Source organism: Trachemys scripta, chromosome 10 (genome assembly GCF_013100865.1).
Source record: "Trachemys scripta elegans isolate TJP31775 chromosome 10, CAS_Tse_1.0, whole genome shotgun sequence".
NCBI classification, from domain to species: Eukaryota; Metazoa; Chordata; order Testudines; family Emydidae; genus Trachemys; species Trachemys scripta.
In genome coordinates, this window is record NC_048307.1 from 30,724,744 (window position 1) to 30,795,217 (window position 70,474).

Genomic DNA, 70,474 nt, shown 5'->3' on the forward strand with positions numbered 1-70,474 from the left:
TCTAGTCAGCCCCTTGCAGATGGCAGGAGGGGCACTGATTGGCCCACTGGCCCGTTGTGATAAGTAACAAGGCTGTAAGCCCAGTTCTCTCTCCATGGCAACTCCAAGCTAGGTCTGCTCTCCCCCAGGGAATGCCTGGTCTGAGTCCGTTCATGGGAGGTTGCTGACCCTCCAAGTATCTGCTCCTTCAATCAACTGGCTAAGAACTAGGCTAAGAGCAGAGGTAGCAACGGTTCCACCCCAATGCACACTGTGTCTAGGGCATTAGATACTGCCAATGTGCGGGGATGGACTGTGTCCTTATGGGCCTTTTCAATCTTGGTTTCAAACTAAACCAAGCTCCGTGGCTGGGGAGAAGGAGAAAGAATTCAAGAGCCTCACCTAATATATAAGAATATAAGAACGGCCACACTGGGTCAGACCAATGGTCCATCTACCCCAGTATCCTGTCTCTGACACTGGCCAATGGCAGGTGCTTTACAGGGAATGAACACAACAGGTAATCATCAAATGATCCATCCTCTGTTGCCCATTCCCAGCTTCTGGCAAATGGAGGCTAGGGACACCATCCCTGCCCATCCTGGCTTATAGCTATTGATGGACCTATCCTCCATGAACCTATCTAGTTCTTTTGTAAACCCTATTATAGTCTTGGCCTTCACAACATCTTCTGGCAAGGAGTTCCACAGGTTGACTGTGCGTTGGGTGAAGAAATGCCTTGTGTTTGTTTTAAACCTGATGCCTATTAATTTCATTTGGTGACCCCTAGTGCTTGTGTTATGAGAAGGAGTAAATAACACTTATTTACTTTCTCCACAACAGTCATGATTTTATAGACCTCTATCATATCACCCCTTAGTCGTCTCTTTTCCAAGCTGAAAGGTCCCAGTCTTACTAATTTCTCCTCATACGGAAGCTGTTCCATATCTCTAATCATTTTGGTTGCCCTTTTCTGAACCTTTTCCAATTCCAATATATCTTTTTTGAGATGGGGTGACCACATCTGCACACAATATTCAAGATGGATTTATACAGAGATAATATGATATTTTCTGTCTTATTATCTATCCCTTTCCTAATGATTCCCAACACTCTGTTTGCTTGAGTGCCTCTGCACATTGAGTGTGGGGTAGGGGGATGTGGAGAAATCCTTCCCCACATAAGCCATTTCAAAATGCCATCATTCCACGTTTTGTTAAGCCCTGGCCAGATTTCCTCCTTTTATTTCTAAACCTAACCTTCTCTCTGCCTTTGACATCTCCACAAGAGCACTCGGCATTATACGCTCAATAACGCTTTGAGTTTCTCCAGTGCCTTGCTCCCAGCCACTCCACATTCATGAATTGATCCTCATAACCCCCAGGAGGCAGGGAAATCCCATTATCATGATCAACAATTTGAGAAACTGAGGCACGGAATGGATAAGCGACCTGCCTATGGTTATAGTGCGAGTCAGTGGCAGAACCAAGAACATAGCCCAGGTTTCCCGATCCTTAGTACTTCACTCTACTCCCTAGGCAACTCTGCCTCTAGCTGAGCCATCTAGGCAGAGCTAGTTCTCCTGACACAGGCCAAGACCATGCCTGGGGGAAAAGGTGATCAACGGCCTGCTTACAAAACGCTAAGCAGTCAACAACAGACCCTCCTTTCAGGATACAAACCTCCAGGTAATATATAATTCTCCAGCTGTCAGGAAACAAGCAGAATGCAGTGAAGATCAGAGTGGAGAGAGTGGCGAGGTATTGACATTGTGATAAATAGGACCTGGTTCTTTCAGCATTGGAGGTTTCCCTGACCACCTCTCATGAGTCAACATAGCATTCTGCATGGCAGCAAATCCACTGAGGGAACGTGGACCAGACCTGACACTTTAGATCTCAGAAGAGACTGAGAAAATACTTGTGTGCATGGGTTGCCTACTTACCAGCCCCCATTTCCTTCCAGGTAATCTAAGTCTCCAGACAGCGACAATGGGATGTAGAGGAGAAGGAATTGCCACCACGATCCCATCTGCCTCCAGCAGCCCTCCGCCATCTGGGGGTGTCAGATTCTCTCAGAGAAGCAGGCTAGAAAAGCTAGGGAGAGAACAGTGCAGGACAGGATGTTAAAGGCTCTAATATACCCTAATGCCAGCAGGGGAATCAATCCAGCTGTTGGCTCACTTCTGGCTCGTTCCCTTCCACCTCCTCTCTGAATTTAACTCCCCACCCCAGCTCTAGGCTAATACCTGCTGTATCCCTATCTGACCTTTTAACCCTCCTCCCTCGCCCTGCATGTATCGCCTCCCACATCCCAGGGCCCCTCCAGCCCCTACCACCACGCCTCAGCTCTCTCTCTCTCTCTGTGTGTGCGGCTGCAGATGCCGGCAAGTCTCAGCCTAGAGCACCCCCCCACCCCATTGCATTCTGGGAGCTGTATTCCAGGCATGTCACAGCCTCCTCCCCGGGGACTCGCGCGCACTGACGCCTTTCAGCACTACCTGGCAGGGTGGCTGTGAAGGCCACGTGCTGCTGAGTGGGCTGGTGGCCTGCGGACTACATTACCCAGCAGGCATCTGGGAGACACTTCCATTCGTGGTCCCTCAAAGGGGTGAAAGGGGAAGAGAGGCTGATGCCGCGTGCTGCTATTGGACAGGGGACCTGGTGACTACATTACCCAGCAGCCATTGACAAACGTCCCCAGCCGCTAACCCACATCTAGTCTCAGAGCCGGAAATGGGCTGAACCAAGAGCCCATCCTCCCACAGGCCAAATACCCCTGCTCAGCAGGGGGGATTCCATGGTTCAGGCCTAGCTCCACCTGCTTTGCACCCCTCTAGCCTGTGTTCTGCCCCATTGACTCTTCCCCTCCTATGTATGTGCTTGTGCTCCCCCCTTTTCCACCTGGTTTTCTCAGACTGACCCCAGCCTGGATCAGTACAAGCAAAAGCTAGTTGGTTGCTGCTGCTTTTTCCCTCCTATGCTGGGCCAGCATGGCAAGGGGCTAGAGGAAGGATGTCAAGAACTTGTGGCTGTGAAAGTATTTAGGGGGCCCAAGGATGGAGGATTCTGTTCAAGAAGAGCAGGAGCCTAGGATGTGCTCCTGCCAGCATCCACAAAAGAGAGAGGTGGTGTGGTTGTGCAGGAGGCTCATCAAGAAGCACAGATAATTTGAAAGTCAGTACAATGTGGGTCATGCTAATCAGGGTTTCAATGCAGGTGCTCATTGGGCAGGTGGTACAAGTTTATGACCCTGAGGACAGGGTGGTAGCATCTGCTCCAAAGGGGCGTCCTTCCCCCCCCCCCCATTCTAGCCAATTTGGGGGCCTTTATAGCTGTATAGTTGGCATTTTCAAAGCACTGTATAAACATTCATTCTTAACTGGTTCCCTTTGAAAGTAGTTTGATACTTAGGCCCATTTAACAGATTGGGAAAATGGAGGCTTGGGGAAGTTAAGTGACTTGTTTAAGCACATACACCAGGGTGGTGACTCCTGACTCCTAGCTCTGGGACTAAGTAGATTCTGCTCAGCCCAAGGCCTCAGTCTCAGCTCCCCAGATGCCCCAGGAACAAGAGGCTGTTCAGCTGAAATCACAAGTGAATTGGTGAATTAATCAGGACTGTTCCCTAAGTCTCCAGAGGCTGGTGCCTTATTCATTATGAAGCATGCAATCTGTCTGATTTTCCTTTTCCAGAGGAAATTGCAGGTTACCTTATGCTCAGCATTTAGGGGCTGGGCTGGGGAATCGGGTTAAAAACTCCCTTTCCCAAGAATTGTTGCCTATTAGACTGTGGTCAGGACTGATCATTAGATTCCTTTCCACAAGGAGCATCAGCCAAGATGCTATGCACGTGCAGCCAGAGCTGACCAAAGCAGGGTTCTTGGATGTATTCAATGTGGGCAGCTGCATAGAAACAAGTGACTCACTGAAGCTACTTTGTTCTTTTTTTATTCAATATAAAAATCAAGGTGTAGCTAAGAGTCCGGCTCAGACTGTCTTGTTCATTAGATTGGTTTATAAAGAACTATGTTTACACGATATTCTGGTACCTTTAATACAAAATTATTTACACTCCAGTCAAAAATAAATAGAAGACAATGACTAGGAAAAACTGTCCAGGAAGGCTCTTGGATGTTGCAGGCTTTGCTGTATTTCAAGCACTGAGGAGCAACCTTCCCTATGCAAAGTCAGCCTCACTCTCAATCCTGTTCAAGGATAGCATACTGCAAGAGGTGCCTCCTCTCTAAAATCCAAGACAACCTCTCCTCCAAAACCTCCATCCAAGAAGAGGCTCCAACGATCAATCTCCTGTTGGTTCCAAGCAGGTCAGGGACTGAATCCCACCTCTCATCAGCTGAGGGTTGGTTCCTTTCAGTTCAGGTGTATTCGCACAGGTGACCACAGCCCGCTGGACAGTGTGAACTGGTCTCTAGCCATTTCATGATGTGCTGCAGGTGGCCACCATGACTGCAGCCCTGGCACCACACAAACAGGCCCTTCACCACATGGTGGCACACAGCACACATGCTGGCACACTGTCGACACCTGGCCCAGAGAGAGAAGATTACAGGTGAATCAGCTGCAGAGAAAGCACTCTGGGGCAAGTGGCCAGCTCAGGCAGTGAAACCCTGGCATGTACCACTCAGCTCCCAGCTGGATCAAGGAACCCCTCCAATCAATGCAGATTCCTCAGGGTGTGAGGTCAGTCAATCCCTGCCCACACCTCAAAACTAACTCCTTCAGTATCATCATCAGCCCTGGCTGGCACAAGGCTGGGAGTTTATAAACCAGAAACCCAAAAGAGCAGGAAAAACATAATATTTGGGTCCAACACTGGGTGCCTCACAGCAATGAAATCAACTACAAATCAAATAGCTTATAAAGAAGCAACAGAACCATGGGAAGGAAGCTTTAACCCAGGTCAGGCTGGGAACACACGTGGGAGACTGTTTACCATTCAGAATCAGCATAGATCGTTAGTGATCACAAGGGACCCCCAACAGCAGACTGTGTTTCCATTCTGCAGTGTGGTTCAGTGGTTAGGACAGTGCTCTGAGAGCCAGGGGACGTGGGCTCTATATCCAGTGCTGCCACTGGCCAGGTGTGTAACCTTGGGCAAGTCACTTCACCTCTCTCTGCCTCTGTTTTCCCTCTACCTTGTGTTTGGTGTATTTAGAGTAAGCTCTTCAGGGCAGGACCTGTTTGTAGGTGTATGCACAGTGCCTAGCACAATAGGGTGAGCTCCACTGTGGCCTCTAGGTGCTACTGGAATACAAACAAATAATAATAATGGAAACTGAACTGGGCAAGAGATTACATTACTTCAAGATAATGCATTAGCTACCTCCAGACAAACCCTTGCAAAATGAAGGCACCCACCGCACTCCCCCTCCACCCTAAAGCATCTCACCTGTCGCAGATCCAGCCCTTGTTGCTCATCGGCCGCTTGCAATTGCTGCAGTTGATGTGCAGGGTGGTGGAGGCCTGGTTGAGGCAATTGATGGCTCTGCACGTGCTCAGTTTGATCACCTCATTGGAGATATTCCAGAGCTGGAAGCGCTGCAGCAGGTCGATATAGGAGGTGTACCAGTGCTCCTGGGGCAGGGGAGGGGGGGCAAACACCTAAATTAGTCTTGGTTCACATCAGGGTCTGTGGGCAGTTACTGAACCCAAACCTCCTCCCTATGACTCCAGTCTCAGGTTAAATCAGCTTTAGAAGGGGCTATCAAATGTTAGTCCAAACAAGGAGGGGTGCAGAAGGATATACCATCTAGCTACTTCATGCATTGATTATTCTACAGCTAGCTGGGATGGTAACATTCCAAAAGAGATCTGATCTCTGCAGCTTTCTGCCTTTGTATTGTCTCAGAGAGAAACTAAAGCCAAAAGCATGATTCACTTTGCTCCCAAGAAATTCTTAACTCACAGTCCGTAAGACTGATGGCCTAACTGGACTCCTTGCTCAGTGGTACCTTTCCAGCTGGAAACATTATTTCTTATTCATTTACAGTGGCTTGGTCTTATTATATATTCTGTGACAATTCTCCAGCACAGCGCTCTCAAGCTGTGTGGGAACAGGTTACCAGACTAGGCCCTTGACCAACACCCAGGCCAGGCTCTAGGATTTTTGCCATCCCAAGCAAAAACAATTTTGGCCGCCCTCCCCGCCCCCCATTTTTTAATTACTCTCAAGCCTCGGAGGGTGGGGGAGCAGCGGCGCGCAAATCAGTTGTTTCGCGCGCTGCGGCCGCTCGGGATCTCTCCCTCTCTCCCAAGTTTGAGAGCCTGGGAGGGAGGGGGAGATCCCGAGCATCCGCGGCGCGCGAGCGGCAGCAGCAGCAGCGGAGGTGAGCTAGGGCGGCCAGGGCACATTTTTAGGGGTGGCAGGGGCGGTATTCTGGCGCCGGCCAAGCTGCCCCTAAAAATGTGCCGCCCCGAGCACCAGCTTGTTTTGCTGGTGCCTAGAGCCGGCCCTGCCAACACCCACCACCTCCCTTTCAGTTAGTGTATCAGGAATGCCTTCCCCCATCTGTGCTTGGTGCTTCACGCTCGAGAGTTTGCAAAGCACTGTGGGGTCTTCTGGATGAAAGACTCTGTATAAATACAAAGGATTGTTAGGAGAGTCTCCAAACCCTGTTTGCTGGGGGAGGATATGCAGCAGCTTTGCTGAAGAAGCCTCTCTCTGGGAATTGCTCCTCCCTATAGCGCTATACCTGGGTTTGCTCATCGATCTCTTTCTTGATCCGGTCTCCTAGCACGATGAGCACGGACACTGCCATCTGCACATCCCCCTGCTCAGCGTAGAAGAGGAGCATGTCCCGGACGATGGGGCTGAAGAAGTCGGGTGGCAGGCGGTTCTCGTAGAGTGAGTGGGAGATGGAGATGAGGGAGAAGGACTCCACAGGCGTCAGGGACACAGTCTCAGCCTCGTTGCCACTGACATGAGGAGAGTCTGCCTTGTCCTGCAGGTGGTCCAGGGCTGAGGGGTTGTCCACTATTTCATGGCGCAGGGGGAAGGCCTCCTGGGGGAGGATGTATTCCTGCTCTTCGGCTGCAAAGAGACAAGCCCTCTTCAGTGAGCAGGGGTAGTGCCATGGATAAAGGCGACACAAGGTGGTTTTGGTAATATCACCCACCTTGTTCTTTTAATATCCTGGGACAGACACGACTACACCACCACCAGATAAAGGAGTCAAGGAGGGATCTGGCATCCTCTCCAGTGCAGTGAGTACATACAGGCAACTTCTGCTGAGACCCAGCTGCACTGCAGTCATGCGTGTGCACTCACAGAACAACAAACTCACCATGGGGATTCTCATGGTCCATCATGTACAACTCATCCTCATCCCCCTCCACATCCCCCAGGAGATAGTCCGCAGGGACGTCGCTGCCCTCTGTCTCCTCATTCTCTGGATGAACACGGAAAGGGGAGGAGAAGCAGAGAGAGAAGACAAGTCAGGATACCCCTACAGGAGTAGAGTTTGTCGGACTTTCCTGTGCTGCTATGGCAGAAAATGCAGGCTGCTCACAAACCACAGCCCAGCTGCCAACTCACCCTCAGCAAACTGATCTGGGGCTGGAGCGGAGGTGGGACAGACAGGCACAGTGCTCTGCATTGGTAGAGCACCTTCTATCCAATGACCTCAAAGTGCTTCATAGAGGGAGGGCGGCAGCATTGTCCCTTCCACAGATGGGAAAACTGAGGCACACAGGTGTGGGAAGTGATATGTCAAGGGTGTCACAGCATGTCACAATGACAGGGCTGGAGCAAGACCCAGCAGTCCTGACTCCCAGTTCTCTGCTCTAACCACTATCCACTGTCCCATCCCAATCCTCCCACATTCCAGAGTGACAGACTCCAGCCTCAAGAGACTTGGGCCAATGATCTGCAGACAATTTATACGTTCACTGATCAAAATGCCTGAGGTTCTGCAACATGATTTGGCTGGTGTTGCTGGGACAGAGTTCCCCGGGAGGGGGAGCACTAACTGGCACTAGAACTGCATCCCAACAGGATGATGGCATCATGGTGCAATGCAGACCAGTGAGAGGTTGTGTCACCTGCTAACAATAACCAAGACAAAAAGAGTGTCTGTGATAATTGCTGGCTGGTAGTTGGGCTCAAAAGGACCAGAGCAATACCTGACAGCGGAGAAACACTGGCACAGTTAAGGGTAGCTGTGGGCCATCACTCTGCTGGGAGCAGGGAAGATGACTGGGAGGGTGCTGGGGTCATCCTGCGAGTAGTAACCAAGGCAGCTAGAGACCACAGAGCATGATGGCGTGTTGTTGGCAGGCTGACAGGGTCGTGCTTGTTGCTGACTGTGAATGTCCCAAGCAGGGAGTTACAGTAGCAAAGCATTTGAGGCATCCAAGGTTACAGGGCAGGCGGTGACTTAACCCCTCACTGTCTGGATTGCACCCCAAACAGTGGGCATTTTGGACTCCTATTACCAAACTAGCCACTGGCACGCTCCATTGACCCCGCGGTTGAAATGTTACCATCATTGTTGATTAAGGTGGAGGAAGAATCCATGAGGATGTTTTCGGATCGGCTCTCTCCTTTGCTGCGCTCCAATCTGGACTCGTTGCCTATCCCAGATGGTATGTCCTTCAGGTTAAAGCTGGGAAAGAAGCCAAGCCACATTAGCCCGTTTCTTTCTCATGCTGAAAGAAGCCGTAGCAGCTGCCACTCTGTTTTCAACTGATCGGAATGAAGGAGATGGCCCTCTGGGAAGGGTCATCTGACTTAGATCAGTGGGAAGTAACCAGTTCCTCTGCAGTGACTCTAACTTGGTGTAAGAAGCCATCTCCAAAATGGTTCCCCCTTTCCTATCGGCCAGTCAAGTTTCCACATATCCCCTGTATGCCAGTGCAGGCCTCCCCATCCACTTCCTCCCAACAGGGCCATGTCAGGGGATGCCGTGATTAGACTGCTCACCTGTTCATGAGTGGGAGGGAGGTACTGCCTTTCCCCAGGCTGTGGTTCAGGTTAGCAGAGGGCACAGTGCCAGGGCTGGAGTAAATAATTCGGAGCATTGTCCATGTCTGGGCAACCTGCCCCCAGGGGGAGAGAGAGAAGGGAGGAGGGGAAGGGTTAGATGGTTACCACTGTCTGTCAAACAAGGCAACATCATCAGAAAGTTGGTTTCTGGAGCATAGTTCAGAGCCCAAGCTGACAGACTCACCAGTGGTGTCTGTGGGGAGGGGACCTGCTGCAAGGTAGAGTTTCTATCCACCCTGCAATGTTGCCTAGATCTTTCCTGCCCTCTCAGGTAACAGAACTGGCAGCAACCCAAGACAGCACAAGCAGCGCAGGTACATCGGCACAGCTACGCGAGGAGGGACAAGCTCAAGTCTGGCCCTGGATCGAACACCCTCAGAGTGCTGGGATCTGAGCTCTACTTTGGGTTAGTTTCTTGTCACAAACAGTGCTTGGTTGGCTCTACATTATTTTTAACTCTCCTTGCACATGAGTGAATTTGTGCCCAGTCCAGACAATACTACCTCTGCTCCTTATCCATTTTATTCTGCTCCTCCTGTGCAGGAGCAAGGTAAGACCCACTGCACCAAGGGGCACTCTGTAGTAGAGGGGACGGCAGGAGAGAAACATCTAAAGAGGAGTAGATGTGACAGAGACAAAGGGAGAGGAGAAAAGACAGAACAGCTCTGACTACAGGACATAGGTCAGCCCTCAACTAGCAGGGGCTAGGTACATGCTGATGACAGTGCATTTCTGCCCGTGGCCTTAGCAGGGAGTGGAGCACATCTCATCTCACAGCAACAACTCTTGAGGAAAGAAAGGAAAAGAGAAACAACAGAAAGAGCTTAACCCTTGGGCAAGCTACATTTCCAAATCACTTCCCAGCACTAACCCTGCTTCCATACTCAGGGATTTACCCACTACTGAATCTAGAACATTGAATCATAGAAACATAGAGCTCAAGAGGTCATCTAATCCAGCCCCTTGCACTGAGAGACCAGACCAACTAACCCTAGATCATCCCTGACAAGAGTGTCTGTCCAACCTGTTCTTAAAATCCTCCAATGACAGGGATTCCACAAGCTCCCTTGGTAACCTATTCCAGTACTTAGCTATCCTTAGGAAAAACCTTCTAATATCAAACCTAAATCTCCCTTACTGCAGATTAAGCCCATTATTTCTTGTTCTGCCTTCAGTGGACATGGAAAACAATTGTTTACTGGCCTCTTTGTAACAGCCCTTAACATATTTGAAGATTGTTATCAGGTCCCGCCTCAGTCTTGTCTCAAGACTCTAAACACACCCAGCTTTTTAACCTTTCCTCCTGGGTCAAGTTTTCTGAACCTTTCATAATTTTTGTTGTTTTCCTCTAGACTGGACTCTCCTCAATTTGCTCACAACTTTCTCAAAGTGTGGTGCTCAAAACTGGACACACTACTCCAGCTGAGGCCTCATAACTGTGGAACAGAGCACGACAAATACCTCCCACGTATTGCATATGACACTCCTGTTAATACAGCCCATAATAATATTTGCATTTTTTGCAAAATATTGTTGGCTCATATTCAATTTGTGATCCACTGTAACTCCCAGATCTTTTTCTGCATTACTGCTGCCTAGCCAGTTGTTCCCCTTCTGTATTTGTGCATGTGATTTATCTTGCACTTGTTTTTATTGAATTTCATCTTGTTAATTTCAGACCAATTCTCTTATCAAGGTCATTTTGAATTTTAATCCTGTCTTCCAAAGTGCTTGCAACCCCTCCCAGCCTGGTGTCATCTGTAAATTTTGTACGCATGCTCTCCATTCCATCATCCAAGTCATTAATGAAAATACTGAATCGTATTAGACTCAGAACAGATCACTAGGTCTAGCATATCAGTAAGAGACCTTTCCCCCTTCCTCTGGAGCAGGGACCAGTCTTTAGGATCTGGTGGTGTTGTAGCCCATCTAACACCTTTTCTGCATTCTGTTAGGTTCCCCTCCACCCTTCGCCCCCACTGAATCTGTATGGGGAGGATCGTTCTTCACTCTCTGTCCCCACCACCATTTGCCCAAGGGGGATCTCACTGTATTGTTTTCTCCCTATATTTCTGATCTAAATCCAGTTTAGCAGCATTGTTTCCTTGTCCTCACAACTCTTCCCAATTTAGCATCACCTACAAATTTAATGAAAGTGCAGGTTACTCTCTGTTCCAGAGCAAAGATGTTAAATAAGGACAGAGCTGACACGGAGGCCTGCAGTACCTCACCAGTCACCTCTCCTCTCCCCAGCTCAGTGCTCTGCAGTTTGCCATTGCTCCCACCAGGCAGCACGGACAGTCCTTCTGACAGGACTCCCTCCAAACCAATCTGCATTAATCTGGCCAATGAGATTTCACGAGACACCCTGTCAAAACAAACATTAGCAGCCAGAAACAGCTCACGCTGAGTACAGAGATGCAATAAATGTATGTAAATTTACACTATGCATAGCTGTTCCCATTAGAGGGCAGCAGACAACCAGACATTCTCTGCAGCCCGCATGACCTGTCTCCACAGTTTATGTCTATGGTATCTGTCTATACATACAATCAACGCTTCCTATGCCATCCAGTTTGGCTTGAAGGCTTAGCTAATAAAAAGCAGAGCCTGCCTCTCCCTTCCCACAGGCTGTTAGAGGATTGCACGTACCTGGTCACGGTCAAGCTCTTTGGCTACCTTGGCATTGTGGTCACACAGCTCTGCCAGGGGTCTCCCCGCCAGCACATACTGCTTGGCCGTTCTCACAAACCAATCCATGCTGCCGCTCTCCAGGTCTGTCTCAAAGACACTCAGGGCACTGGAAGAAGAGATGTATTCGAACTGCTCCGTGGGGTCCAGCTTACGCTTGAAGAAGATGGGATGCCGCCTGTCCCCGATGTAGGGCTTGCGGTTGGAGTCGGAGGAGATCAGGCTTTCTTTGGCTGCGAAGGCCAGGTCCCCAAAGAGGCTGTAGCACAGGCCCTCAGGGTTGGCCCTGTCAATGGGCTGGCTGGCGTCCTTGAAGATGTGCTGGTAAAGGGTGCTGTCTTTGGAGCCCGAGAGGAGGAAGTAGGGATCGTGCAGGTGGCGCCACACGATACCCGTGGTGACGTCCTTGTGCTCTTCAAACATGGCGGACGGGATAAAGGGGCGCCGCACATCCCACACGTAGATGTTGTGGTCCACCATCATGGAGCAGGTGGCGATGTGGTGCTTGCACTCAGGCCGCCACTTGACCCTCGCCACGGAGGCTATGGTTTGCACGCAGTAGATCTCTTTGGCCCTGTTGGTGTTCATGTCCCAGACCTTCACCATCTTATCTCGGCCTCCTGTCGCCAGCCAGCCCCTGGCAGGAGGGAGAAAGGAACAAGCAGAAACATTTACTGGAGAAATGTTCTGGAAGTTGATCTTGGATTATTGGCTTTTTACGCAAGCCTTTTAGGCTACAGGTGGTCAAAGTGCTGCCTGCCAGCTACATGGCACTAAACAAGCACAGGCTTTGGGCACCCTCTCTTTTAGCATGGAGGCATAGCTCACCAAAGCTACAGGTCCCAGCGTGCAGATTCCAACCATATCAAAAGGGAACTGTGCATGCTGGGACCTGTAGTTCTTACAACTACACCTGCATATTAAACTAAAGGAAGGATGCAATATCTTCCATTTTATTCAGATTAGATGAGGCCCTCCACCCCTGGTTGAGAAAATTTGGTTTCCCTGATTTAAGGCAAACTGCCCTTTGCATTTCAGTCAGTGAAAATGAGAGGGGCTTCCATTCCCCTCTTCCCCCCCACAAATAAAAGCAGAGGACAAAAAGGCTAATTTTAGGTACTTTGTGCTTCTCTCAGCTTGTGAAGATAGCTCCCCAGCAGGAGATGGACAAGGAGTTCCAGGAGGCTGTTCAGGGTCCAGGAGTTGCATGCAACATTTTTTTTAGTATAAATTAATTATTTACTGGGAAATCTGACTTTTCCTCCTGGTGAATCTCAGTTTATACCTAATGGCAGGATGGCAAACGTGCCTAAGACACAAGCAATCTGTGTTTTAAAGCAGCTCTCTCACTCCCTGAGCTGATCAAGTTGGTGAAACACGCTGGACATACCTGATATTGCCCAGTTCCAGCAGCTCACTTCTGGTTTACTAGTTAATGCTGGCTATCCCACAGAACAGCAAGAGTGACTTGTTTTATAAGCCACGCTGCTCCGTCCAATATTCAGGAGAGAGCCATGTGCCCATCAAGTTCTCAGCACCCCACTGGACAGTTTTCACAGAACCACTGTGTGAAGGCACCACCTTCAGGAATTTTTTGACAAGAGAGTGATTGCCATGAGCAGAGCGGGGCTCAACCGGGGTGGTAGGTATAGCACATACCTGTCCTCTAGATGCCAGTCACAGCAGAAAACAGGCCCATTGTGAGCTGTGAACATCCTCTCGTAGCGGTCTGGCCGGCGGATGTCCCACAGCTGCACGTTCCCATTCTCAAAGGTTGCAGCAAAGGTGAAATAATCACGGATGCTAAACTGCACATCGCGCACGCTTTCCGACTGGCCTGAGGGACAATAGGAACGTAGACCAGATCCGACAGGGCCCCAGCAAAGTCATTCCCCCTGGTGGTGCTAACACTCATATTTGCTAGACAGGGTTTACAATAAGCTGCCAATGGCAGGCCAGCTTGATTCTCTCCTGGACTCAGCCCAGTGCACCCTGGGTGTAGGAAAAGCAGAAATCACCTCTACTAATGCTCCAAGGGAAACCAGTGACCACTCTGGTTCAGAACAGTTTCCTTTGCAAAGCTGGCACTGCCTCTGCCCTACGTAGTCCATAAATAGAGAACTTCAGTGCTGTCAATCCAGCACCTGTCCGTCACACTTTTTTTTGTCCTAGTCTACCTCCCTTGACACAGTTATTGACTGGGTATCAAAACCGCTGCTTTCCTAAGCTCCCAGACTTCAAGGCACCAGATATGGGCAACTGAGTTGGGATGTGGGTGGGAAGAGGGTATGATTCAAGGACAATGAGAAGTAGATCCACCCTCCCCCAACAGCTCTAACACCACCCTAACAACTGACACAGATAATGCAGCTCTAGACATCAGCTACACACAATTTTCAAATCAGACCAAAAAGCTGGATGTCGTGAGCCTGAGACCCCAGATGATAATGACATAGGCTTACATCACTGGCTACTACAGACTAGAAGTTCCACCAGCAGGGACTCTGTCCCCCGATCCCTTGCTTGGATCATCATAGCCCCAGAAGGGGTAAATCTTTACCACAATGAAGCACAAAGAGATCAGAGGGACAAAGGCCTGGAACATAGGGGATTGTCTGGTAGTTTCCCCTTATTTAAGGTGATAATTGACAACTCCAGCCTGCAGCATATGCAATAAGCATCCTAATGCACAGAACACTGGCCAAGTGGGCCCAAGATTGGGGCTTGGTCTAAACTTAAAACTTATACTGGCATAGCTATGTTGGTTACGAGTGTGAAAAAAACCACAGCCCTGGTGACATAGCTATGCCGACAGATGCACTCTTCTGTCACATTAACTAACACTGTATGGGAAGATGACGTTACTACACCGGAAGAACTCCTCTCCTGTCGGCTAACACTGTGTCTACACTATGCAGCCTATCCCAGCATAGGCTCTGCATTGTAGACATGGCCAGAGCCCTTACCAGAGAAGGTGCTGACAGAGTCTTTCTTGCGTAGGTCAAAGCATTTCATATAGCCGTCCTGGGAGCCACTGAGGAGCATATACACCTCAGTGGGATGGAAGCACACTTTGTTAACTGTCCGCTTGTGTTCAGTGAACAGCTGGTCCTGTTTGTTACGGGATGGCTTCCCGAGGTTCCAGGTCACCACCACACCATTGGTAGCTGCTGTGGCCAACAGGTTCTCGTCCATCTGATGCCACACCACATCAGCACAGCTGAAGTTCAGGGATGGCTTACGGCCAACACGCAAGTTTAGCTTCTCCACAAACTGATCTTCATCTATTGAATAGATCTTAAAGATGTTGCGGCCAGCTACCACCACCTGAGCAGCATCACGACACACACTGATGGCATTAGCAGGGGCATCCAGGTGACAGAACATGGTACGTCCAGTGATGGTGTTGCCACCAAGGGCTGTGGTAACCCTGGCCATTTTCTCCATGGTTGTCCTCTGTGTGACTTCCTCTCCTTAGACACCACTGGATGCCCTGCCCAAAGAGAAGGCTTTGAGACTTATATCTCCACATGCAGCATTCTCACAGGTGAGTCCATTTCCACCAACTGCTTACAGACCTCATTAAAACCTTCTTGAAAGCAAATGAATTAATTTATGCAGCATCTAGGATTCTCTTTCTACTGTTCCAACTGGACTTGCATATCACTTTCCCTGATCACATTAATCAATCAGTCTTTAACTACAGAAACTACTGCACAGCCACTTACTTAACAGAGTAGCTCAGATTCAGCCCTGGTGTCTCTTTGGTCACTCCCTGCATGTACTTTCCAGTAAGTCCATGTTAACCTTTCAGAGATTTCAGTTTCCTTCTTAATTCAAATATCTGAGAAAATACCCCACTTGCAGGAACAACTCTTGCTGAAGCTGTCAGTAAGGGCCTGTAAAGCAAGAGAAGAATCCCTCAGAAGGCAAAATGCAGGGATAAGGACAGAAGTGAGCCAATGAGCTGTTCAGTAATACAAGACATAACAGGATTAGACTGCAGACTTCTTCATCATAAGGTCAGAATGCCCAAATTGGTGCAAGCACCAGAGAAAGAATTTCATTTTTGTTCTAATACTGAATTTAGTGCTGAAGAGTGACTGCAATAGAGGGAGGCAGTGTTATCCACACAACTACAGCACAGGCAGCAATGGAGCAAGCTCTCCATACTGACAGCGTACCTCAACCATGAAGGGTCCACCTAATGCGGTGAAATTAGAGTTCAAACCCCCATCCTAGGCCTCTCTGCTGAGAAAATGCCAAGCATCCCTCATTTTAGAGCCATGTTTGCCACCCTCCCACACAGTTCTCGTGCTTTCTCACTGGCACCAATACGAAGTCAGGGCAGCAGGATCACCGAGCTGAGGTTTTAGATCAGTGGTTCTCAACCTTTTTGGACTCACGACCCATTTATAAATGTATATGGCCTGTCGGGACCCCGTAAATAGTCTGGGGGTGGAGGCCATAGGGTGGGGTTTCAGTCAGGTCCTGCCCAGCACTCACCCCATAGTGGCAGCTCTTGTGCTGTGGAGCTGTTGGGCTTGGCTCTCCGCTCCAGGCATTGCAAACTCTGGGGTTGCAGCACTGGGACCAAATTGTAGAAGTGGAGTTGGGAGCTGACTCATGGGGTTGCAGTGCCACTCACTCAAATTTGGCCACCCGGACACATCTAAGTGGCAGTGGGATTCCAGAGGTTGCAGTGCCTGGAGCAGGGAGGTGAGCCCAGCCACCCCTTTGGGATGGGAACTGCCACAAGACCCTCTGAAACATTCTGGCAACGCAATTTTGGGTCCCCACCCCGGGTTGAGAAACCGTGTTATAGATAACTGTTCACCAGCATTTAAATCCTCTCATCCATTTTGAGATCTTCCCGAGGGTATGGGAAGGAGCCTTGGCATGCTGCTAAACCTCAGTGAGGAACACATTCTGGTTTCACACAACCCTCTGCCCCCTAACGTTCCTCAAGATGCCCCAAAGCATACAGCAAAGTAACGATATAATTGCCTCTCCAGGCAACCACAGCCTTGGAGGTTGGAACCTCACGTTGAGAGGGGGGCCAAGACAACAAAGCAGTCGGTTGCCTATCCTTTACAGCCATGGGTCTGGTGCTCCCTACAGAGAAGGGCAGCTGACTAGCAGAAGGGTGGACGGTTTGGGGTGATGGGGCTCTTTACAAGAGGGCTAGTAGCCTGGGTCTCCCTGCTTAGAATAGCTCCCCCCAAGCCCTTTCTTAATCTCCACCTCCTCCCTTGGCAGCCCATGGCTCCCCTTCCTTACCCCTACCCCCTCCCTTCAGTCCCCCTGCTCCCTCCTTACACCCCGCCCCCTCCTCTCGGTCCCCACCTCCTCTCTTCCTTACCCCCCCAAACTCCTACCCTCAGTCTCCCTGCCCCCCCTTGACCCTTTCTTACCCCCTGCCCTCCCAGTCTCCCCATCTCTCTTTCTTACCCCCCCTCACCCCTCCTCGGTCCTGCCCCTTCCTTACCCCCCCTCCTCTCGATCCCCACGCCCCTTCCTTAGCCCCTCACACTCCCTCGGTCCCCCCACCTCTCTTCCTTACCCCCCACGCCCTCCCGCGGCAGCCCCTGGCCCCCCTTTCGTACCCCCGCCCCCTCTCCTCGGTCCCCCCGCCGGGCGGGAGTGGCTCAGGCAGGGGCAGCAGGCCCAACAATCATGGGGGAAGCGGGCCCCGGGCTGGGGGCCGAGCCCGGCACCTACCGCTTGAAACGGAGCAACTTTGGGCCCGGCCGGCTCCTCCGCCACGGCACGTAAACGCCGCCTGGCTCCGCCCCGCCCGCCCTTCCGCCGCCGGTAGCGCCCCGCCCCCAGGCCCGGCCGGAGCCATTGGCTGCGGGCTGGCGGCTTGGGAGGGAGGCCAGGGCTGGGGCCCGCCAGGGGAGGTGCAGCAGAGGGTGAGGTGGGTGGAGGGGAGAAGGGGGCTGGGGCTAGGGATACTAAGGGGTCTCCCCTGGGTAGATTTAGGGGTACTATGTACAGGGATTCCTAGGCTAGGGTTGGGTCAGGGGCTCTTTGGGGTCCCCCAGCTGGGGTTACAGAAGGTAGGGCCCCCAGGCTAGGGTCAGGGTTACTATGGGTAGTGATTTCAGGACTAGGATTAGACTTGGTGCCCGTTGCGGTTCCCCAGCTAGGGTTACTAAGGCTAGGGTAGGCTAAAGGCTCCCTGGGCTAGGGTTAGGGTCACTAAGGGTAGGGATTCCTGTGCTAGGCTTAGGCCTGATGCCCATTGGGGTCTCCTAGTTAGTTTTCTTAAAGATAGGGCTTCCCTTGCTAATGTTAGGGTGTGACACCCTATACCTCATGTTCACTACTTTTATATGGTTATGATCACATGTCACTGTAAGACCCCTAGTCTCCATTCCCCATGGGCTGGCCCACATGTACACAGGAAGGCTTTCAAGTAACTAAGGACATTTACAACTGATTGTTTCTGGAGCACCCTTAAGGCCTGCACTTAATCTGTTTACATCAGTGATACAAGTTTATATCTTAGGGTATGTCTACACTACCCCGTGGATCGGCAGGCAGCGATCAATCCAGTGGGGATCGATTTATCGTGTCTAATCTAGACGCTATAAATCGACCCCCGAGCCCTCTCCCGTCGACTCCTGTACTCCAGCGACGGGGGAGCAGCAACAGTTGACTCACCATGGTGAAGATACCACAGTAAGTCGACCTAAGTATGTCGACTTCAGCTACGTTATTCACATAGCTGAAGTTGCGTAACTTAGAGCGATTCCCCCCCCCCATGTAGACCAGGGCTTATTCTTCTAACTCCAGATATAGAAATAATACATGCAAACAAATAGGATGAACACACTTAGTAGATTACAAGCTTTCTAATGACACCCTACACGGGCTATTTAGCATAAAGCATATTCCAGTTATGTCATATTCATAAGCATATTTCCATAAAGCATATGGAGTGCAACGTCACACCCTTAACTTGGTAAAGTTTAAGAATTAGCTTGTGTACTTATCTTTTTATTTCTTTTGTAACTAATTCTGATTATTCGGTCTTGCCACTTATAATTACTTAAAATCTATCTTTCTCTAGTTAATAGAGACAAATTCAGACATTCAATAGAATGCAGTAAGTTAGCTGCTCTGCTGCACATGAAATCCTGACCCGTAATCAGGTCATCTACGAATGGTTTAGCACAAGGATCCTCATGAACATGTGGTGCACTATGGGTGAGTGGCAGTTCCCTTCTGTCCACACTCCAGTCCTGACACTAATGGCTCTCCGCACTATGCCCTGCTTCCACAGAAAGGGTGGTCTGCTATCCAGGGCTTACCAAGGCTCCATGTTACTGCTGTATCTTTGTGTTTAGGGGGAATTCTGATTTAGAGGGGTTCAGTCATAATCTCACAGATGGTAGCTTGCCCCATTAGCTTTTCAGCCAAGCACTCACACCAAATGTCTGAACCTGCGGTTCCTCTTGTACAAAGCAGGATTACTATTGCAATGACACATCATCAGTAGACTAAAACTAACCTGTCTCATGGCAGCCTAACCCAACTCGCATTCCCTATTAGTGGGTGAATAATCCAATAGTTGGTAAATTCTGCTTCACAATGTTAGGAAGAGCCAGCATTGAAGGCTCAAAATACCATGTTGCTGTGAATGCTTGGGATGTCACAAGGCTGTTGGAAACTGGTGCTCTGAAACACATGTGGTTCCTGAGCCAATCATAGCTGACTGGATCATTATGAAATGTTTGACCCGGCTTCCTTAGCATGGTAGTTCTTTCCATTAGAGAAGTCTGCATCTGTCCAGCTACAGGGGATTGGGTACTTGATCCTGGGAACGAGCATCTCCCACTCATTGAATGGGTAAAGGACACTATATGGTATTCTGATATTGTCCAAGAACAGAACTTGATCTGTTATCGCAGGTGCTGCCTTTTCATTCCCACATTCTGCTAGCCACAGTCTGCTGAACCCTCCTCAATATACTATGCAGTGCTCAGAAATGTCTCATCTTTGGAACATGCAATTCTCTATGCAATCACCCTGCCTGAATAGCTGGGATGAGGCTAGAGAGTCTCATCACGCCCAGACCTCCATCCCTGGATCTGGCACGAATGCAGGTGTTGGCCAGGGGAAGAAGCCACTCCTTAATGGCCCTCCTCATGCTGTTATTGAGGGAAGATAGTGAAGTTCTCTTACAATCAGTATGGATCTGCCAGATAGATAACCTGAGGGACAGTGAAGCCATTCACCATGTCAGTTTTTGTAAAGGCTTGAGATGGATCCTATCAATCCTCTCAAGCCAGGTGTCAAGTTTATCAGACAGTGCAGCTTTGAAGAACTCTCTTCATAGATCAACCTTCACACCAACATATTTCTCAGACTCCCGCATGGTATTATCATATTCAGCCCATCTGTACCTATCTTCCAGGCTTCACAGTTGTTGACAGTGTATGAGCTGTGAGCTGGGCTCAGGAAGAATCTGTGGCATTTTCTAGTTTGCACCTTCAGGCTGGATAGCCTAAAAAAGGACTCCAGAACGTCAATGATCCCATTTTTTTTTTTGTCCTTCTTTGCCTGCTTCACTATGATGTGAAGAACATTCAGGTTTTCTGAGCAGCCAGGTGCCAAAATAAACCCTTGTGTTTCTCATTTAATGGGCACACTTTAGCCAGCCTGTTTTCAACATTCTCAAAAAGCCACAGCAAATGATGATAAGAGGTCTCCAATTCGCGATATCCTTGAGCTCCTCTTGTGCCATCATTTTTGGGATCAGTAGTGATGGACATTCCTTAATACCATCAGGATTTGTAATCAGCCCCTCATCTCTGTTAGGGTCCACACGGACAAGAACTTTCAAACTGATACCATCAGGACCTGGAGCCATTCTTCTCTTTTATGTTCTTAATACTTCCTTAGCTGATATTAGGATGTTAAATGCCAAATTATCAGCCCTGACATGAGATCTAAACTGGCCCAACCCATCAAAGAGCGTTTTGATCTCCCACTTATCCCTGTACACATGGTGGACATATTTGAGTAGGACTTGGCGCTGGAGGAGTTCAATGCCATCAAGGATGATAGAGGCAAGTTTACACATGTCATTGTCATGAAGCTGTTGGTACCTCAGTTAAGTACCTCTTTTAGCTGCTCTTTTTCTCATCCAAGATTTCTCCTTCCCCCCCTTGTTGGTCTTGGCTTTCTTTTTGATCTCTTTTCAAGCTTTGTCGCTCTCATTAGGAAGGAGGAGAGAACTCCAGTGGAAGTTGTTTCAACTAGAGACCTGACATTACGTCTCCTTCAACCCATGCACTAAGGCTGTTAGTCTCAAAGTCCTCATGGCCGTGATCCTTCAGGCCTTTCTTAATTTTGAGCCCCATTGTGGTTTGGGGCTCATCAGATCTTACTTCCAGATAACAAATGGTGGCTCCATGTCCTGGCTAAGAGTCCTTGTTGGTTAGACCAAGCATCCTCCTTTTGTCACCAATTTGCTTAGCAGATTTGGTGATCAATTCTTTTGCAATGAGTTTATTAATATACTTCTGGCCCAAGTATATATTGCCAAAATTGGTAAGGGGTAACTCTTCCTGGGCCATCTAATAACTCTTGTGTTTTCCACACAGTGAGTTGTATTTAGGTTGACTGGCTTGGATTCATTCTGTGTTGTGTACCACTATGCCAGCTGGGTTAGTCTCTTGTGTTGAGAGATACCTGATTTGGTGCCACACTGTCTGGCACACACTTCACAAACCCAGTCATCAGCTGAGTCCTGTGATGTCAATCTCTTACACTTGGGGATTTAGATCCATTTTCTCACACAGGGAACATTGAAACTCCACATTCTTCCCACCGTGGTTACATTTAAGATGAATATTCAGAGCTGCTGGTTTTCCAGTATGATCCCCACAAAAGGGACATGCCGGATTGCTACCAGGCAACCTCACCAGAACCTTTCCCTGCACCCTGTTCTCACTCTCTCCTTCTGTCACCTTGACAGTGGAATTCACAATGGTGTTACCATCAATTCTGTCTGCCAGGCCTGTGGAGCCTTCGTATCTCCTTCCTTCTCACTGGCAGGAGTTGTTGCAACACCAGGTTGGGAAGATGTGCTGGGTCCCACAGACTTCTCGAACACTGAGTTATTGTTCTGCATGTAGGCAACCAGGAAGAACTTCATGACGTTGATCTGTGCTGCAGTATTGATACTATTGACAGCACCATCAGCATCGAGTGTCTGTGAGGTACCTAGGAAGGGATACTCCTCACCTTTGGTAATTACAGGGCTAGTAGTCTGGGCAATAGAATAGGCAAAATAATCTGGTTTTACCTGTGCAGTGACCTACCTTAATACATGTAGTAGCTGTTCAGTTAAAACAGGGACAGCCTTGTCTATTCTACTTGGGCAATTGCACAACCCTTTAAGCAGATGATTGTATGCAATTATCCCTGGCATTCCTTGCGGCCACGCCCTCCTAAGCAATGCATCTGGCTGTTTAGGCAGGAGGATGCCTGTTCCTGGCTTGATCATTACAGGATCAGTTTCCACTCTGCAGTGACATCCACACAAAGTCTGTGCTGAGATTCAAAATCCCCACATTGCTCAAAGCATGGATAGACTGAATGGTGTTCCTTCTCTGGGAAGAGGAAACTCAGAGCCCAACTACATGGCATGAACCTGGACAAAGACAATGAGTCTGAGTGAAATGTTCACAAGCCTCATCTTCATTCTCTGCTCTGTGATTGCACCTCTTCTCACAGGTAAATGGCCAAAGTGCCCAAAGGAGACACAAGTTAGACTAACAAGTACGTTTGGGGGAGGGGTATCAAATATCTTTTCTCACTTTTTAACATTTATTGTATTCAAATTACCAGATTCAATCCAGTTTGTAAAAGATTAAGAACAGGTGGTCTTGAGTTAGAAATCTTTGCCTGAGCTAACCCTGGAATAATCAGATTAAAAAGGGAATTTGTAAACAAATTATAGAAAGGGACTATCAAATTCAAAGGAGGATTTCAATTTTGGGACAAGGTGGATAATGCGTATCTAGGATCTTTTGGTAATATTTCCTGGTTTTCATTGACATCTAAAAGGGTGACCCTGCAAGCCCTCTTTGGACCAGATTGCCTTAATGATGGTTCTGTCTGCGTCACAGCTGCAGGCTCAGAGCACAAGTTTAAAACGTTTTGGTTACTAACATGTAAGCCTGACCTGAAAGGTGAAGCATAAGGCTGTAGATCAGGGGTTCTCAAACTGGGGGTCGGGACCACTCAGGGGGTCGCGAGGTTATTACATGGGGGTTGCGAGCTGTCAGCCTCCACCCCAAACCCTGCTTTACATCCAGCATTTATAATGGTGTTAAATATATAAAAAAGTGTTTTTAATTTATAAGGGGGGGTCGCACTCAGAGGCTTGCTATGTGAAAGGGGTCACAGTACAAAAGTTTGAGAACCACTACTGTAGATACCTTGGGGGACTTGAAAGTGTTTTACTGCCTGCTCTTCTGTGGTGCTTATGCTGGGGCCAAGACAGCACCCATCAAAGAAAGTCAGTGGGAATCATTCCCTTAACATCAGTGGTGGTTCAAACCATGTATTCCACAACTCTTTAATCCCTCTAGGTAGGATCCTCACATCGTGCCTGTCAGCTCAGATTCATAGAATCATAGGTCTGGAAGGGACCTTGAGAGGTCATCTAGTCCAGTCCCCTGCACGCATGGCAGGATTAAGTATTCACTGTGTTCTGTGTTTCATAAGTCTGTAGGCTCTGCTTCTGCATCATGTTGTATCTTGCCCGGCTCCTTCCTGCTCCATGCAGCTCTCAGGGGTGGCTAATAGTTTTGCATGAGCCAGGAACAGACTCTCCTTAGATTCTTTCATTACACAAAGTGCAGTTCTCATTTTCCCATAAAGGGGGAGAGAGAAAATGTTGACCCCATTTGAGTGATATGATTTAATGTTTAAAAAGAATGTCTTCCACACTCGCTGAATGTGGAATTGGGAAGAATATGACAATTGTTTTTAAAGTATGACAAAACTGGCCAAATTTTGAAAAATTGCAAAAAACCCCTCTCATTTTAATTTTCCTGCACATGAGGAGCAGAGATGTTGACCACAATCCTTGTCTGGAGTTTTAGGAAACCTGTTAAATCTTCCTATTCCTTTTCTCTGTTTCTAAATTGTCTTCTAAAGCAGTGGTTCTCAACCTTTCCAGACTACTGTACCCCTTTCAGGAGTCTGATTTGTCTTGCATACCCACAAGTTTCACCTCACTTAGAAATTACTTGCTTACAAAATCAGACATAAAAATACAAGTGTCACAGCACACTATCACTGAAAAATTGCTTACTTTCTCATTTTTACCATATATATTATAAAATAAGTCATTTGGAATATAAATATTGTACTTACATTTCAGTGTATAGTATATAGAGCAGTATAAACAAGTCATTGTCTGTATGAAAGTTTAGTTTGTACTGACTTTGCTAGTGCTTTTTACATAGCCTGTTGTAAAACTAGGCAAATATCTAGATGAGTTGATGTATCCCCTGGAAGGCCTCTGCGTACCTCCTAGGCGTACAGTACCCGTGGCTGGAAACAACAGTCTCAAACAATCACTTCTTGGAGCAGCTAATAGTGGAGCACTCAAGAGGGGAAGCTATTCTTGACATAGTGGCTCAACTATAGTTACTTTTTAACAATCTCCTGCATGTTATTTAGGACTAAGCAACAGTGAAAAGAATGTAATTACGTTCTACATCTACAAAGGAAGATACCAAAATTTAGCCCAGAGACACTGACTTTTATGAAGGGGAACTTCCCAGAAATGAGGAGACTCATCAAAAAGAGCGTAAAGTGAAAAGGGAAGAAATTAAAATTCCTACACTTAGCATGGAGGCTATTTAATTCTATCACAGAGATTCCCAAGGGCAATGCAAACCTCTAAATAGGGGAAAGGAACAGAAAGCAAGAAATGAACCAGAAGGGCAAGATTAATGGATTTTAAGGCCATAAGAGCCCACTAGATTATCTAGTCTGATCTTCCACATAACTAGGGCCCTACCAAATTCCTGGCCATAAAAAACATGTAATGGACCATGAAATCTGTTCTCCCCCTTCCCCGCCCCCTCCCCCCATGTGCAATCTAGTCTTTAGTATGCTTTTACCCTATACGATACAGATTTCACGGGGGAGACCAGCGTTTCTCAAATTGGGGGTCCTGACCCAAAAGGGAATTGTAGGGGGGTCACAGGGTTATTTTAGGGGGGTTGTGGCATTGACACTCTTACTTCTGTGCTGCCTTCAGAGTTGGGCAGCTGGAGAGTGGCAGTTGTTGGCTGGGTGCCCAGTTCTGAAGACAGTGCCCTGCCAGCAGCAGTGCAGAAGTAAGGGTGGCAATACCCTGACTTCTGCGTTGCTGCCTTCAGAGCTGGGCGGCTGGAGAGTGGCGGCTGCTGACTGAGGGCCCAGCTCTGTGGGCAGCAGCACAGAAGTAAGGATGGCAATACGGTACCATACCATACCATCCTTCTGCGTTGCTGCTGACTGCAGCTCTGCTTCAGAGCTGGGCTCCCGGCCAGCAGCTGCCACTCTCCTGCTTCCCAGCTCTGAAGGCAGCACCACCACCAGCAGCAGCACAGAAGTAAGGGTAGCAGTATTGCAACCCCCTCCCTACAATAACCTTGCAACCCCCCCGCAACTCCTTTTTGGGTCAGGACCCCTACAATTACAACTCTGTGAAATTTCAGATTTAAATAGCTGAAATCATGAAATTTATGATTTTTTAAATCCTATGACTATAAAATTGACTGTGAATTTGGTAGGGCCCTACGCATAACACAGGCCCATTCCCGCTGCACTGAATCCAATGACTTGTGTTTGGCGAAAACATATCTTCCAGAAAGGTATCAGATCTTGATGTGAAGACATTAAGAGATGAAGAATCCACCTGGGTTAGTTTGTTCCCATGTTTAATCACCCTCACTGCTAACATTTGTTCCTGATGTCTAATTTGAATTTGTCTGGCTTTAACTTTCAGGCATTGACTCTTGTTCTGCTTCCCACTCCCTTAGATTAAAGAGCCCCTTAGCACCTGACATTGTCTCCCCATAGAGGTACAGCATAATAAAGCTCCGTAAGTCTCTCATGATCAGGCCTTTTTTTCAGTCCTTGAATAATTTTTGTGTCTCGCTTCTGCACCCTCTCCAGTTTTTCAACATTCTTTTCCAAATCTAGACTGTAGAACTGCATGCAGTAGTCCAGCATCGCTCTCCCCAATGCTGTATACAGCGGTAACATCTCACAGACTATGGGCCAGAAGGGACCATCATAATCACCTCCCTCCTCCTATTCACCATTCCCCTATTTTTGATGGCTTTAGCATTTCCTTTCTCCCACAGTTAATCACAGGGTTTCCTCATTGTTTTTGATTAAGTATCTGTGGCAGAGGGGTGGCTGGAGGTGCTTATTAATAATTGCTGGTTTGGGTATTTAACGGAAACATTGAATTATGTAACCTGTGTATTGAGTGTATGTTCCTGACCACAACCTGGGGAATGACTCTGAGACCCCACAAGAGGACAGAGAGCTACAGGGTGGCCTTTAATCATTTGATAGGTGTTTTTTATGATTCCTGGTAATTCATTTGAGGAAATCTCTTTCTTGCACTCCTCTGTCATGCTGGCTACACAGTTGCGCCTCTGGCTTCAGACTATGGGCAAGTCTACACTACCATGCTACATTGGAGTAGCTCCACCAATGCAGCTGCACCGCTGTAGTGCATCTGGTGAAGACACACTATGCTGATGGGAGAGCGCTCGCCCATTGGCATAATTTCTCCACCTCCGTGAGAGGCATAAGCTATGGGCTTGGCTACACTTGTGAGTTAGAGCGCATTAAAGCAGCCCTGGGTGCCCTAACTCATGACGCGTCCACACTGGCAAGGCACATAGAGTGCCTGGACTCCACGGCTGGAGCACTCCTGGTAATCCACCTCCACGAAAAGCATAATGCTTGCTGCGCCCCGGCTGGAGCACCATGGTGCCAGTGTAGACATCCTGGTCTATTAATGTGCTCTGATTGGCTTCTTGAAGTGTCCCACAATGCCTGTTCTAGCCACTCTGGTCATCACTTTGAACTCTACTGCCCTGCCCTCAGGTGACCAACCATCAGACCCGCCCTTTAAATTCTCTGGGAATTTTGAAAATCTCCTTCCTGTTTGCTCAGAAAGGCGTGTAGTGCTCTCAGCGCATCTTTCCAGGTGACCATACCTCCACGTGCCAGCGATCCCCAGTATGAAGCAATGGCGAGGTGCTGGACATCATCAGTGTTTGGGGGGAGGAAGCTTTCCAGTCCCAGCTGCGCTCCAGTCATAGGAATTCCGATACCTACGGGCAGATATCAAAGGACATGATGGAAAGGAGCCATGACCGGGACGCAGTGCAGTGCAGGGTTAAAGTGAAGGAGCTGCGAAATGCCTACCGCAAAGCGTGCGAGGCAAACAGCTGCTCCGGTGTTGCCCCCGTGACCTGCTGTTTCTACAAAGAGCTGGACACAATACTTGGGGGCGACCCCACCTCCACTCTGAAGACCACCATGGACACTTCAAAGCCCAGTTCAACAAGGCAGGAGGAGGAAAGCAGGAGCGAATGTGCTGAGGAGGACGGGGACAGCCCGGAATCCCTACATGCATGCAGCCAGGAGCCGTTTTCAAGCCAGGAGGAAGGTAGCCAGTCGCAGCAGACGGTGCTTGGGGATGAACAAATACCAGAGGAGGTTCCCGATAAGTGGCTTTTATTTTGGGAAGGAAGCTGTGTGGTGCAGGCACTTGGGGTGAGGAGGGTTAGGGCTGCATGAATGCCTAGATGCAGAATAGGGCATTGATGTGCTCTCTCACATTGTGGTAATGGGCCTCAGTGATCTCTTCAAAGGTCTCATGCAGAAGCTGGGCAATCCACTTGAGCAGGTTCCTTGGCAGAGCTACTGTGCTCCTTGTCCCAGTAAGGCTAACATGTCCGCGCCACTGTGCCGTGAGGGGCGGAGGGACCATTACTGCACACAGGTAAGCTGCATATGGGCCAGGGTAGAAGCCGCATTTTAGTAGAAGACCCTCCCTTGCTTCCGAGGTCACCCTCAGCAGTGAGATATCTTCCAGGACGAACTCATCCTGTGGAAGATGTGGGGACAGTGTTCAGTATAGGGGCCCCCTGCAGCTGTTGGCTCTCCCCAAGGCACAGAACCCCAGAGGACAGTACGGCCATGAAACAATCAGTCTCCCTTGCCCCTGTGCTTACTTACCATTTTGGGGCTCCTGTGGGTTATGTGTGCTCTCTTTGGGATGGGCAATTTCTGCTATTGTGTAGACTGTGCTTGTCTTTAAGTACGGCCGAATCATTGCTGTGTCTGGTGTGAACAATGCTGCCTCTGTTAAGTGTTGCATTTTGGCTTTACAGCTGCAATCTTGAGATCCCAGCCGTCCTTGTTATCAATGGCTGAAAGACTCCAAAGAATCAGGAAGCATCTGCGAATAAGCAAAGAAGACATGCTGCATGAAGTCATGCAGAGGTCCCTTAATGAAAATCAAAAAGTGCAGGAGTGGTGGGAGAGTGAAAGGAGAGTCCGCCAGCAGAATGTGGATCGCTGTCACCAAAGCACAGAGCGGCTGCTAAGCATCATGGAGCGCCAAGCAGACTCGATACAGGCACTTGTAGCAATGAAGGCGGAGCACTTTCGCACCCGCCCCACCTGCAGCCCTTGTCCCAAAACTCTTTACCTTGTGCCTCCATGTCACCGACAACCCACTTTACCCAACATCCAGGTTCTTATTGTCACCAGCTGCCTCCAACACCTGTAGCTTCACCACCCAGCCCTGCAAACTGTGACCCTTCCCCACTGCACTCAACCCCCATCACCATGCATTTTAGCCAGCCTGAAGTGCAGCACTCATTGCATGGCACTCCAGACAGGAAGGCTGAGTATGATAACAGGACATACGCAAATCTGTGATTGTCCCGTTCCCCACCACACCCCCTTCCCTCCTCCCACACAGCACAGATGTGTCATGCCCTTTCTGTTTCTCAAGCAGTTGTGTTTCTTTTCAATAAATGAATGTTTTGGCTTTGAAAACATTCTTTATTATTGCATTAAGTAAAAGATACTGTAGCCCAGGAAAGCAACAGGCACTGCAAGTCAGTGCATCATATGTAGCAAACACAGATTCCTACTAACATTGGAACCACTGCACTTCACTCCCGTGCAGGGCACCAGATATTACTGGTGGCTTTCAGCTTCAAATTGCTCCCTGAAGGCATCCCTAATCCTTGCAGCCACGTGCTGGGTCCCTCTAATAGCCCTGCTCTCTGACTGTTCAAATTCAGCCTCCAGATGTTGAACCTCTGCGGTCGATGCCTGAGTGAATCTTTCACCCTTCTTTTCACAAATGTTATGGAGGGTACAGCACGTGGATATAACCGTGGAGATGTTGTCATTGGCCAGGTCCAGCTTTCCATACAGACAGCGCCAGTGGCCCTTTAAATGGCCAAAAGCACACTTCACAGTCATTCTGCACCGACTCAGCCTGTTGTTTAACCGCTCCTTGCTGCTGCCAAGGCTCCCTGTGTAGGGTTTCATGAGCCATGGCATTAAAGGGTAAGTGGGGTCTCCAAGGATCACAATGGGCATTTTGACTTCCTCTACAGTGATCTTCTGGTCTGGGAAGAAAATCTCAGCTTGCAGCTTCCTGAACAGGCCTGTGTTCTGAAAGATGCGTGCGTCATGCACCTTTCCGGACCAGCCTGCGTTAATATCAATGAAACGACCACAGTGATCCACAAGCGCCTGGAGAGCCATAGAGAAATATCCCTTCCGATTTATGTACTTGGAGGTTAAGTGTGCTGGTACCAGAATTGGAATATGCATCCCTCCGCAGTTATGGAAACCCATTTGTGCAAAGCCAGCCACAATGTCATGCACGTTACTCAGAGTCATGGTTCTTCTGAGCAGGTTGCGATTAATGGCCCTGCAAACTTGCATCAACATGATTCCAACGGTCAACTTTCCCACTTCAAACTGGTTAGCAACCGATCGGTAGTTGTCTGGAGTTGCCAGTTTCCAGATTGCAATAGCCACCCACTTCTCCACTGGCAGGGCAGCTCTCAATCTCGTGTCCTTGCGCCGCAGAGTGGTGGCAAGCTCAGCACACAGTCCCATGAAAGTGGCTTTTCTCATCCGAAAGTTCTGCAGCCACTGCTCGTCATCCCAGACTTGTATGACGATGTGATCCCACCACTCAGTGCTTGTTTCCTGAGTCCAAAAGTGGCATTCCACTGTGGTGAGCATGTCCGTGAATGGCACAAGCAATCTTCTGTTGTATGCATTATGTGAGTAGACATCATCGTCAGACTCCTCACTGTCACTTTGTAGCTTAAGGAGTAACTCGACTGCAATTTGTGACGTGCTGGTGAGACCCATCAGCATATTCCTCAGCAGTTTGGGATCCATTCCCGCAGATCGAAAGGGAAGACAGAGCGCACAGTAAAAAAAACGTTGAAAGATGGCGCCAAATGTGGATGGAAGCACAGGGATTGCTGGGATGCGAAGCAATGCATTGGGACAGGACTCAAAATGCCTGCACCCCCTCATCCCCTTCCCACAAGCCACAGTGCCAGAATGGGAAGAGGTGCTCTGTGGGATAGCTGCCCATAATGCACCGCTCCCAATGCCACTGCAAGTGCTGCAAATGTAGCCACGCCAGTGCGCTTGCAGCTGACAGTGTGAACACACAGCAGTGCTTTCTCTGCTGTGGTCTCCGAGAGCTGGTTTAACTCACAGCGTGCTACATCTGCAAGTGTAGCCAAGCCCTATGTCAGCGGCAGAGCATCATAGCACAGTGTGGACACTGCTTTAAGTCAATGTAACTTACATCTCTCAGCAGGGTGTAGTTTTCACACCCCTGAGCAACATAAATTACATTGACTTAAGTGGTAGGGTAGACCAGCCTTATGCTTTATACTTCCCTATTTCCACCTTAGCTTACAGTCACTGATCTGGTCAGAATGTGCCATAGATTTGTACACATCACAGGTGTCTGCTAAAGCAATCATTTGTGCAGGTTACTGAAGCAGTCCAATGTATTGCTGTTTTCGATGTGCTCTTCCCAGTGACTCATTTATTAGTGTTTTTAGGGGCTGGTCTAATATCTTGAGCATTTTTTGGTTTTGCCTAATTCACTGCACAATGCTGATTTATTTCCTGAGCAGCCTCCACTCTCTGCACTGAATGGGGCAGGAGTCCTGTGGAAAGAAATAGTAGGTGATCATGTAATTAAAGACCATCATAATGCATAAGCACGGAGGGTCCCAATTAAGTTTGCATGAGAAAAGGTGAGTCTGGCATTTTCTAACCTTTGAATACTTGACTTTACAACCACAATAGCTTTATTTCTACATATGTTTTTTGTACTTAAACACATATCGTAAATTTGTTAGTCTCTAAGGTGCCACAAGTACTCCTGTTCTTCTTTTATCGTAAATGAAGATAACTTTCCCAAATCAGAACATCTTGGGGTCAGCAAAAGACATCTCCCTGGCTCCAGGATTATCCCTTTACCAATTGTCAAAGTCCTGCTGTAAGCCAAATTATTATAATGGAAATGACTGGCAACCTAACGATAGAATTCATAACTGCTCTTTACATAAAAAAAAAACCTACATTAAAAGAACATTAAGGTTGCAAAGTCAAGTACTCAAAAGTTAGGAAATGCCAGAATGAAAGATGCTGGAGCATTTAACAGCACCTGATTCAGTCCTTGAGCAGCATCCATCCTGTGTGCTGAATGAGACAGAGCTAGTGTGGAAAAAATAGCATGTGCTGATGTAATTAGAGACTGTATCATAATGCAGACACGTAAGGGAGCCAAACTAAAGTCATATGGTTAAACTAACACAGTCATTTCCTGATTTTTGAGTGCTTGACTTTGCAACCTTAACATTCATTTAACACAGTTTTGTATATAATTTCCTAAATTATTTTAAGAAGCAAACCGAAAAACAAATTCCATCATACAGAAATTCAGGGCTCATCATTTAGATCCACTGCACAGGTCTCTGCCCTTTGAGCTAATGGGGTAACTCAGTGGTTCTCAAACTTTTGTATTGGTGACCCCTTTCACACAGCAAGCCTCTGAGTGCGACCCCCCTTATGAATTAAAAACTTTCTTTTTTATATCTAACATTATTATAAATGCTGGAGTGAAGCTTGGTTTGGGGTGGAGGCTGACAGCTCGCAACCCCTCATGTGATAACCCTGTGACCCCCTGAGGGTCACAACCCCCAGTTTGAGAACCCCTGGGGTAACTAGTAGCAGCAGCAGACTACTGTTCTCTGTGTAGACCAGCTACTACAGAGGGTTTCACAACTAGTTTCTGACAGAAAAGGAGTGTTGCTTCATTTACCTTATTTGTTCAAGCCCAGTTATGAGAGGAGTTTGCTCCAGTGGATTAGGTATTGAATGATAATTGAGACAACCTGTATCCCACACATGCTTTTTCTGTTAGTGTTTTTCGGAATTGCAGTTAAATATTCTTAGGCAAGTAAATATCATCTACCTCAGTTGATTTATTCACACCAGTTTGAACAAGTACATCAGAACCAGAAGCTTTCTTTTGTGCCTATTGAATTAAATCTTCCAAAATTGTAATAAAAATGTGTCATCCTAGGCTCAGATGTTCTAATCCACCCTTCCAATGGCAGTAATTGTAATTAAAAACTAATATTTTACTTGTCTATTAAAAAAAGTTACTTGCTAAGGGCAAACAGACTTTTACATTTTCAAGACTGATTTAATTAGTTATATAAAACTACGTGAAGTACAGTAAGAATGAGAAACTTCTGTGTGTCACAGTAGCTAAACCTTGTCTTCAACTATCCAACTTATAACAAGGAGTAGTGGTGCAAAGCATCAGTGTCCTCTGGGCTCCTCTCTGAAGAGCAAAGTTGAAATTCTCTTCCTTCCTTCCAGATTACTTCAGGAGATCCCAAGTAGATAGCTTGGTCTGTTCTGATTAATTCAGGTTAGGCAGGGAAGACAGCTGTTTCCCATTAGCTTCATCATGTCGAGGAAGGATCCTGCCTACCCAATCCTGAGGAGTATGCATCCCAGGGCCCCATCAGCTGTGATTCAGGATCTTGGATCTGGAAATTGAACCCTCAAGTGCCACTAGGGAAGGATGGTAAAATTGTTGATGATGCAGAAAAGGCAGAAGTGTTCAGTAAATATTTCTGTTCTGTATTTGGAAAAAGCACAATGCCATATTCACAGAGTACAGAGACAATTAAATACTTGACATTCCAGCAGTAATTGCAGAGGTTATTAAGCAGCAACCGCTTAAGTCATACATTTTAAAATCAGCTTGAACCCAGACATTTTAAAAGAATTGGCCAAGGAGCCCTCTGAACTATTGATATTGATTTTTAACAAATTTTGGAAACTGAGGAAGTTCCAGCAGACTGGAAAAAAGCTAATGCTGGGCCAATATTTAAAAAAGGGTAAACAGTGACCCAGATAAGTAGGCCAGTGGGCCTGATGTCAGTCCCAGATAAAACCATGGAAGCTCTGACACAAGACTTAGTTAATAAAGAATTGTCATATGGTTAATCCTATTCAACAGATTTGTACGGAAAATAGGTCTTGTTAAACAAACTTGACATTGGTTTGCGATGAAGTTGATAAAGGTGGTATTGACATGATATAACTAGACCTACCTATGTAAGATGTTTGACTTAGTACCACATGACATCTTGATTAAAATATTATCTCTGAGCAAAATCAATGTAGCCCATGTTAAATAGATTAAAGTGTCCAACTAACAGGTCCCCAAAAGTAACGTAAAGGGGGACTTATCAACAAATAGGGGCAGTGAGGTTCTATAAGAATCTGTTCTTGGCTCAATGGTATTCAATATGATTATCACTGATCTGGGAGGAAATATAAAATCATTATTGGTGAAGTTTGCACATCACACAAAACTTGGTGGAGTGGCAAATAATGAAGGGGACAGATCAGTTATACAGTACAATCTAGATTGCATGGTAAAATGGGCTCACTTGAATAACATGCTTCAATACAGTTATATGCAAGGTCATATGTCTAGGACCCAAAAACATAGGTCACAGGACAGGGGACTGTACCCTAGAAAGCAGAGACTCTTAAAAGGATCAGGGATCCTGGTGGAATCTGACTGAACATGATCTCCCATGATGTGATGGCAAAGAGGGCTAAAATAATCCTCGGGTAGATAAACAGGGGACTATTGGTTAGGAGCAGGGAGATGGTGTTACCACTTGTGATGATGGTGTATATAAACCCTGCATCAACTGAGAAGGGGTTAACTAAAGCCTGAGAGGTCTGTTTGCCCTCCCCCTGTTATTATACCTGGAGGATGTGTCAGGCTCAGGGAGGAGTTGGAGTTCAGAGCAGGTGGGAGGAGGAGACCCAGGAGCGAGGTGGTCTGGAACGCCCTCTCTGTGGGAAGGGTCTGCTAGAAGCCAGGCAGAGGGAGAACTGTGGGAAAGCTACAGGAGTGCAGCTAGCTCCTGAGGTGGGCTATGGGAAAAGGGCAAGGCCAGGGAGGCAGCCCTTTGGCTCAGCGTTCAGTAGAAGAGCAGAGAACTGGAGATGGACCAAAAGCTCAAGTCAGAGGTGTGCAGAAGTTACTTAGTTTGTATTTTTGTCTGGTTTTCGAGTTCTGGTGGGAAGGGGGAAGCCCTGCAAGCCACCACTTTGGAAGAAGAATAAGGCAAAAAAGAAGCCCAAGGCGGGTGGAAGATGTGTTGATTGACAGTATTCTGACAGACATTCTTTGTTTGGGACAGCAGTGAAAGAGACCGAGCCATAGACAGGTTGGCCTAGTGGTCACAGCTACAGTAGTTGGTGAACAGGGATTGGCGGAATCACTAGTGCTGGGTTCTTTTGTTAGTGTTACAGAGCATTGCTGGTGCTGCACAGTTGTTAATGCTGCTAGTGCTGCTATTCTTGGAGCTCCGGTGTTAGCTGCTCTCACAAAGAGTGCAGCATGTTGATTCAGCAGACCCCGATGTTATTCAAAAAGAAAGACCACAGGCTCAGTTTGCTGGCAAAGGTGCCCGGCCAGGTTTATTGTCCGCAAAGCAGGGTACTAGTGCCCTGTCCAATGAGTTATGGGGACACTAACACATGTACGCCCGTGACAAGGTAAAGGCTCAGTCAACATAACAGAATGCTGTCCCCTTGGTTGATACAAAGATGCCCCTCCAATGACTTCTCCTTTTATACATTGATACACACAACTTATGTATTACATTGTTAGTCACCACCCTTATACAGGGGTGAAAATAAGTTAAAGGACTTACCAGTACGCCAGAGTCCTGAGCAGGGGCGTGGCCTCAACTGGAAGAGGTGTGGCTTCAACCAGAAGAGGCGGGACCTATACATCAAGATTTAAAGGCCCCAGGGCTCCGGCTGTGGCTGGGAGCCCCGGGGCCTTTAAATGACCCTTGAGCTACCAGCTGCAGAGGTGGCTGGGAGCCCCGGAGCTCAGGGGTGCTTTAAAGTGCCCGGGGCTCTGGCCGCCACTACCGCAGCGGCGCTCCGGGCCCTTTAAATCATCGATGGAGCCCTGCTGCCGCTACCCCGGAGCTCTGGCAGCTGGGCTCAGGCAGCGATTTAAAGGGCCTGGGGCTCCAGTGGTGGGGAACCGCGGGCACTTTAAATTGCTGCCCAAGTCCCGCTGCCAGAGCCCCCAGGGTAGCGGCGGCAGGGCTCCCGTGCGGATTTAAAAGGCCAAGGGCTCTGGCTGCTGCAGGGAGCCCCGGGCCCTTTAAATCGCCAGCCTGGGGAAGCCGGTCCGGACCGGCTTACTTTCACCTCTGCCCTTATACCTTGTACCTGCTAGTTTGTACAAAACAACCTCATCCATTATCCTGTCATTCTCCTCCTTATCTTATGATGGGTCAGTGTGTTCCTGTGCTACCTCTTGGGAATTTGTTTACGTGGTTACTTGAGAACTCTGAATGTTGTTGTACTGTCCTCACCGGTCAGGAATGTGGTTACTTGGTTATTTGGTGTGTTACTATTGTGCCAAAGCCAGCCCTAATTCTGTTTCATAGCCTTTGGTTCACACTGTTAGTTATGTTTAGGGCTCCAGCAAGGCCAATAGATTCAATAAGCAAAAGTCAGGGTCTGAGTCAGGCTGGGATCAGAGACCAGAGATGAGAGGTAGTACCAGGCTGGAATCAGGAGGCAGGAATCGGGGTCAGAGTCAGGCAATAGTTGAAGACCCAAGATCAGAGGTAGTACCAGGCTGGAGTCAGGAGGCAAGAGACAGGCTGGGATCGGAGACCAGAGATCAGGACACCGGGTGAGGTCTGACGTTGCAGCAGTCTATGTGATTGCCCAAAAAACTTCCTGGGCCACCCTGGAGGGTTAAATAGGGTGCTTGGCTAATCAGAGGACCTCAGGGTACTGTCATCAGTCTGGGTCCCTTTGGCAGTATGTCCTACAGCACCTACTCCCCACAGTGCTCCCTGGTTGCAGGGCTACATGGTGACACTGTGGGAATATCCGCTACCCCAAGCTCTCAGAATTCTAGTCCGTGGATCCTGGCAATCAATACCTGGAAGGGGAGAACCTATAATGTGAGCTGGCCAGAAGGCCAAGTCATCATCATTCCACATCCCTGACACCCAGAGAAGGACAGTGGGCCAGAGCTGCTGAACTGCCATCTCATACTATGAGGGAGTGGTGAGACAACAGTAAGACCCTTGCATATGGCACACGTGGGACCATGCCTGGAATACTGCATGCAGGTCCCATGTCCACATTTGAAAAATTGGAAGGGGCTCAGAAAAGAGCTATAGTATTTATCTGAAGTTTGGAAAACCTCCCGCCCAGTAAGAGGCTTAAGACGCTTTGCCTATTAAGTTTCTCCAAAAGATGATTAAGGGGAAGATATCTGATACTAGAGGGATCTTTAATCTAGCAGAAAAAGGCAGGACAAGACCCAATGGCTGGAAGCTGAAGCCAAACAAATTCAGACTGGAAATAAGGCAGCAAGGGGAATTAACCATTGGAGCAACTTACCGAGGGATGTGATGGGTTCTCCATCACTTGGAGTTGCTCATTCTAGATTGGATGCCTTTCTAAAAGGTCCAGTTTTATCCACTATTTTATTGACCTCTTCAAACAACTCTAATGTAGTGGAGAGGCATGATTTTCCTTTACACAAGTCATGCTGGTCTGAGTCCCTGTCATATTACAAACAGCTAGGTACTTTATCATTCTATCTTCAATTATAATTTCAACCTATATGCTAATTCTGAGCTCCAGTGGCAGTGCTGAAGTGAAACAATGAAGCATATTGTGAAGCTTCAGCGTTGAAGCGTGTCCTTCCAAACTGTGTTATTCATTTAGCTAATGGTCACAACTAGTTGTTTCTCTCTTTGGTGGAATCCTAGACGAAGAAGCCCTGCTACCAGCCCCTCAGAATATCTCCATCCTGTCCACCAACATGAAGCACTTCCTGACCTGGAGTCCAGTGACGGTCCCTGGAGAAACTGTGAGATACTCCGTTGAGTTTCAGGGGTAACTCGCCTGTTTTTTCTCCCCTCTCTGGATGCTAGTTAGACAAAAGCCCTGGATCCCCTGCACATGGCATACATAGGTCTATGCACACTGATGCGGGAGAAATGTGACAGTCCCATCAATAATAATGCAGAAGTGGGAAAATGTTGTTGGCCTCATGAGGAGCCTGCCTGCAGCCCAGGCCTTTATCATTAATTGTGTGTTATTTGGATCACAGCAGTGCCCACTATGGGCTAGGCGCTTTCCACAGCACTATGGAGACAAAGTCTCTGCCCCAAAGAGCTCACAATCTAGGAAGACAGGCAACAGACAAAGCGGGGGAGGGAACAGAGAAACATACAAGTGATTTTTTTTCCCAGCCGGTAGATTATTTGGGGAAATATATAGGAGGGTTCTGAAGAAACAAAGTCAATAGAATATTCAGTCACCTTGCTAAAAAGAATTTGTAATGCTAAAGACATCTGCATAGTCACTGCGGCTGCATCACTGAGTTTATTCACTCCAGCTTTCTCATTCACTCCAAGGAGGGGTTTTCTCAAACAGCTCTCTCACATATACACTGAAGAATAAGGGAGGCTGAGACACACCCGTATTGCCTCCATTCACTGCCATTATGCCAGCCCCAGGGGTCCCTTCTGATGGCAAACAGTCTCAGGTTGTGTGGTAGGAGGGTTGGGCATCTGACTCCATCCGAGTTTGTCTGCACTTGAATTTTTAGTTTAACAAATATTAATTCATAATATTGTGAATTCTATTGTAGACAGGGCACAAACATTTGTTTCTAGTTGTGTTTTTAACCCTAAGCTGCATGACTAGCTACAAACATAAGAGTGGTGATAGTGGGTAAGACCAATATCCATCTAGCCCAGTATCCTGTCTTCCTACAGTGGCCAATGCCAGATGCTTCAAAGAGAATGAACAGAACCGGGCAATCATCAAGTGGTCCATTAGTGTCGTGTCTGCACCAGAATTTGTGATCATGTAAATTAAAACATGCCTAAAAATTCAAGCTTAGACATGTCTCCCAGGGTGAAATTCCCCCAGGGCAGAGCCCAGCACATGGCCTGCAAGCCATTTAAACTCCACTTAAGTTCTCAAATGTGCCTTGTGCTTGTGGCTGTATGCTCTCCCTCTGCAAATGGTGGATGTCACCCTACATGCGCTTCTGGTAACAAAGAAGAAAAACCTGGAGTAGATTTCTGTACCTAGGTGAAGCTGATTCTGAGTAGAGTCCTTAGAGGATATGTGATGGTTAAGGGGTGGGGATAGAGGTGTGTTATTTTATCCTGTGTTGTCTTTGTGCTTTTCTTTGCTTTCCCCAGGGAGTATGAAAGAGATTATGCCAATGAGATCTGGATACCCATCAGCGAGTGTTCGCTCATCATTGTGACTCAGTGCAATGTCACAGAGGACATCTCTGCCACCGTGCCCTATAACCTACGTGTGAGGGCAAACCTAGGTTCTCGGGGTTCAAAGTGGAGCACACTAAAAGTTCTCTTCAATCGCATAACGAGTAAGCTCTCTGCCTCCTCCTGACAGTTACATCACCACCGGGAATAAGCAACATAAAATGTGTTCATTTAAAAAAAAATGTTTTCATTGATGTTGAAACAGCAGATCAATTCACACTGTAAGTACAGGGAGTAAATAATAAGTTGCAGTTCTGTTAGTGAATATTTGCATATTAATATCTCATTACTCATACATAACAAAATAGATACTTTTTATTTACTAGTGATCACTTCAATTCACTTTTAATTCTTAAATCAGTTCATGTCAATAAATGTTATTTTAAAATTAAATTCCTTAAAAAGTAATAATCTTAGAATCATAGAAATGTAGGACTGGACGGGACCTCGATAGGTCATCTTGTTCTGTCCCCTTCACTGATACAGGCCTAGACCATCTCTGACAGGTGTTTGTCAAACCTGTTCTTAAAAACCCTTACTGTCAGGAAGTTTTACCTCATGTCCAACCTAAATCTCCCTTGCTGCTATTTTCACCCATTACTTCTTGTCCTGTTCTCAGTGGTTAAGGAGAACAGTTTATCACCCTTCTCTTTATAACAACCTTTTACGTACTTGGCTTATGTCCACCCTCAGTCTTCTCTTCTCCACACTACCCAAACCCAATTTTTTAATCTTTCCTTGTAGATCATGTTTTCTAGACCTTTAATCTTTTTTTTTTGGGGGGGGGGGGGAGAGGGGGGAGGTTGTTTTTTGTTTTGTTTTGCTCTCCTCTGGACTTCCTGCAATTTGTCCACATCTTTCCCAAAGTGCGGTGCCCAGAACTGGACACAGTACTCCAGCTGAGGCCTTATTGGTGCTGAGTAGAGCAGAAGAATTACTTCTCATGTTTTTTTTACTATACTCCTGCTAATACATCCCAGAATGATGTTCGTTTTATTTGAAACAGTATTACATTGTTGGCGCATGTTTAGTTTGTGATCCACTGTCAGGGCCAACTCTAGCATTTTTGCCGCCCCCCTCTTCATTGGCCGCCCCAGGCACCTGCTTGCTATGCTAGTGCCTGGAGCCGGCCCTGTCCACTGTAATCCCTGATCCTTCTTTGCAATACTCCTTCCTAGGCAGTCATTTCCTATTTTGTATTTGTGCACTTGATTATTCCTTCCTATGTGTATGTGACGGGATGTAACATGCTGGAGGCCTCGCGGTCCTACCCCACCCTGCCCTAGGAAAGGAGCAGTGAAGGTGGGTTCACCAGTCCTGCCTAGAGAGGCTGCAGGGAAGCAGCTAATCAGAGCCCAGCAGGCTCAGTTAAAAGGAGCTTCAGCGGCTGAGCAGGTCATTGCTGTTGTGGACCAGAAGGATGAAGGAGTGGAAGGATGGGGAATAGCTCAGTGGTTTGAGCATTGGCCTGCTAAACCCAGGGTTGTGAGTTCAATCCTTGAAGGGGCCATTTAGGAATCTGGGGCAAAAATCTGCCTGGGGATTGGCCCTGCTTTGAGCAGAAAGTTGGAATGACCTTCTGAGGTCCCTTCCAACCCTGATATTCTATGAAGGCTGTAAGACTCCACAGGTAAAGAAACTGGGGAGAAAGCCTGCTCCAGCTGGGATAGGACTGGAAGCTCTCCAGGCAAGGAGGCCTGGAAGAGACCCTGCTCGGACAGAGAACCCAAGAAAGTGATGGGACAGAGTGGGAAGCAGTCCAGGGAATGCAGCAGTAGCAACTAGTAAAGAAAACAGCACGTGGCTGCTACTTGTAGGGTCTCTGAGTTGGGACCCAGAGTAGGGGGTGGGACTGGCTCTCCCCACTGGTGAAGCGGCCAAAGCCCTGAGAAGGGCACAAGTTTCTTTTTGGAGCCTGAGAAAGGGGCTAGAGTATAAACAGGCCCAGAGACAGGCAGGGCTGCCCAGAGGATTCAGGGGGCCTGGGGCAAAGCAATTTTGGGGGCCCCTTCCATAAAAAAAAATTGCAATACTATAGACTACTATATTCTCATGGGGGCCCCTGTGGGGCCCGGGGCAAATTACCCCACTTGCTCCCCTCCCCGCCCCCGGGTGGCCCTGGAGACAGGGCTGAAGACCTCAGAGAAGGCCAACCATTTGTTGGACTGTTACCCCAGCAGGAGTTCCTTCATACATTTAGACTATGTGTGGCTTAGCTGGAGAGTAATTGCCGACAGGGGGCACTGTGAGCAGAGAAAGAGTGCAGATTCACACCCAGCTGACAGGAGGCACTCACAAGAGGTGGGAGGCCCTCGTCATGGTGTAGTACTTTGCATTTGTCCTTATTGAATTTCATCCTATTTATCAACTTATTAATTAATATTAACACATATCCAGAAATTACTGGTGGCTCACCTCAGGGTGCAAGTTGCAGGGAATGTGTGTGTGCAACGGCAACTCAAAGGTCATCTCTGCACTGCCCAACTGTAGCAAGCCTTGATTATCACAATAGCCATGAAACAAGAGTCATTTACAGCAGTGTTACACACAAAGCTGCAAGAATAAAAATCAACTAGTGTATGCAGGAAACAGACTGCCTGATTTCCACCCACAATCCCCACACCTCAATGGGAGCTGCAGGGTTCAGCACTTTGGAAAATCAGGCCAATAGAAACCAATATCAGAGAAAGGAGTTTCAAAGCGTGTGTTATGGGCCTTTGGACAGAGTTAGCACCCCTTGCCCAGAAGAACCAGTCTGGTCTGGTTTCTCAGCACCCTCTGCCCTACCTGGTTGTTATTGCTTGGATGGGGCCTTCAAACAAAACAGTTCCTCCCCCACACAGAAAAAATTTCAAGTTTGTGCAACTCAGCTATTGCTAAATGCCTCAACCTGATAGAATAAAATCCACCCTGGCCCAAGGGGCTGCTACTATCTTTAGAAACAAAGCAGGGTAGAGAGGGAGGAAGATCAAGGGAAACCGCCTCAGTGAAGCAATTGGCTGCCAATGCAGTTCAAGGGGAGTCACAAAAGGGAGCATTTCCTGCCTCTCTACCAGTCTGGGAAGGGGGGTTTCAGGGTTGCCTTTGGTGGTGGTAATAGTGCTGCTTCTGTGTTGATAGCTTTCCTCACCCCACCTGTGATGGAAGTCTCTGCAGACGGGTATCACTTACTGGTGAAGCTGGAAGACCTGGGGCCAGCCTTTCAATTCCACATATTCTATTGGAGGAAGGGCCAGGAAAGGGTGAGTTTTGCCCTTGCTCTCAGGTGAGACTGGAGAGCACTGCATGGCTTAGAATGAAAGCACATGGGATATTTTTCTAAGCACAGCATCCCTCTGCTCTCTCTAGTCCCCTGCTATAGCATGTAGCAGCTACGATCATAAGCTTATTATGGTGTATGTAACTGGAAAGAAAGTCCCTGTCCAAGGCAGCTGCCATTTTGTGTTTCACTTCTCATGCAGGAAGTCACAGAGCAAATCTCTAAGTTTAAGCACATTGCAGAATTATAATTAAAATAACCACAGAGTCAAGATGTCTGCCCTTCTGCCAGGTCTGATTGACCTGCTCCTTGCCTGGACAGGCCGTGGTTCATAGATTCCCAGGCTGGAAAAGACATTGCTTTCATCTAGTCTGACCTCCTGCATAACACAGGCCAGAGAACTGCCCCAAAATAATGCCTAGAGCAGATCTTTTTAGAAAAACATCTAAACCTGATTTAGTGATGGAGAATCCACCAAGACCCTTGGTAAATTGTTCCAATAGTTAATTACCCTCACTATCAAACTTACGCCTTTTTTTCCAGTCCTAATTTGTCTAGCTTCATCTTCCTCCAGCCGTTGGGTTGTATTATATTTTTCTCTGCTAGATTGAAGGACCCGTTATAAAATATTTGTTCCCTAAATAAAAACTTAAACTCTTTCAAGTCACTCCTTAATCTTCTCTTTAAGCTAAGTAGATAGAGCTGCTTGAGTCTATCACTATAAGGCATTTTTTCTAACCGTCTAATCATTCTCGTGGCTCTTCTCTGAATCCTCTTCAATTTATCAACATCCTTCTTGATTTGTGGATGTCAGAGCTGGATGCAGTATTCCAGCAACGGTCATGCCAGAGCCAAACACAGAAGTAAAATAACCTCTCCAGATTCCCCTGTTCATGCATCTCAGGATTGCATTAGCCCTTTTGGCCACAGTGTCACACTGGGAGCTCATATTCAGCTGACTACCCAAAATCACCCTCAAATCTCTTTCAGGGTCACTGTTTTCCAGGGTAGAGTCCCCCCTATCCTGTACATATGGCCAGCATTCTGTGTCCCTAGATGTACACATTCACATTTAGCCATATTAAAACATATATTGTTTGCTTGCGTCTAGCTTACCAAGCGATCCAGATTGCTCTGAATTAGTGACCTGTCCTCGTCATTATTTACCACTCTGCCAATTTTTGTCTCATCTGCAAACTTCATCAGTGATGACTTTGTTTTCTTCCAGGTCACTGTTAAAAATGTTGGCTAGTGTAAGGCCAAGGACTGATCCCTGCAGGACCCCACTGGAAACACACCCACTTAGACACAGACTTTAAGGCCAGAAGGGACCATTATGATCATCTAGTCCAGTGGTTTTCAAACTTTTTTTCTGGTGACCTAGTTGAAGAAAATTGTTGATGCCCACAACCCAACAGAGCTGGGGATGAGGGGTTCGGGGTGTGGGAGGGGCTCAGGGTTGGGGTGCGGGCTCTGGGGTGGGGCCAGGAATGAGGGGTTCAGGGTGTGGGAGGGGGCTCAGGGCTGGGGCAGGGGCTTGGGGTGTGGGAAGGGGTCAGGGCTCTGGGGTGGGAGTACAGGCTCTGGGGTGGGGTCAGGGATGAGGGGTTTGGGCTGCAGGAAAGGGCTCCAGGTTTGAGGGAGGCAAAGGGCTGGGACAGGGGATTGGGGTGCAGGATTGGGGCACGGGCTTACATCTGGCGTTCCCGGTCAGCGGTGCAGCCGGGATGCAGAGGCAAGCTTCCCACCTGTCCTGGCACCACGGACCGTGCTGCGCCCTGGAAACAGCCAGCAGCAGGTCTGGCTCCTAGGCGGAGGTGCGCAAGCAGCTGCGCAAGGCTCTCGCCCCCAGCCCCGCCCCCCAGCGCCCATTGGCCGGGAACCGGCCAATGGGAATGCAGAGCCGGTGCTTGGGGCAGGGGCAGCATGTGGGGCCCTCTGGCCCCCCCGCCTAGGAGCCAGAACTGCGTAGTGTCAGAACAAGTTTGGAACTAGCCTGCCTTAGCCGGGCAGCACCACTGCTGGGACTTTTAACAGCCTGTTCGGCGGTGCTGACCAGAGCCGCCACGACCCAGTGCCTTACATTCTGCGACCCAGTACTGGCTCGCGATCCACAGTTTGAAAACCACTGATCTAGTCTGACATCCTGCCCATTGCAGGCCACAGAACCTCACTAACCCACTCCTGTGATAGACCTCAACCTCTGGCTGAACTGCTGAAGTCCTCAAATCATGGTTTGAAGACTTCAAGTTACAGAGAAACCACTCTTTACTCTAGTTTAAACCAGCAAGTGACCCTTGCCCCATGGTGCAGAGGAAGGTGAAAACCCCTGAGGGTCTCTGCGAATCTGACCTGTGGAAAATTCCTTCCCGATCCCAAAGATGATGATCAGTTACTCAGAGCGTGTGGGCAAGACCCACCAGACAGATCCCTGGGAAAGAACTGTCTCTAGTAACTCGGAACCCTCCCTCTCCCATCTTCAGCCAATGGCGATATTTGCTAATAGCAGTTGCAGGTGGGCCACATGCCATTGTAGGCGACCTCATCATACCATTCCCTCCGTAAACTTAGCAAACTCAGTCTGAAAACAAGTTACATTTTTTGCCCCCACTGCTCCCCTTGGAAGGCTGTTCCAGAACTTCACTCCTCTAATGGCTAAAAACCTTCTTTTATTTTCAAGCCTAAACTTTTTGATCACCAGTTCATATCCATTTGTTCTTGTGCCAACATTGGCCCTTAATTCCTCTCCCTCTGTTTTATTTATAGAGAGCACAGTCTTCATTTAGTTAGGCTAAACAAGCCAAGATCTTTAAGTCTCCTCTTGTAAAGTATCAGAGGGGTAGCCGTGTTAGTCTGAATCTGTAAAAAGCAACAGAGGGTCCTGTGGCACCTTTAAGACTAACAGAAGTATTGGGAGCATAAGCTTTCATGGGTAAGAACCTCACTTCTTCAGATGCAAGTGTAAAGTAGGTAAAGTAGGTTCTCCGTTCCTCTCTGATCATTCTAATAACCCTTCTCTGTACCTCTTCCAGTCTGAATTCATCTTTCTTAAACATGGGGGGGTCAGAAGTGTGCACAGTATTCCAGATGAGGTCTCACCAGTGCCTTGTATAATGGCAGTAACATTTCCCTATCTCCTTCCCAACCTCCTTTTACTACACATCCCTGATTCATCTCCAGAGCAGGCCCCTCCTGTGCACTGAATGATGCAGGGGTCCTGTGGAAAAAATACTATATTGAAGATTGTGGCTTTGTCTACATGGCAAAGCTATACCCATTTAACTACAGGTAGGGTTTTAAACTAATTTAATCCCTTGCAAACCTATGTGTGGATGTACTGACTTTGGTTTACATCAGACTTATTTCAGTTTATCTTAAATTAATTAGGACTCATTTAAGCAAAGGTACTTGATTTAAACAGGAATAAAACCAACCACACAGGGGTTTGAACCAGTTTAACGATGTTGATTTTAAAAACCCAATTTAAATTAAACCAAAGCAACTTTCCCATGTAAATAAAACATAATGCATTCACATAAGTTGGCAGGACTGAGGTTGCATGGGCAACTCTAAGTCTGGCACTTCCTACCTTCTGACTTTGCAATCTTAATAACCTTCTTTCAACACAATGTTTTATAAATAACTTCATAGGTTTAAAATAATAAAATAAAAAACAATCTTATGTTCAGTTATAAAACTCCCCCCCACACACACCCTAAATGCAACATGAGCAGGCTGTGAGCCATGCAGCTTAGCACTGATACGTACTACTTGAACTGAAGGATTACTTATGTTAACTGGTAGCAGGAGAAGCCTCATATCCACTATGGACCAGCCACTAGAGGATGATGTGTAACTCAGTGAAACAGCATTTTACATATGCAGGAGTTCTGCATTTTACAGACAGAATACCCAAGCACATAATTTGGCATAGTCATCATTCTCAGAGACAGTGTAGCTAAATGGCTGAGACATACATCTGTCATATTAGAAGCCTGGGTTCTGTTCACAGCTCTACCAGAAACGAGCTTGTGCCCCATGTTAACTATTGCTTTGCTAAAACGTGTGGAGGCTAATATTTGTCTTCCTCTTAGAATGGGAATATGTGAGGACTTATAATAAGGGCTGTGTATTACAGAGAAGTATTAACGATAGTTAGTAGAGGAGATGTGACTAGACCACAAAGTGTCCTGGCTCCCAGCCCAATGCACCTTCCCCTAGAGAAAGGTATTTTGTGTCCTGTTTGTAATTATGTGCAGACTGAATGTATATGACACAGGAGGCTCAGCAGGGCCCACTGGGAGCATGCACGTTGCATCTAGAATATTCACAGAATTAAAAGCAACTAGCAAAATGTGTGTTTATACAGCTTCCTCTACTGGCTGGCACACATGAGATAACAACCCACTATTGCTATTAGTTAGCAGAGTCCCTCCTGTAGCTTAAATAATAGCAGTGTGCTGTGGGTTCACACCCATTCAGTGGTTCATTACCGTTGCAAATGATGGAATTCCTTAGTTTTTTTTAAAAAAACGAAAAAGTAATGAATTTCCAGGCAAAACAAATATGTTAAGCCTGCCTGTCAGCAGTGTGATGAATGTGTGACAAAAACCTGAAATGAGGGACACAACTGAAAATGGAATGCTGTAGGCTCCTTCCCTTAGCGGAAACAACTGTCTCTCTAACCTCTGTTGCAATTCTGCATCTCAGATGTAAATAAAGTAAGGGGATCCCAAGACTGTGGAGTGGAGGGAACTTTAGTCCAGAGTGGAGGGCAGAGTAGAGGTTTGTCTGCCACTGCACTCTCTCCCCCACTCTTCATTCCTTCTCTCCCCTGTACCTCTCATTCACCATGTGTGAGAGCTTCTTCCTCTCACCCACAGGCTCTGGCCAATGAGTTCTCACACATTTAATAGACAGGGCAGGGGCGTGGCATTCGAGCAGGAGCATGGGGTCACAGAGTTCTTCCTGCCTTCCCCTGCACCCAGGGTCACCTGCCTAGGGCTCTAGGCCCCGTGGCCTCCCCTCCCTTCCCCCTGCACACGGAGATGCCTTCACAACCTCCTGACACAGGCACTCGCTCCAATCAGTCCTCTGTTTGCCCTTGGTTTATAGTGCCTTTCATCCCATCCCTTCTACCCTGGTGGCTGTCCAGTCTCACTCTGCTGCGCTGTTTCCCATCTCCTAACTTCCCCCTCCATTTTCCCTTTCTATCTCTTGGCTTCTCAGTTCCCACTTCCTTCTCCCCATTCCTCTCTGGCTCCCCCAGCCCTTTCTCCCCACAGCCTGCAATCAGGCCAGCATTGACCACAAGCCTGCTGCTCTCACTGGGCCCTGGACTCTGACGTGCTCATCATTGCCTCTGGCAGGTGCACAAGAAGACTGTGAAGGAGATCAGCTCTGTGGTGCATCTGGACACCATGGAGGCAGGAGCTGAGTACTGTGTGAAAGCCCAGACCTACGTAGAGGCCATCAACAGGAGCAGCAACTTCAGCCAGACGCAGTGTGTTCGCGGACCAGGTGATGACCGGATTTCCTCACCAGTAGTGTCAGAGGAAGCACGGTGCAGTGACTCTCTATGCAGCTGCTCAGTCTGCCAGCATCTCTCCTCTTCGCTTCTGCCTGCTGTCTCTTGCCCTGTACAAAGCCTGCTGCAACTGTTTCCTTGGGGGGAGGGAGGAGAATCACCCCTGCGCTGGCTGGGTAGTTTTTGATTCTTTTGGACCTCATGGCTCCCGTTGGGGTCAGTGAGAAGGACAGGCCCTGCATTTCTCTCAGGATCTGTAATTGTGTCGCTTGCCCTCAAAGGCTCTCTGCTGAAGTCCTCCTTCCTTCCTTTGTCTCTAGATGGTGGCAGATCTATATGGATGACGACTGCCTTGGTGTCCTTCGTGGGATTTGTTGTAGGTGTCTTGGCCCTGCCTTTCCTTGCCTGGAAAATGAGTCAAATCTTCCAGTATTCCTGCTGTCCAGTTGTTGTCCTACCAGACACCCTGGTAATTTCTTTGTCTTCCTTGTTATTCCTGGGATGCTGTATATTTACAGGGAGGAAGAGACTGATTGAGTGAGTGGATGTTGCTCCCAGGGCCAGCTCCAGGGTTTTGGCCGCCCCAAGCAGCCAAAAAAAAAAAAAAAAGCCGCGATCGTGATCTGCGGCAGCAATTTGGCGGGAGGTCCTTTGCTCCGAGCCGGAGTGAGGGACCGTCCGCCGAATTGCCACCGAATAGCTGGACGTGCCGCCCCTCTCCGGAGTGGCCGCCCCAAGCACCTGCTTGTCAAGCTGGTGCCTGGAGTCGGTCCTGGTTGCTCCTTCCAAGTGGAGCTGAAATCCAGAGGGGAATGATTGGCACATTTTCAAACACAGCTGCCTGAAGCTAAGTGCCTAAACCTCAATTTAGGCACCTCAGCAAGTGGCCTGGTTTTTAGGGTATCCAAGCACTGACTCAAATTGCAGGGTCTCAGCAGCTCTCAGAATGAGACCACTTGTTTAAGCCCCTACCTATGGACATGGGTGGCCGGCGTAGGGTCCCTACGTTAGAAATGTTGGCCTGTTTTGCTTTCCTAAGTGGAGCCCTGAGCTGAGAGATGACAGCCAGGCATCCTGAGCATGCTCCCCTCCCGCTTGGGCCAATGGGGAGGGGTTCAGCCTCCCGGAGAGCCCGGTCCGCTGTAGTGTCATGCAGAGGGCTACAGCCGTGGAGGGCCCGATGCAGCAAAAGCAAACAGTGTTATGTATTCAGGGGAGTATGAAAGTATTTCGAAACCAAACAGTCCTTCCAGCGTGAAGGAGAAGGCTATTTCCACCCGGTCTCAGAAGCCCAGTCATCCCCAAGCTCCTGCCCCCCCCCCCGTTTGACTGTTCCCAGAAACCCCTGTTGGGGTTGCCCCCTTTCTCCTCCTGTTTTGACACTCCCCATTTGAGTGCCTCATCCCTTCCCTCCATTCTTGCTGCATGGCTGGGTAATGAGCTGCAGGTTCCTTGGGCTGGAGGCACGTGCAACATAGCCCTGGCCTGCACTTTTTCTGGCTGTCCTGGGCTCTGCACTAGTACCAGCAGCAACCAGAGCTGGGCTCCACTGGGTTGTGTCCCTCCAGGGAAAGTGTACTGGGCTGGAAAGCGTGCTAACAAACACACTGTGTGGTGCCCCTAGGGCAGGTTTGCAGATATCACGCGTGTAGGGTTACTGTGCAAATCACCAAACATCATCATCATACTACCCAAGTCCTGCGGCGATGGGGGAGGGGCAAAGCGACAGGTGGAGGTTACCACTGGGAGTCGTAGTCCCAATCCTGCACGCAGGCGGCCTGTGGATAGGTGGTCATCCAGCTCTGTACTTGGGGCAGCAGAGTTGCCCGGCAGCATCCCAGGCTCTGAGCAGCCCTCTTCAGGACAGCACTGCTCACCCTAGTAAGGGAGGGTCCTAGAAAAGGTGGCCTAAAAATTGCCTGCCCTACAACGACTGGCCAGCAAGCCGCGGCTGGCAGTTTAACCCAATCTGCGGCCGAAACCAAAAGAAAAATTTGAGAAAACTTACCATTGGTGTATGGAATGTTCGTACCCTCATGGATCGAGAAGCTGTTGCAAGACCTGAGAGAAGGACAGACCTCATTGCTCAAGAACTAGTCCGTTATAACATCGATATAGCGGCATTAAGTGAAACAAGATTGCCTGGGGAAGATTTCTTGAGTGAACCAGGAGGTGGTAACACCTTCTTCTGGAAGGGTAAGACTGAGACAGAGGACAGAATACACGGAGTTGGTCTGGCAATAAAAACCTTATTGATGCATCAACTCCCAGACCTTCCAGTGGGTATCAGTGAAAGATTGCTGAAGCTACGCTTCCCACTAAATGCCAAACGTCATATCACCATCATCAGTGCATATGCACCCACTTTAACATGCTCTGACATGCTCAAAAGAACAATTCTATGAAGATCTCGACAGACTGATCAAGGCCACACCTGTAACAGATAATCTACTCCTACTTGGAGATTTCAGTGCCCGAGTTGGGGCTGACAGCGAGAACTGGAAAGGAGTAATCGGGCCACATGGTGTAGGCAAAATGAACAGTAATGGATTACTTCTTTTGAGTCTTTGTTCTGAAAATGACCTGACCATTACCAACACTCTTTTCTGACAAGCGGACAAATACAAAATGACATGGATGCACCCTAGGTCCAAACAGTGGCATCTGATAGATTATGCCATTGTTAGAAGGCGAGACATCCGAGACGTACTGATTACCAGAGTAATGCGAGGCGCAGAGTGCTGGACAGATCACAGATTAGTCAGGACGTCTCTTCAACTCTATATCATTCCTTCTCGGCACAAACGCCCTAAGCATGTGCGACCTACTTTCAATATAGCCAAACTGAAGGATGCTCAATGTTTCAACAAATTCCAGAAGAGTCTTGATGACAAATTGACATCCCCCGGACAACTGATCGGTACTGTAACCGAAAAGTGGGACCAGTTCAAGCAGATAGTGACTGACACAGCAATAACATCTCTTGGACCAAAGAAAAGAACACATCAGGATTGGTTTGATGAGAACCAAGAAGAAATATGCTCAGCACTGGAAGTAAAGAGAAAAGCCTTTATCGAATGGCAGAATGACCCCTCCTCAGTCTCTAAACGGGACCATTTCAAGTACCTTCAGAGCAAAACACAGAAAGACCTCCGTCAGATACAAGACAACTGGTGGGAGAGCAAAGCCAAAGAAATTGAGCACTATGCTGAGACTCACAACTTAAGATGTTCTTCAGTGCTATTAAGACTGTCTATGGACCTTTTAAACCAAGGACCACCCATTGCTCTCATTAGACAACACAATGCTGATTAAAGATAAAGAAGGCATCAACGAAAGATGGCGAGAACACTTTAGCAACCTTCTCAATAGACCATCAACCGTGAATAATAATGTCCTTAATGAAATTCCACAACAACCTGCTCTGACAGATCTTGACTTTCCGCCCACTATAGATGAGATTAAGAAAGCTGTTAGTCAGATGAGTTCAGGGAAAGCTCCTGGAAAAGATGGGATACCAGCAGAGATATATAAAGCAGCAGCACTAGCAGCGTTCCACAGCGTGATTATCAACATCTGGGAGGATGAAAACATACCACAGAATCTTTGCGATGCTACTATTGTCTCTCTTTTCAAGAACAAACGCAGCAAAGCAGAATGTGGAAACTATAGAGACATATCCCTCCTCTCTGTTGGAGGGAAGATCATTGCCTGCATCATCTTGAACCGCCTAATAGCCAGTATTTCTGAGGCAAATCTACCTGAAAGTCAATGTGGTTTTTGACCTGGCCGGAGCACAGTCGACATGGTGTTTGCTGTCAGACAAATACAAGAGAAGTGCATCGAACAGAACATGCACCTGTATGCTGTCTTCATAGATCTGACAAAGGCGTTTGATACCGTCAACAGGGAAGCCCTTTGGACCATTCTAACATGACTTGGCTGCCCAAGAAAATTTGTCCAGATTATACGCCTTTTTCATGATAGCATGACAGGCGAAGTATTGTCTGATGGAGCCACATCAGTCCCCTTTAACATCACCAACGGCGTGAAACAAGGATGTGTTCTCGCTCCTGTCCTATTTAACCTGTTCTTTGCATGTGTCCTTAACCATGCAGTGAAAGATCTGGACCAAGGTATATACTTGAAATACGGGCACGATGGTTCACTTTTTGACCTCCATCACCTGAATGCAAAGACTAAGACAGTGCAGAAACTCCCTCTTGAGGCACTCTTTGCTGACGATTGTGCCCTCATGGCTCACACTGAAAATGATCTTCAGCACATTGTCAACAAGTTTGCTGAGTCCTCACAACTTTTCGGACTAACTATCAGCCTCGGAAAGACAGAAGTTCTCCATCAACCTGCACCTGGATCAAATGCTTCTGTCCTGAGTATCTCCATCGACAGCACTCAGCTGAAAGTAGTGGAGAACTTTAAATATCTGGGTAGTGTCATATCCAGTGATGGATCACTGGATAATGAGATCAATGCACGAATATCCAAAGCAAGCCAGGCACTTGGCTGTCTGTGTGTCAAAGTTTTAAATCACAATAACATCCGGATGTCAACAAAACTGCTTGTGTACAGAGCTGTTGTTCTTTCATCTCTTTTGTACGGGTGCGAAACATGGACACTATATAGGCGTCACATCAAGCAGTTCGAAGCATTTCACATGCGCTGCCTCCGTAACATCATGAAGATCCGCTGGCAAGACAAAGTGCCCAATCTCGAAGTCCTCAAGAGAGCCCAGATGACAAGCATCGAAATGATGATCATGAAGTCACAGCTACGTTGGACCGGTCATGTCAGCCACATGGATGCCAACAGAATCCCCCGCCAGCTTCTGTATGGTGAACTCTCCCAGGGCAGCCGGCATATAGGTCGTCCACGGAAACGTTACAAGGACACCATCAAAAGCCAATCTGCAGTACAGCAGTATCAAACCTAGGGACCTTGAGGACGCCACCAGCAATAGAACACAGTGGCGTGCAACAGTCAGAAATACCTGCATCGCCTTTGAGGAAGACCGCTGCCGGCGTCTACAAGAGGCACGCGAACGATGTCACAGAGCATCAGCAGCGCACAATCCACTGATCGCAAACTTCCCATGCACCATCTGCAGCAAAATGTGCACCTCTAGAATTGGCTTGTATAGCCATCAGAGGGCACACCATAAGACCAACAACTGATGATCTGCACAAATTTATCATCATCGGATCGATGGACTACCAAGAAGAAAGGGTTACCAACTTTCTAATTGCACAAAACCAAACACCCTTGCCCCACCCCTTCCATGAGGCTCTGCCCCTGCCCCACCCCTTCTCTAAAGCCCCATCCCCGCTCACTCCATCCCCCCTCCCTCTGTCGCTTGCTTCCCCCCCCCCAACCCCCAAACTTCATACTGGAGGTCTTCTCACAGGGCAGAGCTTGGGTGTGGAATGTGATAAGTTCTGTGCTGCTCCCAGCTTCTGCCCTTGGGGAAGGGAGTTTGTTTATAAACAGAGACAGGGTGATTAAGATAATTTAATGACAAGCCTTTTGTTAAGGATGATCTTGAAAGTACTGCCAGGCACTCCAGTTAAACGATAGAAAACAAAGGGTAGGAATAAATGGTCAGTTTTCAGAATGGAGAGAGGTAAATAGTGGGTCTGTATTGGGACGAGTCCCATTCAACGTATTCATAAATGATCTGGAAAAAGAGGTAAACAGTGAGGTGGCAAAATTTGCAGATGATATAAAATTACTCAAGATAGTTATGTCCAAAACAGACTGCCAAGAGTTACAAAGGGATCTCACAAAACTGGGTGACTGGGCAACAAAATGGCAAATGAAATTCAATGTTAAATGCAAAGTAATGCACATGACGAAATATAATCCCAACTATACCTACAAAATGATGGGATCTAAATTAGCTGCTACCCATCAAAAAAAGAGATCTTGGAGTCATTGGCAGTACTCTGGAAGCACTATGTTTCCAGAGTACTGCAAATGTATAAGAATCCTTCTCACTGTGTCTGTATCGTCCTGAACTGCGGAACACTCATTCTCCAGCTTCAGAAGACTTTAAAATTATCTCCAGTCAGCAATGGGACAGACACAACTGAATAATGTAGCTGTCCTTAACGTGCAGCAAGACCATACCAGGGAACTAGATGTAAATAAGATTGCTGACAGTTTCATCCAGAAAGCTACAGTGAGATGTCATGTGTTCAAACTTGGACGTTAGTGAAAACAGCTTGTAGGTGATTGCAATGATTTTAATATACTGTAATTCATGATAATGGAATTATGTAGCTCATAATTTAATCATTATTAAAATAGTGAAGATACCAGTGATAGACATTCAATAACTAGAATATGAAAGAAGTGTATACATATGCTGAAAATAGCGTCCCGCCAAAACTGTCAGAGCGCCTCCCCTCTTCCCCCCAAACATACACCGCTTCAAAAGTACCCGCCGGCAAAAACAAAAGTCACCGCCTGTGGATTTCAGCACCCTAGACGGGCAAGAATGTCTGACAAGCTGCTTTCAAGCACATCATCCTCCCCTGTTCTGCCTCTCCTGTGCACCCGCATTTGTTGTGTTTCTCTTTGCAGGGAGAGAATCAGCCAGTGAGGGATAGTTCTTCCTCCATTTACCCCGAGGGGGGATTTCCTAGGCTGGAAACTACCGGTAGTCCCCTTTGCAGGCTGTTAAAGTCTATCCCCTAGGGAGTTCCAGCCTCAGCTGTCATGCCCTAGATAGCCGTACTTTGGCCATAGAGGCTCCCCCAGCAGACAGGGAAATGCTTTGCGCAGGGAGTGGATCAGAGGGCACAGATACCCATGGTGCTGATCCTACCCGGAGCCACTGCTTTGCTTTTGCTGCCCCTGTTGGCCAGGTTGAGGGCTCAGGTCTGTAATCCTCATGTCAGGAGCAGGCTGGCTGCTGGAGTTGGGAAACCCACATTACTTAGAAAGGCTGGCTCAGGGTGCCCCCCACTGCAGATGAAACCAGTAACAGTCACGTGTACCCCAAGTCATTTAGGTACCTTTGAAAACCCCACCCCAAATAACCTGAGGGCAGGGCCGGCTCCAGGGTTTTTGCTGCCCCAAGCGGCGGGAAAAAAAAAAAAAGCCGCGATCGCATCGGTGGCAGCTCCACCATGCCACTTTCTTCTTCAGCGGTAATTCGGCAGCAGGTCCTTCCCTCCAAGAGGGACTGAGGGACCTGCTGCCAAATTGCCGCCGAAGAGCCTGACTTGCCGCCCTTCTCCTTGACCGCCCCGAGCACCTGCTTGCTGAGCTGGTGCCTGGAGCCGGCCCTGCCTGAGGGCCATAATCCCCTGGGAGGGGGGATTCCTTCAAACAGGCTGAAGGGAATCAACAGGAGACATGGGATTCTATGAAGAAAAGGATAACTCCGTCTGTCTAGTAGGAGATGCTTCTTGGTAGCCTGAAGCTTTGCAGCTGTCTCCCAAAGGAAGCAGGTGGCTTCGGACACTGCATGTAAGACTGAAGAAAGCATTGGATACCATACCTTGGGGAATGACTCTGCAAGGGTGGCCCGAGGTTAATTAAATGACCTCTAGCTTCTCTGGGTCCCTGCTGAGTGAGAAGAAAGCAAGTTTCTGGGGCTGCTGGGCCCTGCAGAGCTGGGGCTCTGGGGAGTTATGCCAGACAAGGCAAGAAGGGCCTTGGAGGGCAAGCAAAATGTAGGGAGAAAAGGGTTTTTGGCTCCAAAATGCCCCTGCAGGACAATACGACGTCAGCACAGGCTGCCCAGATGCTTTGCATGTCTTTGTTTTTACAGAAAGTAACTGAGTCCCCTGCGATGCTAATACACTGCAGGAGTGAGGGGACTGAATGTTGTGACGTGGCTGTGCATGTGATTCCCCCCGAAGAGATCCTCCGACTGTGGATTCAGGACGCACTTTAAAGCTGCCCAGAGATAATCAACCCTGTAGAAAACCATCTATGAACAGATCTAGCAGATTGTGCACTGGGAGCCTGCACACAGCTCCCACAGACTCAGGGTATCTCAAAGGTATCATGTAAGGTATCATATGTAAACTGGTGACACACTGGTCCCCACAAAAATCATTGATGTATGTGTGGGTTGAGTACAGAGAATTATAGATGTATGCTGGAAATATGTTCGTAAAATGTGTTTGGGAGGCAGACCATAAAACCAGACTGCCCTAGATAAAGGAATGTGTATTTACCGGTCTGACCAGCTTGGTCATAGGCAGAGGACAATGGAAGAACAAAGCCATCAAGTTAAATAGGTGGGGGAGAAGACTGTTTAACAATCACAACGGGGGACCAAATCTACACCCCAGGAAGCCTTCCTGACTCTTGAGGCTGAGACAATGGACTTTGAGTAATAGAAGGGGAGCAAAAAGACATTTTAATGATCCATCACTGAGGAGACAAAGGGTATAGCACCCTTGGAGTCTGTGAAAGTTGGATCTCCCTAGTCTGAAAGGCTAGGAATGCTGGTACCTACATCAAGTTAAGAAGAATTAAGAATGTAACTTTTAAAGATTATGTTCTAGTCATTAGAAAGCATGTTTTATTTTGTTTGTAACCAGACTTGTCCTGTCTGCCAGGGAGAGCAGCAGAACATGCCGGGTGGGGGCAGGTGTAGTGGGAGGACAAAGTGCCCCCACGCAGGTAACATGGGGTGGGGAGAGTGCGGTGGCCCTGGGCTGGGGTGGGGAAACATGTGACCTGCCCTTTAGATTGTGCCCCCCCCCACTATGGGGAGGTACCAGTTGTATATGGGGCGCCCTTGGGGGAGGGGGCGGAACAGGGGTGGGAAGAGGTGGGGCGGGGATGGGACATTGGGGGAAGGAGCCTAGTATGGAGAGGGGGGTCGAGCACCCCCTGGGAAATCTGGAAGTCGGCGCCTATGCTCCTAGGCATGTGTGGGATGGTACCGGTGGTGGCGAAGGCAGCCGGGTGGGCATGTTGAAGCCCTGGCCAGAAGAGTGTGCCCTGCAGCGCAGCCGGCAGCTCACTGGACTCTAGCGGGGGCCCATTGACAGTTCTGCCCTGGGACCCAGAATTGCTGTCGGCGGGCCTGAAGAAAGACTGGACACTGCAGGGAGGCACTTCTGGGGCGCTCAGGAACTGGGATTCTCTGTTACCTGCAAGGCAAGGTTTATACTGGCAGAGTCTTGAAGTCATCTGGGGAGTCCCTCTCCATTAGTGCCCTGGTGAGCCAAGATTCTACCTCAAGTTCCTAGGCCACATCTACTAAGAGACCCCAGTCATCTGTCACTATCTGGGTGTCAATGTCATCTGACAGGGGCAGGAAAGAGCACCATTTCAGGGAGGTGACAAGGCACAGTCATCTTCTCCAGTGCCTATGAAGCCAAAACACGAGTGCCATCAAACTTCTGACTCATCTTTGGGCTCAGCTTCCTAAGGGCCAAAAGCCTGATACACCTCCTTGGATGCTGCAGTATTGTTTACCAAGAGAGTGCCAGCAGTACTTACTGAGTGTATGGACCATGTGTCAGTGCCAGTTTTTCAGAACCAATTTTGGCACTGGGTGCCCTGGTACTTACAGCTTTGGTACTGAGTGCCTGAGTACTCAAATCCCCAATAGCTACTACCTTCAGACTCGCCATCTCTGAACTGTGTTCCCTGTACCTTGGCATTGGCTATCTTAGTACCCAAAGTGTACGTGATACCAAGTAATTTAACTGTAGGCCCAGTATCAGAGTCATCTCTGCTTGAGAAATTGAGAATGATACTGCCCTTAGTCCAAGCCACCAGCTTCTGAGGGCTCTCTACACAACAAAGTTAAGTCAGCTTAACTACATTGCTCAGGGCTGTGAAAAAATTAATGTCCTGGGTGATGTAATTAAGCCTACCTAAGCCCTGGTCTAGACACTGCAAAGTCACCAGGAGAATTCTTCTGGTGATGGAAGGTCCAGTGATGGAAGGACCTCTTCCATTGCTGTAGTGTCTACACTATAGCAGCAATGCAAACTTTTTATATCCAAGATGACACCCTATGGAGCCTGCCTTTTTTAGTAGCCATCACATCAGCTCAAAGGATAGGGCTGATTCAGGCCCTCATGGCAGGCTCCCTGTACAGTGTTTCATAAGGACAGGATCACTCTCAGACCTCATCCCAATGTCGTGCCCAAAGTTGTTTTAAAATTCCATGTAAACCAATTTATCTAACCTCACTTAACCTTGGGGGGAGCTACACTTCACACACCTGATGTAGTAAGAACCCTGTCTTTTTACACCGATGAGACCAAACCATTCAAAACACCCCCGACTGTCTGTGGGCTTTGCAGAGATGATGAAGGGTCAGGCAATATCCTCAGAGCTTATCTAAGTGGGTCTCCAACTGTATAAGGACGTGTTACAAGTTAGCCAGGGTACACACACCTAGCCATAGCAGAGCTCATTCCACTAGTGCTCAGGCAGCCTCTGTTGCCTGTTTGAAGATAACACCTCTTTCTGAAAGCTGCTGGGCAGTGAAGCAGAATTCAATCCACAGCTTTGAGTCACGATTCTTTGGCAGAGGCTTCTAGTTCAGATACCCACTTTGGTAGGGCTGTCCTGCATTGTTTAAGAAGGACTTCTGCTACCAACCTCCAAGTAAACAGGTACCTGGCAATTTGTTAGTCACCAAGAGTGGAATCTGTGTGGACCATCATTTGAAGAAGAAAGCATGGTAATTATCTTACAGTAACTTTCGAGATGTGTTGCCAACATGGGTTCCAGGATCCACCTTCCTTCCTTGCTGTTACTGAGTCCTACTCCTCTGGGATTCTGGATTGGCAAAGGAACTGAGGGATGGCTGGGCCCATCCCACCCTTTATGTCATCAAATGGGGGTGTGTGGGAGGACATCTATGGTACTGGCATGGCCCCAACAGACTCTGCTGACAAAAAGGATCTGAACTTGTATGCGTGAGCTCCATGCACACCAAGAGTGTGAAGACAACACATCTTAAAGAACCACAGTTACTGTAAGGTAAATAGCTATTCTTTCCTATGAATATGATTTTCACAGCGTCAACAGAGTCCTTCAGGGTATGCATTCTGTGGTGTTATTTTAATTAATAAAAATTTATAACTTTTTTTGGCAGACCTTAATGATGTTAAAAACACATTGGTAAAAATGCTAAAGCCTATTTTTAACCAGAAAAATAATTGGTTAAATCTGTGATAGTCAAAGATTACTGTATGTGTGATTTTTAGATGTTTCTAACTATTTTTTTCTCTTCCAAACTTGTTAAATTGAAAACATAACACATTTTCAGTGTGTTTTATCTACCTTGTAGTATAATGTCCCAAAATTGAAAATATATTTTAAAAGTACTAACTCTCTGAAAAAAAAATCTTGATATCATTATTCTTAAAATACACAGTAAGTAGCTTGCTTTTTCAATTCATTCCTTTTTTGTTTGGGGTTTTTTTTGTTTTTGTTTTTTGCAGTCTATTGTTAGACCACTAGTTGTCACCCAAGTGCCATAAAAAATGAATGAATAAATAAAAAGATAGGAGTCAGTCATGTTTTCAACATCATTTGGCTCAGACAATGGTGTGACAGATATGGCAATTGCCTGCAATATCTCAGACAAACCTTCAATCAGGTTTAACTTAAGTATCTTAGGGGTTTGCTGTATTAAAAATGCAATGTGTATGTATTATTGTGGGCTTGTATGTAATGTCTCTAGGGAGGAGACCTGTCTAATGGACACCTTGGGAAATGCTATGAGCTTCAAAGGATTGTTTGAAACAATGTGAATTTTTGAAGTTAAAGGGTTTCCCAAGAAATCTCTAGGGGGAGGTGTATGCAGATATAACCAGTGCTTAATTTTTGCCAGGGCTTCCCAAGGCTGAGCCTCAGCACCTCTGGGCTTGCTGAATAACTTAAAATGTAAAAAAATTACTTGAGCCCTGGCACTAATTGCTTAAGTCCCAGCACTTCTTTCATTACAAATTAAGCACTGAATATAACTCTTCCAATTATGCAAAAACTCAGCCTTTTGAAGCTTTGCCCTGAGGAGGGGACCTGTGTCTGCCGATTACCTGTTTTCTGAAGACAAAATCAGAAGCCCAACTGTACAAAAGAGTGATTCACAGATTCATTGGGGGTTCTTGTTCTGAGCCAAGGTGGTTATGAATTTGTAACCACAGAATAACTCCTTGGTGGAGTTTGAAGGACTGACTCCTACCAGATCCCTTGTAGGAGTTGTGTGTGGGGGTGTGTGTGGGGGGGTGTGTGATCTCTGGTAAGCGTATTTGAATGCGTGCAGGTTCCTTTATTGTTTTTAGTATGTTTTCTCTGTAATGCATTTACCTAAGAATAAATGTACTTGCTTAGCAAGAGCTGGGTGGTAACTTAAATGTGGGCAAGTATGCTGTTTATAGCTTCTGAGGAAGAAAGACAAAACAGGCCTGCTGAGGCAGTCTGACTTTCTGGGGAATTCACAGTGTAGGCAGGGAACTGTGTAGCCTGGAAATAACCCAGTTAGGAGTGGGGGAGAGACACACATCTCCACCCAAGAGAAGTGATGGCTGGGGAGTCTGAAGCTGAAGAGTTGGGTGCACTTGGTGAACCATAGAGGCAGAACACAGGGGCAGTTGCCCTGAATTGTGACAAATGGGTTCCCCCAACCGTTGGTAGTTAACCTGTTCTTTAGTACCCACATGTGGATATGCCATAGGAATAGATGGAAAGCATGTGAATAGCTATTAAGAGTCCATCTTCTGTTTTAATCCGCTCTGCAGTGCCTACATGTGGACATGTCACAGGAATGTTTGGGAAGCATGTGGTTAGGTATTGAAACACATAAATAGTAGGGGTAGGAATTACAGTGATATCCCTACAAACAATGTGGTGAAGAACATCAAAACAGGCCTTAGAAAAACCTTTTGTAAAAAAGCAATTGATTTCCAGTTGAGACATTACTGTTAATAAAAGTATTCCTGGAAAAATCATCTCAGAAACGTCCACTCCAATTTCAGCTCCTGAGTGATAGTGGGCATTGTTAGTGCTGCTGTTCTTGGAGCTCCTGTGTATTCTGCACTAGTGGAGACTGTAGCTTGTGATTTGGCAGATGGACGATGTTACACATAAAGAAAGACCACAGGCTCAGTTTGGTGGCAAAGGCTCCGTCCTAGTGCCCTGTCCAACAGGTTACAGGTACACTCACTCATGTATGTCTGTGACAAGGTGTGATGGGATATACAAACCCCACACTGGGAGACAAGGGGTTAAGGAACTACTGGGACCAGCCAGCCCCACTCTGCCACACCTGTAGCAAATGCGTGAACTGGAAGAGAATTTAAAAGGCAAAGGCGCATCTCTTTTGTTGGCAACAATGGCAAAGCAGAGAAGAGAGCAAACTTGCTACCAGCAGTGCCAGAGGCGACAAGCTGAGAGAAGCCAGAATCTCTCCCTAAACAACTGCCCAAAGATTGAAAGGAATTATGGGTAAGCAGCATTATAATTCATGTAAGTAAATGAGGCTGGCCAGAGCTGGCTTTTCCCCTTTTCCTGTCCAGCCTCTGTCTACCCCCTGGGACTTACAAATCTATAGGTGGAGGAGTAAACAAACCTTATGTACTAGAATGAGTAAAAACCCCATACACTGGGGAAATAGGAAAATAAAATCTCATTTCAGGGTTGGGGTAGAAAAATGCTAATTCTAGGGGAGGGGTAAAAACCTTTTTTTTTTTTTCCCAGGAGGGGATTGAAAACCCTATTCCAGGGGAGTAGGATAACAAAAAACCCTATTTCAGGGACGTGGGGCAAAGGAAGAAAAACACAAAACCTATTTTGGGGGAAAGAGAAGGAAAAACCCTATTTTGGCAGGGAGGGATAAAATAAAACCCCATATGAAGAGAGGATGAGTAAAGAAAACTATTTTGGGGGTAAAATAACCCTCTTTTGGAGGGAAGTGTAAAATGTTTCCATTTTGGGTGTCAAAATGGGGGAAAGTGTTTGGGGGGAGGAGTAAAAAATCCTTATTGCAGGGAGGAAGTGGAACCCTGCCTTATTTCTAGAGGAAGTGTTTAAAAAACCCATTTGAGGATTGCGGGATTACCATTTCAAATTAATTCTAAAATGAAAGTGGAATGTTTTGAATAGACTTTAACACTGCTAAAATGAAAACTCTGCTACAAACTTAATTGTGGAGTTGCTCCAGCTCTGGCATAATAGCCATCTCCTTCATCAGTAGTCACATTGCTAAAGTCTGGGCTTCCACTAATGCATGTTTCTGGCCAGCATGCATGCTAACATGTGGACTGCCACTCTCAATGGAGAAGATGCCAGTGATGGCAGAGGCAGCAGTTCTGAGAGCTCCCATTCAACCAGAACCATTGGACTAGGACTCCTGGAATTTTCTGGGACAAGGCATGGTCAATAGGGAAACAAATTCCTAGCAAATGGGGAATTAAGCAAATGATGGAATCTACTTACTTAGCTGTAACATCCCCAGACAAGGAGAGATGCCCAGCTTAACTCATGCAAGCCCAGTCGGAGCTGCCTGGCCTCACACAGCTAGAAGGAAACATGCATAAAGGGCACAGAGAGGTCAGGCTCCAAGGAGGCAGACACCCCAAAAGAGTAGACAAAATAGGTTTCCAAAACATAATGCTGAGGACATCTGGTTTGGCAAGTGTGAGAGAACAAGTCACTCATCCAAATTCTGGTCCCGACTCTAGCTGTGTAATCATTCTCTCTCTCTCTCCTTCCCCTCCATGCTTTTCATCACTTGTTCCTTGGTGTTACTGACTCATGCTCATGGTGCATACCCTGCCTTTAATGGGGCTCAGCTTGGCGGGGCTGCAGAGCGGGACTAGCCCTGGATGCTCCTGGTGCTGCTGACCCAGCCTAATGGTTGATCTGATTTTTTTTTTTTTTTTTTTTAGCCCTAGGATGAGCTATTGAGGACCCCCATAAGACATGATGAGGTGGATGCTGCTGGAACAGCCCTACAGGCACATGCAGAATTGCTGTCTGCTAGTGGAGGTCTCTAAAGAATAAGCATGGACTTGACTGGTTTAATTCTGAGTTTTAACAAACTTTCCATTCTCTTCTAGTTGGCCTCCCCCTTTTGGGATGTAGTGGAGTGTGATGTGGGACCTGAAGGAATGCTTGAGTGTGTTTGGTGCCTGCCTCAGGCACACGTTTCAAGCTTAGAGAGGCTGTAGGGGGCCAGAGTACTAACAACAAAAGTTGCTCTTGACAAAGTGGCAAGCCCCTTTCAGTGGCTGGGTCTTCACTTATCCTCTTCCCCTTTCAGTCGAGGTGCTGGGCTATGCCCACAGGATCCAATGCCATTGGTGCATTATTGGTGATTTTGTTATCTGTAGCTAGTGGCCTCCACTGGGTTCCTTGTCACCCAGTGCCTGTGCTTGGAGAGGCCATTTTCTGATTCCTAGGAGCTGGCCGTGTTGGATAGAGCATGCTTCAGTGACATCACAGTAAAGCGTAGGTGAGTCATGGGCACAGTGACATGACATTGCGATGGCCACCCACCCCAGGGACTTGATTCAATGACCACTTCTACCCACTGTTGTCCTTCTGTATTTCCTTGTCACCAATATCAGCTTTGGGGTTGCATATCTTTCCTTCTGGCTGCTGTCATTTCACTTCTGAAAACTGGGCCCTGTGTGCCCCAGTGGAGTTTTGTCTTGCATGTATTTGCTCTTACACCTCGAAATCAGGGAGCTGAATGAGCTGGTGCCCACTTCTCCACTTGCCTTCTCCTTGTGTTGACGGATGGACAGTATGGTTGGAACTGTGTTGGTTGGAGTATTTTCTGGGACTGTGGTGCCATGTTTTGCATTATTTTTCCAGAGGCCTAGAGTCTCTCTTGGAGAGACCACGATCAATGTTTATTAACATAACTTACCATTAATAAAATATGGCTCATGGAGGAATTGTACAAGCTTTAGAATAGCTTAGATGCACTTGTTTAATGTTCAAGTTTTTCTGTGTTTTCCTGTATTTTATTTAAAGTCTGAGGTTCTTGAGTTTTTTCTTTAAGACTGGCTGCTTTGTGAATGATCCCTTTGTTTCTTGTAGAAACATGATTTTTGGTTGTATAATATAATTACTAGCATGACTAGATGACCTAACCTAATCATGACAATGAAAATTAGAAGTTCCCCATGTTTCTACATCTCTAAAAAGACAGCATCAAGATGCCAGTCAGTGTGAAAGTGACAGACATTGATATATGGTGAACTCAGCCAGAGTTCCTTAAAAGTATCTTTTGATTTTGTGAGCCACAGAAGGTGTCCAACTCAATGCAGATTAGAAGGGCTGAATTTTCAGAAAGCAGGTGCTCTTCATTTTCTGAAAATCAGACTCGTTTATCTCTCTCACAATTTGGGCAGGCTCTGATTAAGGTACCAAATATCACTAGTGATTATGAAAATCTTGACTAATGGATATTTGCAAACAATGCAAGAACTTTCTCTCTGGCATTTTCTTTGTTTCTTTTACAATAAACAGCTTTAGAAACTCAAAAGTCATAAGATGCTCAACCTAAAGCACAGCTGGCCATAAATCAGGATGGTTTTACCCTGAAATTTATCTTTTTCCTAATGAAAGTCAGCTTCCCTTAATCATGGGGACTCTTTTTGTAGTGTATGTTGGGATTAATTGAAAAGAAGGAAATTGGTTCTCTGTTTTTTCTCACACTGGAACACATCAACCATTCCTCTCTGTATAATCCCAGTTTATCAGATTTAAAAATGCATAAAAATGGAAAGACCATACATGTGTTACAGAAAGCAGTTCAGATATCAGGATTAAGTTGTATTTATGTGGCATTATCTGTAGTAGTAAAGTAGAAGCTTTTGGAATGCTACGGGAAAGTACAATTTCTATCACGGCTATAGTATCTTTAAATAGCTCCTTGGCAGCAATAGCTTCTCTATAGACTGGTAGTCCAATGATATTAGAAGTGGATATTAATACAAAAACTGTCTCTGAGAAACTAATAGACTTTTTTGGGTCTACATATAGAAATGCAGTAAGCCATTTCTGCTCGTCTTTACACCCGTGTAAATTGGTGTACTTCAGATTTGCTGTAGTATAAAGGAGAGCAGAATTTGGCCCAGAGTATTTAAAATATTGTTGCACGATACATGGGGACACATTTTCGCTAGTGTGAAATGGCAGCACCCTCAGCCAAGACAAGGGGAAAGTTCTTATGTTGGGTACCTGAGGCATGGGGTGCCTGGGGATGGGTGTTGAGGGTGGACTAATATGGATCATTGGATGCTTACAATACGTTAACATTTTTCCTCCTTCAGGTTTTGTGGCTCCACCCCCACCTGGGTCTCCGTCTATCTCTCTAGTTGGTCTTAGTGTTTCATTAGATGGGTCATTCTCCATCCAACTTTCCCTGGGGCCCCAGAGAATGCACATCATTGGGCTCCTTTTTCCTCTGTCTGCCCCTCATCACTAGGCAATCTTATTTGCTTGCAACCTCAACTAGATTTTTTTTTTTTTTTTTTGAGTCAATGTAAAATTATATCTCTGTACTTGGGACATGGCTCCCTCCAACCAAACCTGCATCTGACACCTCCTTGTGTATGTCCAGCGAGCCCCTTAAGCACAGCATTTGCAAAACTGAGCTCTTGATCTTTTCCCATAAGCCTTCTCTCTTTCCCCTTTATGACAATGGAACCTAGCCCAGCTTACATAGGCTTGTAGTTGGACACTATCTTTGACTTTCCCCTCTCTGTAGATCCACATATCCATACAGTACTACAATCTTGCAACCTCTCCCACAACATTTCTAAAATCCATGGATCTGTAACCTGGATGTCCCTCACAAAAAAGAACCACAGCACAGCTGCACAGTCATTGGTATGTGCAAAGACCTTTGCGAATCATCAGGGGGAGGTAGACAAAATTTAAAGGTGTGAGGCAATGTGAGAATTCTCCCAGCTTTGAATTTGATCAATCCATCCCCAGGATTACGGAGACAAATGGCAACAGCAGTTGCATGGGCAGTGGCTTGATGGGGAGTGGTGGTTTGGTCTGTACTTTGTGTGACCAGGTATGGGTTTCAGTCTCATTAAATTTCTCACAGATGATATGACAATTATTTCACCTTTAAGTTTTATCTGCCTATGTAGCTCCATTACGATAGACAGGTTTACACATGTGGGTGAGGTGGAGGGACCTTTTACCCCTCCCTCCCCCCCCGAAAAGTCTTACTCCTCCCCCCATAAGGATTTTTTAATACTCCTCCCAGATATAGGGTATTTTTCATTCAATTTCCCAAAATAGGGTTTTTTGCTCCTTCCTTGACATAAGGGGATTTTTATTCCCCCCATGTAATAGGATTCTTAAAAAAACCCACAACTCCTGAGAAATGTGAGGTTTATTACTATATTTTGAAACATTTTTTTTTAAAAACCTCCCTAATTTTTTTAAATCCCTCCACCTCTCTCGTGTGTGTGTGTGGGGGGGGGGGGCACGCGAATTCCATTTTCCCTAAGCTGAAAAGGGTTATGAGCAAAATTGACTGGGAGGAAAAATGTAAACAAAACATTGGGAAAGATCATTTCAAGTCATTTAAGAAAACTTTAATAGATACAAAAAACCCAATTGTCCAACGATGAAAGAAGATTGTTACTTTAAAACTGTATTGGTTAAGAAGGGAAGTGAAAACAGAAAGGAGACTAAAAAGAAGCAAAAGATATTGGACATATCTATAAACAGTAGGGTTAGGACAACAAAAGAATTTTTAAATATATTAGGAACAAATCAAATCCCAGTAATAGTGTCAATTCCTTACAAGATAGGGAGGGTAAAATTGTCAATGATGCAGAAAAAACAGAGTTAAATAAATATTTCAGTTCTGTATTTGAAAAGTCTGATGGTGTATTCATATCTTGCAGTATAATTACTATTTCAACAGTAATTAAGGAGGATGTTAAATAGAAACTGCTACCACTAAACATTTTTAAATCTGCAGGACTGGATAATTGGCATTCACATATTTTAAAAGGAGTTGACCAAGGAGCTCTCTGAACCACTGATGTTGATATTTAATACATTTTTGAAATATTGGAGAAGTACAAGTACTGAAAAAAACCTAATCTTGGGCCAAGATTTTAAAAAGCATAAACAGGATGACCTGGATAATTATAGGCCAGTGAGGTTACCATCACTCCTGGGCCAAGTCAGGCTCGACGGGTAGTGATCAATGGCTCCATGTTTAGTTGGCAGCTGGTATCAAGCAGAGTGCCCCAAGGGTCCGTCCTGGGGCCGGTTTTGTTCAATATCTTCATTAATGATCTGGAGGATGGCGTGGACTGCACCCTCAGCAAGTTTGCAGATGACACTAAACTGGGAGGAATGGTAGATAGGTGGAGGGTAGGGATAGGATACAGAGGGACCTAGACAAATTAGAGGATTGGGCCAAAAGAAATCTGATGAGGTTCAACAAGGACAATTGCAGAGTCCTGCACTTAGGACGGAAGAATCCCATGCACTGCTACACTAGGGACTGAATGGCTAGGAAGCAGTTCTGCAGAAAAGGACCTAGGGGTTACAGTGGACAAGAAGCTGGAGGAGAGTCAACAGAGTGGCCTTGTTGCCAAGAAGGCTAACGGCATTTTGGGCTGTATAAGTAGGAGCATTGCCAGCAGATCAAGGGATGTGATCATTCCCCTCTGTTCGGCATTGGTGAGGCCTCCTCTGGAGTATTGGGTCCAGTTGTGGGCCCCACACTACAAGAAGGATGTGGAAAAAGTCCAGCGGAGGGCACGGTTCGCTGCTCCAGGCCAACGGGAGCTGCTGGAAGTGGCATGGGCCGAGGGACATACTGGTCGCCACTTCCAGCAGCTCCCATTGGCCTGGAGCAGCGAACCGCGGCCACAGGGAACCGCAATCGGCCGAACCTGTGGACGCGGCAGGTAAACAAACCGGCCCAGCCCGCCAGGTGTTTTCCCTGCATAAGCGGCGGAACAAGTTTGGGAACTACTGAATTAGAGAATGGTAGCATAATTAATATGAATCAATGTTTTATGAATAGATTTGAAAATAGATCTTGGGTAAAATTTTCAAAGGTACCTAATGGCTAGATATTTAAAAGTATTAAGATGTCTAGTGGGATTTTCCAATGTGTCTAGGCATCTACCAGTGGGAATTAGGTACCTTAGTCCAGATCCATAAAGGGAGTTAGGTGCCTAAGCACCAGTTTTAGGCTTCACTGTGATCCATGCATGGCTGCTGCTTAATCCTAAGCATGCTCAGCACCTAAGTTTTTGCAGTAAAAGTTCCAGATGCTCCTAAGGTTCTGCCTCTGGGCATCTGCACTCAGCCTCATTCTAAGCATCCAGGATCCTATCTGCCACCTAAATCTCAGAGTACAATCTAGACTAGTGAGCAGCAGTGTGACCACACCCTGTAGCCTTGAGTGCCTTACGATGTCTTGCTGGCCAAAGTGGGAACTCTTTCACTCACAACAGCCTTCCAGCATGCAAACCACACCCTGAGAGAGAGAGAGAGAGAGAGTGTGTGTGTGTGTGTGTAACTGCAGCCTTCCAGCCACAAGTGGATTGCAGTCGGGATCTCACCAGCCTTGGTTATACTGCAGTGTGACCACAACACACCTACAGTCTTAGATTTCGCCCCAAAAATGTATGTCCTGCAGTGCCCATCCTTGTCCTGGACAATACAAGTTATATAAAGTTTATTTCTTTATTAGAAATAATATGCATACAAATTGCCACCCCCAATGGAGTTTCCCAGACACTTCAATTTAAACACACTGGATTAGATAAAACAAGTGTATTATCTACAAAGATTAAGTGAATACAAGAATGAGATACAAAAGTCAGAAATGGTTACAAGATAAAATGCAACTGTTGCCTAAATTAACACATTATACATTCAAAACAAAGTTCTCTCAGCACATGCTTTCAGCAGTCTTACTGACCCAACTTCTTAGGTCAGGACCCCTTCTCCAAAAAATGCTTCCTTTGTCTTGTTGCTTCAGGTGCCGTGAATGCAATGGGCTAGGAGAGAGGAAGCTGAACCCTTCGGGTGTTTGTCCCTCCTTGTTATAGTGTCAGTCCCCCCTCTTGAAAAATATTTTCAGCTGAGTACCAACAGACTATGGGGAAAGATGTTCCCTGCTGCTTCCCCCCCACGCTCCCCCGCCACCTATTTGAGTGTCCTTCATTTCTCTTCCTGATTGATGATTCTGTTTACTGCTTAAATGCAAATTAAGGAAAGCACACATTCCTTTGCTTAAGACAGACCTGTTTGCCAGCCTCCATTTGGAACACGTATAAACACCATACATAGGAATCTTATGACTTCATTTAAATGTTGCCATACTGTAATTTCATCAGCACCCACCTCTTGTGCATGCCCCCCTTTCTCTGGCCGAAAGTGCCTGCAAACAGTTCTTTTCATGGGGGGGGGTGCACCTCTAGTGGATGGCCCCCTTTCTTTTGGTTAGGTGTGAGCCTGCTTTTGGTTTTTTTTTCTTTCAACAGGGTGGCACCCACCTCTTGCAAGCACCCCCTCCCCACAGCTGGTGGTTCTTTTGCCTGGTCTTCGGCAGCTCAGCCCTCCAGTTAAGCCACATACGCTGTCCCCCGCTTCTTATCACGGCTCTAGTATGGGGCCACAGCTCTAAGGCTTCTCCCAAAGGCACCACCTTCTTCAACCACTCAACTGGGGCCCATCTTGATATCCTCAATTGGTGTCCTTTTCAGCATCCCTCCCTGGGCTCAGTCTGCTACCAGACCAGCAGGGCCCATCTCAGTACCCTCATCTGGTCTGGCCAGGTTTTATGCTCAGTCTGCCCACACTGACCTTCCAACAGCTCTGCAGCTATTCTATCCAGCCAGCCAGCCCCCCAGTCTTTGACAGCCTCCACTGGGCTCAGTTCTGCCTGGTGAGCTCTCTGCAGTACCAGTCCACAGTACTGCTGTTCATTTAGCCAGCCAGACATCTGGTCCTCCCTCATCAAGCTCTACACAACAACTGAAGGCTCTGCGCTGCTTGCCTTTTATCTGGCCCTTCTGGCCCCTTATTGGTCACTCCAGCAGCCCCTCTGGGCTGCCTGGAGGACTTCTTGCTGATCTATTCTGGGACAGGGTGATGCAGGGACAAGAGACCTCCAGCAGGGGGCCTCCGGACCTAATCCACTCTGCCGCACACACATATTTTATCAGGATGATACTGATCAGCAAATTATGAGTTTTCCAATGATACCATATAAAGTAAACTTTGTACAAAGATTTTTACAAGAGTGTATCCCTGTATTCACACCCTACACATTGTCACAGAGGTTTATATGCAATTCCCTCTGGAAAGCTGCTTCTCACATCATGTTAATCTTACACGATAGGTGAACTTCAAAGATACACCCTCAAAATTACCTCTATTTATAGTAGGGTTGTTTACAAGCTAAAAGCACTTTATACATCATCTAAGATCCAACCCATCAGTTCATACAAGTTCCTTAACTTGTTGTTCTGTACTTTTCCTTATCTCTTGTTTACTACATTCTAAACCAGTTCAGTGAAGAGGGACATCCCAGCATGTGCTAGGACATACACACTATTCACGTATCTTGTTTTTGACAGGTTTCCTATTTTCTAATGCCAAAGCTGACTTTGGCTTTGCAAAGTGTTGTGAGATACTGACATAGGTGAACAGAATTGTGGAAAGAGCATAATACATTCAGTTAACATAACTTCCTAGCACAACATATATGATGTATATCATTAATACCATGAGCATAATACCTATTAAGGTGATGTATAGTATACCTAACACACATGAAGTGGCTAACAGCCCCATTGTGCAACATCAGTAGTGTTTGAACCTCCAGGACAGACAACCTGTTAGTGAGCTACAGTACTAATTTCATTAACTGCCAGCAGGAGAAGGCTCTTATCCTAGGAGTGCAGGGAAAGGGGCACTAGAGTTAGGTGCGAGATCTGGGAGGTGGTTGAGGGGAGCCTAGCCTGGCTTTCTCTC

General features: G+C 47.1%; 3 protein-coding genes across 7 annotated transcripts in view; 1 reads left to right on the forward strand and 2 right to left on the reverse strand.

Annotated features, from left to right (window-relative positions):
- Positions 1–2,569, reverse strand: part of JMJD8 (jumonji domain containing 8) — a 9,688-nt gene extending 7,119 nt beyond the window's left edge. For 2 of the 3 annotated variants that reach the window (XM_034784891.1, XM_034784888.1), the window contains exons 1-2: positions 2,315–2,394; positions 1,925–2,075 (exon numbers count right to left, since the gene is read on the reverse strand). In XM_034784891.1, the coding sequence (XP_034640782.1) occupies positions 1,925–2,034 (110 nt within the window). In that variant the 5' untranslated portion in view covers positions 2,035–2,075; positions 2,315–2,394. Of the gene's footprint in view, positions 1–1,924; positions 2,076–2,314; positions 2,395–2,479 lie in introns of those variants that run through there. The other variant, XM_034784889.1, reaches the window with a different exon arrangement.
- A 1,343-nt stretch (positions 2,570–3,912) lies between these two features.
- On the reverse strand, positions 3,913–17,469 carry WDR24 (WD repeat domain 24). 3 transcript variants are annotated; one of them, XM_034784069.1, is made up of 10 exons: positions 17,398–17,469; positions 14,643–15,169; positions 13,336–13,513; positions 11,638–12,313; positions 8,923–9,038; positions 8,484–8,605; positions 7,286–7,390; positions 6,695–7,032; positions 5,392–5,576; positions 4,358–4,526 (listed from the first exon to the last, which is right to left on the reverse strand). In XM_034784069.1, the coding sequence occupies exons 2-10, from the start codon at positions 15,121–15,123 to the stop codon at positions 4,358–4,360; spliced, it is 2,370 nt and encodes a 789-aa protein (XP_034639960.1). In that variant the 5' UTR covers positions 15,124–15,169; positions 17,398–17,469. The 3 variants fall into 3 exon arrangements, with proteins under 3 accessions (XP_034639962.1, XP_034639960.1, XP_034639961.1); XM_034784070.1 differs by lacking the exon at positions 17,398–17,469 and adding an exon at positions 15,405–15,543; XM_034784071.1 differs by lacking the exon at positions 17,398–17,469 and having other exon boundaries at positions 3,913–4,526; positions 14,643–15,524.
- A 4,889-nt stretch (positions 17,470–22,358) lies between these two features.
- IL20RB (interleukin 20 receptor subunit beta) lies at positions 22,359–56,122 on the forward strand. Its single transcript, XM_034784548.1, has 7 exons — positions 22,359–22,428; positions 37,155–37,281; positions 38,604–38,794; positions 41,811–41,932; positions 47,319–47,469; positions 47,797–47,945; positions 55,272–56,122. Exons 1-7 carry the CDS (start codon positions 22,359–22,361, stop codon positions 55,395–55,397), a joined length of 936 nt encoding a protein of 311 aa, XP_034640439.1. The 3' UTR covers positions 55,398–56,122.
- Positions 56,123–70,474: the final 14,352 nt, after the last annotated feature.

What these genes read in the sequence shown, in the direction of transcription:
- WDR24 (XM_034784071.1), bottom strand. Translation starts at nt 15,123, where the DNA reads ATGGAGAAAATGGCCAGGGTTACCACAGCCCTTGGTGGCAACACCATC. An exon ending in CACCTTAATCAACAATGATG is followed by an intron (nt 7,391 to 8,483) that starts GTAACATTTCAA and finishes GTGTTCATCCAG; the next exon opens with AGAATGAGGAGACAGAGGGC. An exon ending in AAGGGCTGGATCTGCGACAG is followed by an intron (nt 4,527 to 5,391) that starts GTGAGATGCTTT and finishes TCTCTGGGCCAG; the next exon opens with GTGTCGACAGTGTGCCAGCA.
- IL20RB (XM_034784548.1), top strand. Translation starts at nt 22,359, where the DNA reads ATGAGTCTGAGTGAAATGTTCACAAGCCTCATCTTCATTCTCTGCTCT. An exon ending in TACTCCGTTGAGTTTCAGGG is followed by an intron (nt 37,282 to 38,603) that starts GTAACTCGCCTG and finishes TGCTTTCCCCAG; the next exon opens with GGAGTATGAAAGAGATTATG. An exon ending in GGAGGAAGGGCCAGGAAAGG is followed by an intron (nt 41,933 to 47,318) that starts GTGAGTTTTGCC and finishes TGCCTCTGGCAG; the next exon opens with GTGCACAAGAAGACTGTGAA.